The 72,089-nt window shown below is 38.0% G+C and overlaps 1 protein-coding gene across 1 annotated transcript; it reads left to right on the top strand.

The window, feature by feature from the left end:
• Positions 1-16,059: 16,059 nt before the first annotated feature.
• Positions 16,060-29,195, top strand: STK33 (serine/threonine kinase 33; the record flags this gene model as incomplete). The annotated part of the gene is given in 8 exon segments (XM_084208713.1): positions 16,060-16,158; positions 17,680-17,715; positions 17,717-17,816; positions 18,849-18,937; positions 21,528-21,648; positions 24,067-24,142; positions 28,154-28,158; positions 29,110-29,195. Coding segments are annotated over 8 exon segments (612 nt in total).
• Positions 29,196-72,089: the final 42,894 nt, after the last annotated feature.

The following is a 72,089-nucleotide window of genomic DNA, read 5'->3' as shown; positions in this document are numbered from 1 at the left end:
AATTGTCTGTCCATTAGGTTGCCATGTAGCAAATGCTTTTAACTTCTTAACTCATAAGAAGATTGTTGAAGCAGTGCCTGACATTGTCAGGTGTTAATTACTGGTAATTAATAATAAAGAAAAAAGAAAAATATATAAATTAAATATTTAATAAATGAATACTCTTATAAAACTGCAGTAACATAGTGTGACATTTGATATGCACACCTGCATATCTTGTTTCTTCTAGCCTCTAGAATTTTAACTGAGGGTTCAAAGAGTTTTTCTCAGCAATGGAAGAGCATTTTTGTATTTTGCAGATATGCTTTATTAGAACATCATATGGCATGAAATTTAAACTCTCTGCATGTAGAACAGTTTTTGAAAGAACATTTGCTGCTCCTCCAGAGTGAACACATCCTCTAAATAATTTTTTTTTGTATCTACTTAGCCAGCCCATCCTAATCAGGAAAAATGTCATATATCTTTATAAAAATAAGGTGGTTATTTATTAAAAGTGCTGCTGAGAATGTTTGTGATCTCTTTAGACATGAGCAGATACTGAATTGAAAACTAATGGTTTTTATGATTCTTGAATATAGTTCTTATCAAGGAATATGCTTCATGTGTTGTTTGGTAATATTGAGGGCACAGAAAAGAAGAAACCTGTTCTATCATTCTATAATTTCTATAGTACATGGTAATTGTAACCTTGAAAGTACATTTTACATATTTACATAAGCTGTAATACTGCTCAAGCAATTTTTTTCTGTGTGAGCTTTGGTCCACAAGGTGTGTGGAGTCTTCTGATCTCCATTCCTTGCATGAGAAATAATTGCCAAAAAGAAGTGGTTTTCTTTTGAATGCTTCAGCAAAACAGAAATGGGAATTTGTATGTGCTTTCAATTTGCTAGGAAGGGAAACAATTAATTTTTTTTCCTGTTTTTTTTTTGGTTTTTTTTGGTGTGGGAAAAGTATTCCTCATGGCCTAATATTTAATACAGCTGGGAGGAAAACTGTAGGTTTTGTACACCACTTAATTTCTCTAGACATTGAAGTGTCTTCACCTGGAGAAGCAGCCTATTTTGTGTCTAGCATTTTTCATTAGAGGTACTAATTAGCAACACATAACAAATGATGCTGTTATGCATTAATACTCAGAAGTGCATCCAGGATGGATGGATCCTCATTGGATCCATCACTGAAATTGGGGACACTTACTCTCAGAGCTCTGGGCAGGATACCAACTGCAGAAATGATATTGAAACAGCATGTGTTTTATATCGTTTTAAACAGATGTTTTCTGGATTTTTTCGAAGTAAGCATCCTTTGTGTGGTTGCCTGCACTGCTTGGAATTGGACTTGATTGTTTAGATTGTGCCAGGTAGAAGCTCCAGTGGAAGGGAGAGGGGAGTATTGTCTTTACCCATGTTTCGTATCAGTAAAACATAGAATATTTTGTTACGCTCCTGTTTAACCTAGATTAGTTTTCAAGCCAGATAATTGCCCTGATTAATTCCTTACTACACTTGTTTACTTCTGTGGCAAAAAGACCTTCCCTTCAGCTTTAAAGGGTCTTCATTACTTATCTTTCCTTGATTTGTGGTAGCTACATGCATCACATTGCAACCCTCACCTTCATTTATGTTAGCAGAAGGGTTTCAAGTCCACCTTAAAATACTTCAGGAGTTGAACTCATGTGTGTAACTAAGAAAAATAAATTCAATAATTCTTTCAAATAACCCCCTCTCTGTTGACCATTGTAGGACATACTGGTCACATGCACACATAACAAAACTCTCTTTCTTCTGTTCTCAGTTTAGTCCAGCTCATACATTTGCCCGATATTGCATTTCCCCCCCTACATTTTCCTAAAATAATCAATTATAAAATCAAGCTAAAGTTATTATTTATGAGATTATAGCACAGCTGCTAATTTTTTTGTGCTCCTGTACCAACCAGAAAACCAACCAAATGGACTTTTTGTTTGTGGGATGTTTTATTTTGGTGTTTCCTTGTTTGTTGGCTGCTTTGCGCTGAAACAATGTTTTCGTCTGCTTCCTTAGCCAAGGCAGAAAAGTCTTGATTTGAACTTGTCTAATTTCTCACTGTTTTAGCATGTAGGTATAGAAAGGTTACAGGGTTGGATTTTTAGATGATTTCTCTTTTCATGTATTATCTGCAAACCAGAAGTTTAGTGGGAAGGTAGGGAATTATATCAGAAGTCTTTAATAAGCCATCACAACAGGTACATATATTTTATTGGAGGTTATTCCATCGCCACAGACCAATGTCTACTAAGATAAATGTTTATGTAAGAGGGTGGTTTTTACCTGCATATCTTGTTTCAGTTATATTAGTTTTTTAGCTATGGAAAACACTCCATATTCTTTGTACAGCAGTCTGTGCAAAAATTTTGCCATAGATTGTGCTGTAACTGAAAACCTTTTAGGGGTCTTCCAGCCGAAGAAGTTTGGAAGGAGGGCATTAAATTCAATAGCAGGCAAACTTTAAGGAGGAATATAGACAGTTATATTGAATGGGAAAAGTAAAGTAACAGTAAGAATTAACTTTTAGTCTTCACATTTCTCTTCAGTAAATACCTATCTTACAGCAATGCATGTGATTCACATGCCCATGTTTGTATTTTAAAATTTTGATTGATTTCTACATGTTATGACTGTTCAAACTACATGTGGATGGCAGTGAAAATGAATGACGTTTAATTTAGTACCACTGAGTTTTCATTTTCAAGGAATATCTTAAATAAAATGCACTGATGTGATATACCCTGGAAGATCCTAGGAACAGTTTTCTGTACCCTTTCCCCCCTTCCCAATCCTTGAGAGCCAATCTTTGAGATTATAGATGTTATTTTGAGATTTTTGCATAAAGTAGATAGCTGAGCATGTGTTTGTGTGCACTCAACCTGGGAACTATTTCATTTAATGTAAAAGAGAAATTGGTATCTTCCCAGTTCATGATAACAAAGTATGGAATTAAGGAATACATATATTTGATTGTGGCAGAAAACCAAACACAAAAGAACAGCATTGAAAACAAGACAGCAGGGTAAGCATAACTTTTAGGGAGAAGGGCATGTTTGGTTGCTTACCTTTTCTTTCTGCTTAATAGAATTACCTCATTTGTGACTTTGCATTAAATTCTGCCTTACTGTCATGTAGAAAAATAATTTTTAATTAGTGTTACCTTTAGTGCATTTTCAGAGACCTGTTGAAATCTGTAATTACTTGCAATTTTATAATTCATTTTAAGTACATAATGACATAGCTGTTTGCCTATGTAATCTATGTACTGGTATGTGACATCATGAAGAATAGAATGCCTTTTTTTTTGGCAGACCTATGTTTAGCTGATGATTTAATTTTTTAGTGATAAACCTTAGCTAGCTTTTAAAATTGAGATTTTTGTGTGTAAGTACTGAGTGACTGAACTATTTTGATTGGTATCAGACAGGTTTAAGGCTGGCTTTACATTTAAAGCTAGCTTTATACATGTTATAGAGTTTTCAATATGAAAGCTTTAATACTGAGAATACCAAGTATCAGTATAATACACAGAATACCAAGAGATTTTTCTGCAATCATGTCTAAAGCACTTTCTCTTTTGTATTTACTATGGGAAAAGTGTTGAACTGGATGCCATGACTTGCAAATTGATCCCCATCTCAATGGTAAAATCAGTAAATGTTTTGTCTGAAAGGAAGAAATATTGATGATTTCTGAATATAAATTCTAACTAGTCTTGGTACAGTGGCCTCCACTTTTCATCTGAGGTCACAGCACCTTTTGTGAAGGATAGCTTGATCCTCTCTAGGCTATTAAGAAAGGAAATGTAGAATAAAGATGCCACCTTGTGGGTGAACTAAATGATGCAGTAGATGGTTCAAAATGTTTAACAAATAGATTCTATGCATTTGGGACTGGCTGCTGGAAATTGAGTTTATTTTTACTTAAACATTTAGATTTATTTTTGGAGTTCATGCTGGTGAATTTTTTGTGAAGTATCTAAGTAACAACGGTTGGACCATGCTGGAATAGGTGTTAAATGACTGCTAAAAATCATGCTGGTAGTCAACACATAATTTTGTCATCAAATTCAATGCACTGTTCCTAATGTATTAAAGCACAATTTTAATGCTGTCTTCCTGACCTGATTGACAAAAACAAACAAACAAAAAACAAAAATCTGAAAAAAGGGAAGACTTTGCAGATATTCCCTATATGAAAACAAAATGGTGATGCATTCAGGTTCCTGCGCTGGAATTCTCAATACATACCAAGATTAACACATTACATGTTTTAATTTGTCATTCTTAACTGTATGCCATGGGATTTCTTGCAGCATTTAACGAAATACCAGGTGTCTACAGACCTTGGTTTTGAATCCCCTTTGCCTTGGGCAGGTTTATATAGAATGATCTGGATTTTTAGGATTTTATTGCAGTGTTTTTTGACTCATTCAGTGGTAATGGCCTCTCACAGCTGTTCTATATGGGGAACACAATTGAGAGAAATGGTACTAATACCTCTATTCTTGTATAGATTTTTGGAGATTCATTAATTTTGGATTTTGCTTTGGAAGATGCATGTTTGCTGGGCACTCCATGCTTCTTGCAAAAGAATCTTATAAACTCTTCAGGGTCACTTAAGCTTGTTTGTGGCATTGTGAATCTTTGATGTGACACTGGTGTAAGGAACACTTCCTGCTTATTTAAGGTACTATGAGCACCATCGTGTTCCTTTGGCTTTGGATTTATTTCTTCCAGGTTTGTCTGTAGGTTTCAGGAGGATTGTTAATGTAGCTGATATAAATACCTTCGTAGGATTCTTCTTTTCAATGAAATTTGGTTCTGATTAGGCAAAATCGACTCCTGTCCTCTCCCTTTTTCATAAACAATTGGGTTAATGCAGGTGGGGGCTCTGCTGTGCAGCTGAGCAAGTCATCACTGGCAATTGATTTCTCCACATCTGGCATCTCAGATTAATTTATAAAGGTATGGTTTTACTACTAGCCAAGAGTTAGAGATAGAACTATTATTTGGTAGCTGGAATGGTGGAGGAATTCCTGACGCTTGGTCACAGCTCTGAAATCTGCTTCTTGCTGGCGTGCTGCCCCCATGAGCTGCTAAGAAGGCTGTGGGAGGCTGCAGTAGAACAGTGTGAGCTCTGCTGTCTCAGGGCTCTCCTGGGGGCTGAATAGTAGTGTGGTGGCTTTTCTTGGCTGATGTTGACCACAAGAGGTCAGGTGTCAAAAAAATCTATTACAGCATACTGTAAAATATTCCTAGCCTGAAGATGTTTTAGGCTGTTCTGTGTTATGCTGTGAGTTATCTACATTGGGCCCCCTTAGGAAATAATCAATGGCATCAGAATCACCCAAGAAGTCAAGCAATAAGTGCCAGATGCAGATTAATTTTTGTGTATGATTGTGCACAACTTTTGCCAAGCTTTAATAACCCCATGCCCCATTATTTCAGTGTTGTTTACATATATTTAAACGTTAGTGCAAGAAATTAGCATCATGTTTGCTGGTTCAAAATCTATTACTGCAGCTGTCTATTTCTAATGTCCTATAAGAGTGCTTTTGATTTGAATGATTTTTCTTATTTATGGCAGCTGAGTATTCTGAACTTAATGCTCTGTGCCCTGCTTAGAAATTATAGGGTATACAAAAATTATACCCTGAAAAAAAAGTTATACCCCGAAATTCATTCAAACATTTAAAACTTATTATGTCTAGCAGAGACAGATTTGAGATTACTGAGGTTTCTGGTTGAAATACTTCAAGCAGAAATCCATACTCCATTAGGTTCTGAAACATTATGTGACCTTAATTTTCCAGGTATTTTGCCTTTCAAGTTGAAGATAGTATTTTAATACTATTTAAGTCTCCTGAAGAGCCTTGTAATATGATAGGATTAAGTTGTGAAACATTTGAACAAAATGAAAGATATAAAGGTAATTTAGGATATTGTGTTTTTAAAAATGTGTAGCAACATAAAGATATGCATCAAATAACACATTGAAATAGGCGATAAAATTTGCATATTTTTGGTGCATTTTCCAGTGAAATTATGTGTACATGCAATCAACCATATTTTTGTATGAAGATCTTTCTTCGCATTTGACTGTTTTGGCAGAGGCATTTCCAGTGATATAAACCCAGGGATTTGTCTTTTATGTTGGGGTGTACTTCATATAAAATTTTACCTGCAGAGCAGATGTAGGATCACATCTCAGAAGATGAAAGAGAATTTTAGAGCTAAGCTTACTTTGTGGGGAAAAAAAGAAGAATTAGTTTTAAAAAAAATCCTACAGAAAAAGTTAGAGGATAAAATTGTTTTCCTATTAATAAATGCAATGTTTTCTTCCAGCAATATTAAATAAAAGGAAAAAGGAAAATCAGCAGCTGGTGGTATGCTCAACTCCATGAGATGTTAGATACGTACCTAATAAATGACATCAATGCCAAAAACCTGGAAAAAAGGAAGAGTATGTAATTGAACTATAAGGGCACTTATTCTGGGTGTGAAGTTATATATATTCATGTGTATATTTGTATATTTTTAAGTATCTCAATGGTTACCCTAAACTTTGGTGGTTTGGGGTTGTTTCCTGATCTAAAAGTCATGTTTTATTCATATACACCAAAAAGGCATTAATGGCAGGGTTTTCTGTAACTGTGTACAACACTGGTTGTTATTACATACTGTAACAACTTCGTGTAGGTTGTCTTATCCAAAGATTTTCATTAATTTGCCCAAAATGTTGTTGAGTGGACCATCCTTTTGACAGGCATGTGTGCTGCTTAACAGATGCTACAATGTCACGATGTGGGTGTCAGCACTGAGACATTTTTCAGTCACAGCTTCAGGTTGGGCATTCTAGTTACTGAGCACAGGAAGGAATGTAAAACATAACCCAGCAGGCAACCATTAATTGCATTTTGCTTCTCTGAGCTGCTGTTTGCCTGCTCCAGGCTGCCAAACACTGAGCTTTTCCCACGGATTTCATTAGCTGTTGCCCAGTCCTGGGAGTTTGCTGCATATTTGGGATCCTTCTCTGAGAGCTGCAAATGCAGGGGTCAGTGGTGGCTACTGAATTGGGTCTCAGTGGCTGGTCCAGTTTTGGTGAAGTCAGAATAAACTCCTTTTGCTGACAAGACTGCCAGTTCTGGTTTTTAAGCGTTGCAAGCTGCCTTGGCACTTGGTGAGTGTGAACATTCACCCTGTATTTCTGCCAAGCTAGGAGTAGGACAACTGTGAGTGCAGAAAGGCAGCCAGGAATCTTGAATCAGAGCTATGAAAAATGATGTCCCCTTTAGTCGCTGCTTGTGGGTTTTATTTTGCCAAAAACTACAAACTTGACCTCTGATTTGCTAAATTTTACTAACTAGCAACTGCAAGCAATCTAAAAAAGGCTGTTTCAAATGATTTAAGATTGTATATTTGTTGATTTTTTTTTCGTTTCATCTAGAAAGCTGTGAAGTTTTGTCTCCTTTACTAAAAGCAATTAGCCCAGCACTCTGAAATGCACAGAATGAAGGGAGGAAGTTAGGAAGATTGTTGAAAGGCAAATGCCATCAGAATATGAAAAGGTTAAAAACTTATAAAAATTTCCATTCTCGGTGGGGTTAAAGAAAATCTTTCTCAGATTTCTAGAAGTATACACCATAACGCATCCATTTACTACTTAGAGTTCTCTTGAGTCGTAATTTGTGTAATCCCATTAGTCCTTATTGAGAGAACAAGCTTTAATCTGATGCTGGAAGGATGAGTCTGTTTTTGTATCTTGCTCTTAAAAAGAACTAAATAAACTTGTGGCCCCTGTTTCTGTCATTTGCAGAATCTCTTCACAGTGTTGTGTCACTTGTAATTGTAATCTTGTAATCTCTGTACTTCTGCGTGGCAAACACTCTCTGGCGTTCTCAAACAAAATCTAGCTTTCCTGTTCTTCTCAGGAAATTCCAGTCACAGATAAAAATGTTTTATCTCATAAAATATTGGGCAAGAATGTTTCTATCTATCATTTTACAAGAGAAGAACAAAACTAAGCTTTATCTTTGAAGAAACAACATGATCTTGTCCTTTTAATAGAAAGAAGAGATCCTTTGCCTGTGAAAATTAAATCCTCCACAGTTTGTAGTTGCTTTTAAAACTCCTCAGCCTGACAGTGAAATTGTGTAATCTGATAATAGCATGCCTGAGGCTTGTGATTTTTTGGACAGTAGTATTAGCAGATGCTGTGCTCTGTTGATTTTAGTCACTTAGGGTTTGATCCTGATCCCACTGACCTGAGTGTAAATGTAGTGTGATTACACTGACTTCACTGGAATTACCATACAGATTTCTGGGTAGCTGCATTTATTTAATCACACTTGTAGTTCTGCTGTGGGCTTTTCAGAAGTCACTAAAGAAAGAAAGGCACAGGTGACTTTTCCTATCTCTTTTTGTCAGCTTTCTTAATGCAAAGAGTGTTTGCTGCTGACCAGTTGTTAGATTTGCCATGTATCTGTCTGTGTGTTTATAATGACGACTCAAGGTCTTGGTGCTAAATGCGCACACTGGGTGACTTTCCCTTGTCTTACAGCCAGTTTGAGTTGCTTTAAGATTCCTGTGCCTTGTCACTAGAATTTCTCTTTATTCATGAACCTTCTCACTGACTTTATAGGCAGTTTGATATGAATATATTTGAGTGTCTGTGGTTGGATGCAGTAATTTGACATGTTCTAGAAGTGGTAAGCTGTTGGCGTTGGTAGGTGGTCATAAATAAAAACTAGCGAAATGTAGGATCTAATCCCGCAGTCATTTTTCCCCCTCTGATGCTGTCAATGGGAGATCTGTCTTTGTAGCAGGGACTAAGGCATCAGGATTGCACAGAACAGAAATTGTAACTTGTTCACAGCAGATTTTGTCGCACAGATGTCTTCAGTGGCACAGACGTGAATGTTTCCTATTTAGTGAAGGCTTTTTCTTAACTCTGGAGGCTTTTCAGACTGGCAAACCAAACTCTCCACAGCAGACCCTTCAGGTTTTTTTCTTATAATATAATAAGGGTAGTTAATTTAAGGCTGAGCCTCATGTGCTTTTTTTCTCCTTTATTTTACTGTCCAAAGAAATTTAATGGGAATCTTGCGCCCCTTTGTTTCTTGTGGTTCTCAAAATCTCCCATTTCAGTATTTTAAAACTCCAAATAAAAGATGTTAATGGATGAAGGTGTTAGATATATCTGTGTTAATAACTACTGACTGCTACTCATAACTGGTGATTAAGTAGTAACCAGTTTATTATTATAATCCCTGATAATAAACTGGTTCACTATATCTTTTATGCATCCTCAGTGTAATTTAGGGATAACACAGAAATGCTAAACAAAATCAAGAGGCGAAAAAAAGGAGGAGAATGAAAGAGGTTTTTGAGCTGTTTTTTTCCTAGTATAAGGGGGGCTGTTTGGGAACACATGTTAAAGCAGGATTTTAGCTGTGTCCAGGCTTGGAGGACCTGCAACACACAGAGAGGAAGGTCACCCCTGTCTTCTGCCTCCTCTCCTTTGTGATTCTGACCTCAGCGGCCACAGAAGAAAGAAAATATGTTGGTCTAAGAGTGAAGGTCACCAGAAGTGTCTGACCAAAGCCTGGCTTTCTCGTGGCTTGGACTGCCAAGTTATTGTTATGGTCTTGTCACTGAGGGCAGGGCTGACCCTGTACTCCAGTGCCTCTGTTCCTTGCTTGGGTAAAATCTGATGCAGGTGTTAAAGGGCTGTAGTGCTGCATAGGACACACCTGGCTCTGGGAATCTCTAGGAATGTGTTAATGTGCTTTTTAGGAATTCCTAGCCTGCTTTCCAGGAATTCACCTCTCAGCTTTCCAGGCATTTGCACTGTGCTTTCTAGGAAATGCCAGCTTCTGCTTTCTACTTACATTTCCTCATGACTTTCCAGGATTATTTCCCCATGATCTTTTGTGTTTTTTTTTTTTTTCCCTTTTGCTGCATCACGATAATTTCCCCTCAATTTACAGAAATTGCCTATGTGCCTTCTGGAAATTTCCTCTTTCGTTTCCAGGAATTTATCTCTGGTTTCCAGGAATTCTCCGTGTCTGCTTGCTATGAATTTAACCTCCCGTGTTTTGTGAATTTTCTTTGTGCTCTCTGAGGCATCTCCCCTCTAGGCAGGTATCTTCCATAGATTTTTTCCTCTGTGCTTTGTAGGAATTCACATTGCATGTTTTAGAAAATTTTCCTTGTGCTTTCAAGGAATTCCTCTTTGCCTTCTAGAAATTTTCTCTGTGCTGCCTAGATATTTTCTCCTGCAAATTCAAGTAATTTCCCTTCTGCTTTCTAAGACATTCTATATGTATTTTGTAGAAATTTTACACAGGTTTTTGAGGAATAAACCCTTTTCTTTCTAAGAATTTCTCACAGGCTTCCTTGGATTTCACCTTTCAATTTCTGGGAATTGCATGCTTTTCATTTAATCAAGAGGGTAAAAGCATGCTACTCACAAATGATTTTGTATTAACTTTTTAACTAGTAAGATCAACTATTTGTTTTGGTTTATACCTCAGGCCTTTTGTGTTGACCTTTTATGCAAGCTGCAATGAGGTCCTGGCCCTGTTTTTTTCTTTTCTAGTTGCTGCTCTTTTGTAAGTAAAATTGTAGGATGAGGCCTCAGTGTGCATTCACAGCTCTTGGAGTAGTTGTCTTCCTGTACCAATCCTTTGCCGTGTAATAATATTTTAGAATATTAATTGTGATAACTGACGTTATCTTAATTTAACAGATAAGGAAAATTGTAGCAGGAGGGTGGTGTAACTTCTCAGCTCCCAAAGGAGCTTAGAGATGATTTAATTTCTAGCTCAATTTAGAAGCAGATATGCCAAAAGTAGAAGAGAACAGTGAGAGCTGAACCCTAGCTTTCTGGTTTGCTTTGGTTTTTTAAATCAAGTTCAGGTATTGCAGATGCTAAAAATCACGGAGAAGTTGAAACAAAATAAGATCTAGAATGTTAGATTCTAATATATTGGCCACATAGCTCCCACCTTCCAACACTAGAAAGTTCAAAGTGGGAGTTCCCAGTTCCCAGTTTTTATCCCTGATGGACCCCCTGTCTCTTGGCTTGTCCACATTTACCAGCAACAGCTACAAACACCAATGTGAGACCTCAGTTCCTTGGACCTCTCACAGCTTTAACTTTCGTCAAAACCACCTACAAATATCTATGGGGTGGGAAAGAAAAATAACTTCAAATTGCTCTTTGGTCACATTGTAAATTCACAAAGGAAAAGAAAGCAGTGTAAATGTAGTAGGGAAATGCCTCTAGGTGCTGAAAGCTCACACATAACAATTCCTTCTCTCTTTCCCTGTTTGTGTCACATGGTATTAAAGAAACAGGTATTAATCTGCTCCTCTTATACAACTTCAAGTTGTATAAAATGTGCTTTTATTATAGTTACCTTGAGTGTTAAGGCAGATGATTTACTTCTGGAGTGTTTGAGATTTTTATCTATCCATGGGGCAGTCTGCTGCACCATTTGCTCATTCTTTAATTGGTTAATTAAATATGCTATAGCTCCTAGTTTCAGAGATTATTAAAAATTTGCAAAATAATCTGTTATGTACACAGAGATGGGGTAGGCTTTCCTGGTGTCTGGCCCTATGGTTCTGACACTCACAAGGGTCTGAGAAAGACCACATGACTCTCATGAGGAGATTAAAACATCATGAATAGAAAATCTTAATCAAAAGCTAATGTAAAATCTGTATTTTTCTTTTTTCTTTTTAATTGTTTTTAATGTTGGCAGCAATTTGGATTAAAAACATGTAGGCCCCCCTCCCTTATTTATTGTTTTGTTGATTTATTTATTTTGAACTTGCAGTATTTTCTTGTGCCTAGACAAAGGATTTATGAAGGTGTTTGTGAAAAAGTTATTTCTCTTTTTTCTTGAATTGTCATATTGATAATATTAAAGAGAAAAACCCATCTCCTTTATTGATTTATCAACAGAAGACTTTACTCCAGTCAGAATTTTTTAAATCAAAAATTTTGTTCAGGAGCAAAATGCAAGATAATTTCAGGATTTTAGCCCTTTCTTAATGGTTTCAGAACATCTTCAAGAGGACAAAAAGATTTCTACATATCATTAAGCTTATCTCTTTTTTGGTGTTAGTTATCACATTTTTTCCCTGGTACATTTCAGAGAATCAAGAACTGTAATAACTTTATCATATTACAGTTAAAAATTTCTTAGATAGCAGGATAGTAAGAGTATTAATATTGTCAGGGACTTAAATATGGAAATAGGGTATTAATCACGTTTCATGTAAATTGCAAAACGTAGGCTATTGAGTGAGATTAGAAATTATCTCATGATAAAAGCACTCTATCAGAAAAGAACATTCTCTTAAGTAGTTATTGTCTTCATGTAAGTATTTTGTACTATTGTTTTCTAATAAGTCATCTGTCATTCAAATAGAAAAGTCCTAGATCTGGGAAGTGAGGGGCTAGGATGGAACCAAAGGGCTTACGGGTGTTCAAATGACATCTGAGATTATCTCTGAGGTGCATCAGAGGCAATGGAGCAGAGGAGATTTTGCAGGATGCCAGCTGAAAACCTGCTCCTTGTTTCTGTGGGAATGCAGGTTGTGTGCTCTCAGCTTAAGCCAATGCTCTCATTTTCTAGCAGCTTGGATCCTTCTTTGAGCTCACTGATGTCTCCCTGTCTGGAATGCCAACACCCTCGTGGTCTCCAGAGACTGAAGCCCCCTTTGTCAGAGGTGAGCAGTGTTGCTCTTCTCACTGCTCAGGGCAGCAGCTCCTCAGCGTAGGGAGTAGCTGCTTGCTGAGGGATGATCCCAAATTTCAGCACTCTGATCTCTGTCCTGCAGAAGTTGAACCAGTTGGAGGCAGTTTCCTGTGCCTCACTTGCAGTAGCTGTTTCCAATGGTAGAATGAGTCTCTTTTATAAAGGTGGGCAGCTTGATGGCACTCCAAGAGTTAAAGGCTTGTTAATCCCCCAACACTTGCACGGGTTGTTTCTTCTCTGTTGTCTGCTGTGGAGGAGCTGAGCTCTGGCCTTCTTGCCTGAAAATGTTTAGCTAAGCTTTCCTCCTTTGGTGGATTTTAATTCCCTCTGTGCCTATTTGTGCAGCTTCTTATTTGACAAAAGTAGACTTCGAGGAATCACCTGAAAATCAGCCCTCCAGGGGAATTGCAAGAGTACCCGAGGATCCTTGCCTTTGTTATCCCTGTTTTGGCAACACTGCTGAAGGATGACTCACATGATGCCAGTTAGAAGCAAAAGTTCATTTTTATTGGATGCTCCAGATCAACAGCTTCCCAGGTTTATTGAAGTATTTTGAAATCCTCTGAAAATGTGTTGTATACCATTTGCTTTGAAGGAAGAATCTATTATAGTTTTGTACTGTCTGGTGGAAAAAAATGTTTGCTTTTTCCATCTCTGAATTCATCCAGAGATTCTATAGCTAAATAAGCTGAAGTATCATTTTTGACTGCATGCTTTTTGTTTTTGCAGATCTGCTGTCCAAACCAGCATGCTGTGTTATGCCAATCCAGTGCCTTGTCAGCATAGCAGACAGCTGTAGTTAGAATACAAGGCTTTTGTGTTCCACCCAGCCCCTCATCTCTCAGGTTTTATTCCACTTCTTTGAGCAGTGGACACATTGCTGCCAGTCTCAGTGTTTTAATTTAATTTGGGCACAGACTATATAAAATGGAACAGATGTCTGAAAGCAGTGAAGAGAAGACCATAAAATGAACCATGTGCTCAGCTCCATTTGAACCAAGCAATGCTGTATTTTTTTTTGTCCCCATTGCCACAAAAGTCACCTGTGACTTGGAGGTACGTGGCAAGAGGATCCAACATAGGGAGAGGAGGTAAGGAGGCTGGAATTGGACCTAATTTTCTTTGCTATGTATTTTTGAGGTGTGTTTTCAAGACTGGGTGTTTCTTCATCTTCGACAGTTACCAGCACTCATTCCTCTAAAGTAAAGTAAAGATTGTATTTCCCAATCAATGAAAAAAAATTAAAGAAAGCAAAATCTCTTCCACAGAAAATATTCTTCAACTCTTTCCCCTAAAAGACATCTTGGCTTTATTTTCAATGGGCAATGAAAGTGTTGGTTTCCAAGAAATTCCTGGAAACACAGGGTGGTAGTTCCATCCAGTAGGCAAGCCAGGAATTAATTCCACAGCACAGAATTTCACCGCCTAAAATAATCCATTCACCAGAAAATAAGTTGAACAAATTAACCCGAAATACTGAACTTTTAAAAAGGCTTTATTTTTGAAGACATTTAAAAATATTTTTAATCTCAAGGTAATGTAATAAATAAAATTAATTGCATAATTTTTTGAACAGTTGTCATGATTGTGACATGATAGTGATATTCATGTGATATCATGCCTCAAGATTGAGTCAATTCTTGCAGAAGGTTTGTCTGCATGAATGTCTCTAGTAGATATATTTTCTTACCACTGTCTAAACTGATGAAGAAATTCATGCTCTTAAGGACTTATTAATCCTACAAATAGCCCAACACACATTAGATTAAGTTTACAGACTTTAAAGGTGTTGTGTTTTGAAAATAAAGCTTTTGTTTTAGGAGTCAGACTTTGCATATGGTGGACAATTCTCTGGTTTTCCTCCCACCCACTTGCACATTGATGTCTTTCAATTGTGGTACTCTTTAGATGTAGAAAAATGTGTAAATGGAATACCATTATAAAGGTGGTAGGTGAAAAAGTTGAAACTGAAGCTGGATTTGAAGTTGATTGTCTTTAATTTCTCAGTAGTTCACTGTCATTGATGTACAGTCTATTTTCTTATCATTCCTGCAGTAGTTAATATTGATGGAGACATATTTATCCTCTATCATAATGTTCTCTTTCATACTGAAGACTTTAAAATTGTTCAGTTGAAGACTTTAAAAGCTTTTGTTGGAGGAGTTCGTTACATGTACATTTAAAAAGAAAATTGAAAAAAGCATTGGAACTGAAATTTCAGAATTAAATGCATTGTCTTGGAAAGCAACATAAATGGGTCCACTATCCAGAAGCACTTCTACACATGCATTTCTTTATATTCATATACCTGGCTATAAAGTAACTACCACCCTAACTTAGAATATCTGAATATGCAACCAATTATTTGCCTTTGTGACTTATGTGGAAAATGTGAGTAGGAGGAACATGCAAAGTCTCAGCAAGGAAAATGAAGATGTGTACCCATAAATGTGGGTCACAACTGCAAAAGCAGTGTCAAATTGTATTGGATAGTCAGCCCTAGCAATTGAAAATGTCATATCTCTCTAGATATGTTACTGGCATCTAAACACTCTCCACTTTTAGATCTCCCAGAAATTTATGAAAATGCATGAGAGATTCCTTAAATGACACTCTTTTCAAAGAAAATATGCTTGGGAGTCTGTGGGGTTTTTTCAGTATTATATTCAGGAACAGCCACTTCATTAAGGACAGTTTTTAATGTGTACATTCTCAGTTATGGGCAATTTTTGCAATTCCCAAGTCATAGGCATCATGGAAGGTGGCTTTGTTTCTTGCTTTTTGTTTTATTTGCCAGTAGCGTTTACAAAGTGACTACCCACTCACTTGGTCTAGTTTCCAAGAGGGCACCTGTGGAATTTCTGGAAATTAGTGGGGAAATGCATGAACAGCAGCTGGGAAACTGGGAAGACGCTGGGAAATTTTCTAGGAAGCACTTAGTAAATTCCTGAAAGTTGGGACAGAGTTACAGAGGCAGATTTTCCAAAAAAAAAACCAAAAACAACCAACAAAAAAAACCCCAACAAAAAACCACATGGGGGAAGATACCTGCATAGAAAGGGGAGATTTTCTGAAAAACCAAGTGGTACAGCCTAGAAAGTGGAAGGTAGAAAAAGGAGGAGAGCAGCCAAAGTGAATACTTTCAACAACACACTTATGATTTCTAGGAAGTTGGATGGGGTTACCCAAAAGCACACGAGAAAGTCTTATAAAGCAAAGGGGGAATTCCCAAAAGTCTTGCGCAAAGTTATGGGCATGGGGAAAATGGTGGAAAGTGTGGAATATGTGGAAAATTTCCCAGAAAGCTGGGGATATCCCTTGAAAGCAGTGGAATGCACTCCTGCAAAGAACAAGGTAAATTCCTATGATTTGGGGTGTGCATGGGCACTCCTAGAAACCAGAAGGGGAATTTTCCAGAAATCATGTGGGAATTTTATGGAAAACAGAGAAGAATTCCAGGCAATGACAGGTGGCAGTTCATGATACTTTTCAAAGTGAAGCAGAAAACTTGTACCAAACTCTGCAAGATGCTGATCCTAACTAAGACTTACAGCAAATATGCATGAAGACTGAAACATATTGAGTAGAAAATACTGCAAATATTTTTGTTGGAAAAATCAGATGGCTTCTCTGATAATGAAAACATTTTTTGAACATATGACAGCAAGGTTTAGATTAGTTTATATTAATAATCAATACAGTAAGATTTTTTAATAGTTACAGTACTTTCTATGATTTTCTGTTTTTTGATGGAATTCATCCATTTGGAAGGAAACTAGAAGGTGGCAGCCTTGGGGTAATAACTGAAGTGAAACACAAGACTGTCAAAAAATAAGCCATTAAAAAAAACTTCAGGAAAAGGGTAAGTATCTTGTAGATGTGTGGTATTCTTTAAATTATTCCTAGCTTTCTTACTATCTGATGATTCTCCTCTTCCAATATCTGTTTGAGCACCAGGTCATATAAGATACAGAATTTCACTTTTCAGTTATGGAGATGTTTATTTTAATTTTTCAGGTAGTCCTTTGTGTCTCATTCATTGCCCCTGTGGCAGAAACCTAAAGCTGCATAAGTTTTGAAAACATTCAAAATCTTCTGTCCATCTGTGTAATTTAGGGCTCTTATTCTTTCATGAAAGAATAATTGAGAATATATTTGCATATTAGATTGCAAAGTAACCAAATATCTTTGAAGGATATAAGCAATTGTTTCTTAGTTATTTCTTAGAGTAAGGTAAGGTAAACTAGGGTAAAAATAAGGAACAGAAAAGTGTTCCATTCACAAATCAGTATGAATACCACAGTGAAAATTTTTGTGGCTGAGCTGACAGATAACATTTCAGGACTTTATAATGGCAGCAGGTATTATAAATTCTGCAGTAGGATATGTAAAACAATATCTGCTGTTAGCTGCATGTAGGATTTTTTTTTTCTTGGAATATTGAATTGTTTGGGAGTCTCATTTGGTTGAAGTATTGCAGTTTTAATTCCTAGTTGCTGAAAAGTTACATTTTACTTTATTTCAAGGGTTGGTAATCAGGCTTTCTAAAAGCCATTTTTAAAGCATTAAATGGAAGAGGCATTAAGCTAAATCCATACTTAGCCCTTGATTTAAAATCACTGTAATTTTGTACGTTTTAAAAATGCATATGTTTTGAAAGCTTGAGGGTTTGTTGTAGTAAACACAATACTGACAATATTTGTGGCTGGTCAATTGTCCTTTTTCCTCTCTCCATAAAATACTAAGTGTGTTGGGGTTCTAGGTCATCACTACAGATGGAGCATTGCAATTAATTATACTTCGTTATGACATTAGAAGAAACTAAACTCAGAGAGAACTAGATTATTACATTCTCCCTTTTATTAATATTAGCAGACATATCTTGTAATGGAGCTGTGTGAGGATGGAGAACTTAAAAAAAATGCTTTGTGGTAAAGGGCATTTTAGAGAAAATGAGACAGGACACATCATTCAAAGCCTTGCATCAGCAATACCGTTTCTGCACAAAAACTATAATTACATTCCTCTGTTTCTCCCATATGTTCATTGATTTTGAGTGTTCATACATTTAAAAACAGTTACTGATTGATATTTTATCTATTATTTATTTCATAGGATAAAAATAATCCCGTAAAGAAGAAGTAAAATATACTACATGAATGCATTTTTGGAACTGTACTTTTCTTACACATGCAATATGTGCTGCCATTTTCTTCTACTTTGCTTTCTGTACCAGCTATGGCAATAACTGTGTTATTATTTCTTAGCTTGCAACTGCTTTGCATTATAACTTTAACTTAGTTCGGTTGTTATATGCACAGTGTATTACAGGAGGTAAAAAAGCAGAAATGGATTGATCCTGATACTTCCTCACAGCATATGTTACATTTAGGGTTCAGTAAACATCAGAATTTCCATCTAGCACAAGAACCATTGCAATTCTGCACAGTCCACGACAGAATTAACCCATCCAGCCAAAACTTTAGATTTTGTAGGTGGTGAAGGACTTGGAATTCTTGAGTTTTTTGCAAAGAAATGATTAAACTCTTTGTTGCAACATATCACTTTCAGGAACCCTTCCTTTACCTCTTTTTCCAGAGAGTTATATGGCATTATGGAATGATGCCTTTTTTAAGGCCTTGTTTCTTCTGGGCCATCATCAAAAGAGCGAAAACCCTTGACTAGTTTGGTATGTAAAAATGAATTTCAGGTATGAAAATATGGGCAAATTTGGTAAATACACAAGATAAACTGTACTTTTTTTTGTTAGATGATGTCAGATAATCTGATTTTAAAAGACCAAACCATTATGTATTTTTTGCCTTTCTTACAGGATTGTGATGAGGAATGAGATTTCAAAATTTTAAATTCTTATATGACTCCCTGGGAGAAGTGAGGAAGATGGTTTTTGTTAGGCTGCCGCTAGTTTAGAGTAAAATGCATGGGAACTGCTCATAGGAATTAATCAAAAGATTTTAAAATGTTTCTGTCAGAATACGTTCACTGTAACTGATAATATTTTATTTCTTACGCTCTCTTGGCAGGTATTTTTCACAGAGATCTAAAAGTGGAAAACATTTTTGTTAAAAGCAGTGACATCAATGAAGTAAATGAAGTGAAATTAAACATAAAGGTAAGATTAAAATTGTAGGAGTTCGGCTTCAAGAACCATTTTTAATATCCAGGTATTACTGGGAGACCCATCTTTGATACCTATTAGTAGGTTTTGAAATGAGTTACTAAATGGTGTTATTATGAAAAAAAATCATTTGGAAGCTAAGAGCCACTGTTGAAAAGAGTATTTTTTTTTTTAATGGTAAGTACATTTCTTGGTCAATTAAGAAAAAAAAATCCTTAAAGTAACCATACCTTGGTCATGCAGATCTACATTTGCATAGTCCCAAGCCATTAGTTACCAGAAAACAGCAGGTGCTCTGAAATGTAATTAATATTTATATTAGGAATGTTTTCAATTTAAAGTAAATCTGTTAGTAATTCAGAAACAAAAGCCTATTTAGACTGTATCTTGATTGAAATACAAGTATATTATAGGATTCTTTTGATATTAATAAATATTTGCCACCTAAACACAATGTTCTATATGCCTCCATCTCCTTTTGTATTGAAGAAAACAGTCTTTGATGTTTTATACATCATGTGTTCATTGTGCATCACTAATTTGCTGTTTTAGTAGTAGTTACTGTTGAAATGCAGGCATCATCTTGTACAACTAAATTGTTGGATCAGGAATTTACTATCTGGGATAGAAGACTCCAGGCTGAGAAGCATTTTAGATACTGAAGTGGACAACTCAGTAATTTATAATGGATAAATTCAGACTGCAAAACTGTTTTTTGTTTCTTAGATCTGTGTATTTTTTATATAATCTCATGGTCATTTTAAGAAACATCCTTGTGTATTTCTCTGTACACTTCAGTTTGGGGCAGTGTGTGCCTTTCTTCCTGAGAGAAGGTAGGTAAGGCCTTGATAAATTTCTGTCTTTTCCACAGGTTTTCCATCCTTTCAGTCAACTCACCGCTTCCATCAATAGAAACCACCATGGCCAGCTGTTCTTTTTTCATGGCCTTGCTTTATGTACCCATTTGGAGCTGCAACTAGCAGGCTCTGTCATTTCTCCTGCCAGCTGCAAGTATTTTTACTATGTTCCATCCTGTGAATGAGGTCAGATCTTCCCTCACTTTGCTTGTTCCTCTCATTTTAGAGGAGAATAACTTCTGAGTGACTTTACTGGGAGAAGTGGAAAACACAGAACCAAGTCCCAAAGCTGGTGTGGCCAGCAGCACTAATGTGATTACAGGAAAGGAGAGGTCCATCACACAATGTGAGATAAAACCCAAAACAAAACAGCTAAAACCAACATTTAAGTGCTTTAGACTTTCAGGCTTGAGGCAGCTAATGTTACATGTCAGGCTTAAGTTCACAGGCTCCTATTTTTGGCTGTGAGAAAGTCTTCCTGGATCTTTATGATTTTCTGGTTTGGGGCAGGATGATGCAGACAGAAAGATGAGACAAATGCAGACGTGGCTTGCTCCTGGTGAGAGAGGTTCTTCCATATGGCACACGAGTACATGGCACAGGTGCATACTGGCATGGGGCTGAGATAAAATTTCTTAATATGTATAGAAAGACCTACTTTTTCCAGCTACCTCTCAGTATCAGAACTTTTCTTCCTGAGCTCACAGATACTGATATCTTCAGATGTATGTATTGTCTCACAGACTCTGATATGAAAAGTAAAACATATAGAAGTATGCTGAAGAATTTGACTTCTCCATGAATAAGGCTTTATAAACAGGATAAAACACTACCTTGTTAAAAAAAACCAACCAAACAGCATTGTTTTCTACCCTTTGAAATGTCCTCTTAATGGACAGTTGATGAGTAGTATATTTTTGGTTAAGGCTTTTTTTAACTCTGTATGACTCTGGTGGTAACCTCTTTCTGGTGACATAGAGCTAATTTGTGACCTCTGATGTGCTGCAGAAAAATATAAGAATCTCTAGATAAACAGTGGGAATAAATAATAACCAATGTTTTTAGACAATTTCCATCCCAAAACTGTGACTACCCCAGAGTAGGGGACTGATTAATATTTGATGGTGACATAGAAGTTGAAAAACCCTCAACGCCACAAAAGCAGATGATTATGACATAGCCTGCCCAAAGGACATGCTTTTCAGGGCTTTTCCCTTGTTTGTTTAGGCAATGAAAACTTTGCATTCCAAAACATAATGATTTGTAACTTTTTCTGATTTATACTGCATGCTATAACATACTTCACTCCGTTATTCAACATAGCATTCATTTTTTAAATTCTGTGGAGTCATTTCCTCAACAGTTTATACCAGCAAATTTCACAGCTTGCTCATTACAAACCGAAGCAAAAAAGAAATCCTTTTGGGGGAAAGATAATTAGTCCTTCCAACATTCTGATTTATTAAATACTAGTAGCATTAAATATTCTTTAAGTGAGGGGGCTGCGCAGAATAGTTTCCAATTTACCAATCATGACAGAAACATAGAGTCTCATCACTGCGAGGGGCCTTGAGTTATTTGATTTATTTCTCTGTCCAAAGGAAGAAGCAGCTGTACCGAGGTCATTTCTGATGAATATTTGTGCAAAGTGTACTTAAAGACCTCCAGTAATGGAGACTCCATAATCTTCCCAGGCACTCTATTCTGATGCTTCATTATCCTCCTAGAAATTTTTCCTGCTGTCTGCCCTGAACCTTCAGCTTGACAATCAGCTTAAACTTATACCTGCAGGCCATGATCTAATCACTTTTTTCATTATAAAGTTTCGGTTAACTCACCTGCAGCCACGTAATTGCTCTTGCTGACCTAAGGGAGGTGGTGGAATCCTGCGCATGGGAAAAGGAAAAGGATGCAACTGCAATTCACATTTTCAGACTATTATTTCCTCCCCTATGCAGCACAGATATCAAGAACAGGTAGGCAGCCTCCTATTGTCAGCAATCTGTTATTTCACTCTGTCTCATTTTCTTGTTCCTTAAAGAGGTCTGACAACTGCAAAACATGCCTTGACACAGCCTTCCACTTTGACAATAAACAAGTTACACTTGTTTTCTGAGAAGCATTTTTTTGTGGACCTGTGCATTGCTCCGGTGATATTTAATGTATTAAATTATTACATTAAAAACAATAATTTGGATTACAAAGTAATTTAAGGGAAACAGCATCAAAATTTTTACTAAAATAGAAATGTGTGACATTTTATGTTCCTCTTGTAACCCCAAAGCCTGTCTGTCTGTGCTGCATGGAGATTTGCTGCTTACAGGTTCATAATATCTGTTACTCACCTCTTTGTTTTCTTCTAGGTGCCTATTAATTCCTGTATTTTCCTGGGAGTTAATAGAATATTTCTATAATCCTTTGATGCCAACCTTTTTACTCTCTTAGAGATAGATACCATGATTGCCTTTTTCAGTTTTCAAGTATTTTATCTGCCTTCCACTAATGGTTCTTGAAGAGCTAATAGCTCTGAAAAGTCTTGTCACTTTTAAAGTACTCCAGAATGAATTTTATCGGTTATGGCTGATTTTAAAATTTCCAACTCAAGTACTTGCTAACCTTTCTCTGCTCTGTAAAAGACTGAGGTCTTGCCCCTTTGTCATTGATATTGATTGGACTATCCACTGCTTGCACTTGACATTTTGGTTAAAATTGATGCAAGAAGACATTAAATACATTTGCCTTCTAAGTATCATCAATCAGTTGCTTTCTTGGTTGAATACAGCACCCATGTCTTTATTCACTGTCTTCCCACCACTCAAATTCTTATAGATTATTTCATTTTGAGTTACATCCCTTTCCTAGTTGCTCCTCATTTTTTCTTTCAGATTTTGCCCCTCTACACTTATATTTTCCGTTTGGTCTTATTTCCATTTTTTGTATCCTCCCTTCTTCTGTGTGAGACTCATGGGAATTTAAAATTTAATTAGACTTGTTTAGTAACAAAGAAAAAGTTATTTTTTCTGTTCTGTGATTATTTTGCTTTTGTTGCATACATCTGAGTTGTTTTATAACCTAAGACTTTGTACATGGAAATGTGGATACAGACAAAGTTTCACAACCTCCTCTTTTCTGGATTTTCTTAGTTGGATTTTTCTATTCACTTTATTTTCAGGAAATTACTAACTTTCTGAGTTGGTAATTTTATTTTGTGTAGGATGTGTATTTAAGGATATAAATGTATATGATTTTGGAAATTTTCCCAGTACGTTAACACCATTAACTACTGATAGTTTAAAAAGTTGTCAAAATGATTGATTAAAAATTAGTCCCTACAGCAGGTTTGGCCAGTTTTATTATTGCTTAGAATTTCCTTTAGAATCATATTTAGCAGTTGTGGTATTATCAAACTATTAAATTAACCATTTCAAAATCCTTGTCATAATAATTAGATATCTGAAGTTTGGTGCCTACCTAAGACATAAAAAAAATTTCTGAGTTCACAGTTCAACAGGCTTTTTTTTTATTTGGTGGGACAACATCAAGAAAAATATTCACTGTTGATCTCTCCTTCCATTGTGTGAAGGTTCTTATATTTTGTCCTTTACTGGGACTAAGTATGTCACCTCCTTTGATTCTGGAATTAAAACCCATACATCTTGCTGTCAACTCAACCACATCTCCCATGATGCAGCAGATAAAATGAGATGGCCCCAAACAAGGGTCTTACTGACATGAACTGAAATCATATAAAGTGAGTAGTGAATAGGTTCTAATTTGTGAATTTTAATCTAGGACTGAAATAGAAGGTTTGATTTTTTTTTTTTGAGAGTATTTTGGCACTTATTAATCATCTGATATGATCAAGTAAACAGAGTCTGTGTGTTTTGCAAGAACCCTGTGTTCTTATATGCTACCCTTATGTCTGGTAGAAAACCAAGTTCATGGGGTGTCTTGCAGTACTTTATAAGTCAGTGTGTTATGAATGCTGCTTTAATATCTTACTGTGGAGAAGAAGAGTACTAAGTTTAATCACACAGCTAATGTCACAATGTCACCACCCCCTTAACAGCTAAATGATAAAAGTGAGGACACATCAGCATGAATTGTTAAGGCCTGTACATTATTCATTTAAACATCTGCTGTTGGTTCCTCTTTACATATGGGAATAAATTATACCACATCAGCACATTCTTCATGCTTTGTGTTTAAGCATTTAAAAGTTTTTTTTTTCTATTATTAATATTATTTTTTCTGCTTGGTTGGCAGCCCATGAAGTTATCAGTGCCTGTGACTACAGCCAACAGTGTGACATTTGGAGCACAGGTGTCATTATGTACATGCTGTAAGTAGCTTGTAAAAGTAATATAAAATGTGCAGGCCCATTTATAATACAAGTACTTACAATTTTGCACTGAAATAAAAAATAAGCCTGTGTGCTAAATCTTCAAAAAGAGTGAACTTTTATAATTGCTTGTATGTAAGCAATAAAAATTTCTATGCAAAATGAAGTAAAAGATGGAGTTCAGTATTAAAAACTGAGTATTTGATTTATGGACCACTAAATAGTCTGCAAATAACAGAATATTGCAGTGAAATACCATATAATCAAACTGACAGTTTAGGCCTCTCTTTTTCATTGTGGTGTGGATCTATAAATGAGGACTGAGTAGTTGATTTACAGATTATTGGTAAAGTTCTGACATGGATTGCACAAACTGTGCGATCAGGTTAAAGGCTTTTCTTGTCCACCTCTGGCTGTGGTAACTCTGGAACTGAGATGTTCCAGGGCTGCCAGGTCTCCCTGTACAGGTAAACTGTGTATCTTGGAAGTTTATTAGTTTGCCGGTATAAGAGGAAGAAATGAAACTTTACATTTGTAAGACTACATGGATATTTGTATTGAAGTCTTTCATAATTTAAAACATTTTTCTTGGCTACAAAGTAATTATTCCTCTCTGAAAAATCTTAAGCCACCTACACTAGCTAAAAAATATGGAAAGGTACTCCAGTAATTGAAAATGAATTCTTGTAAAATATGTAAATTCCTGGGCATATGATGCAACCAAAATGTCGCATTTTTTTCAGGGATGTTTTTCTGTCATAATCCATTTGAATGCTTTTTCTCCCCACTTTGTGTTTTTCTTCTCTCAGTTGCCACCAGATAGTGCTTTGGTGCCAGTGTTTTAGAGCACCACATGATTTCATTGGTTATTATTTCTGTTCTGTGATTGTTTTGCTTCTGTTGCATACATCTGGGTTCTTTTACAACCTAAGACTTTGTACATGGACATGTGGATACAGACACAGTTTCACGACCTTCTCTTCTGGATTTTCTTTGTTTGATTTTTCTTTTCACTTTATTTTGTTACCTGAGCTTATTTTCTGTACAATTAGCTCACTTTTCTTCTTGTGACAGTGAAAAGAACTGCTCATAGCTTTATTGCCTTTATTTTTATTCATTTTTTTGTTTCTAAAATCCACGCGTACAATTTATGCTGATACAGATTGAGTTTTATTGTACTTAATGATATTAATGTCTGCATCATAGCACTGGGATTTGTAAAACATAGTAGAGTTAGAGTATATTACAAAATGTTTGGTAGAACTGGGGTGCTTCAACTGGCTAATAAGAATCCAGAGCTGTGCCTACAATCAGCACAATTCACAGCTCAGAACTTGTAAAATTCAGAGCACTGAACTGTGTTGATTGCAGCTGGAGTTTAGAACTTCTGACCTTCTTCCTTAATTAGCAATATAAATATTTCTTAAAATTAGCATTTTGTAATCACAACAGTGTCAGAACAAAGTAGCATTAATTCACCCCTTGTTGTGTTGACTACCCAAGAATGAAAACACCGTGTATAAATTAATAGAATGCAATTCACACTCCTTTTTATTGCTTAATTTGAAAACAGTAATACAAAAGCCATAAGATCATCTTCTGATTTTAATTCTGCTTTTGTAAATTGCTTTCCTTCCCACCCTGAATAATGGCTCGTGCTCCTCTAATGGGCTTAAGGACACTGTTAGAGGCATTATTGCCACCAGCGCCGCTTTGACCCTTTCTGGCTCCAGCCAATGCTTCCCTGCTGAATCCCTGGCTGCCTTGGCTCCCTCGTCCATGCAGATGGCATATTCCATCTTGGTGCCAGGGCTGTTAGTGCCACCACAGGCTGTGTCTGCACCTAGATGAGGACACAAGCCCCGAGGTGACTCTAGAACTCTTGTTAATGAACAGAGTTTCCTCTGCACGGTGGGGTAAGGCCAGCCTGTGGATTTTTATGTGCAATCTAAGGTGTACTCTACACTTCCCATTTAATTTCTATCTTAACACATACTAATAGAAGCATCCACAATAGTAACCAGCAAAAAGAAAATCCATTAAAATACAAAAGTGTGCCAGCACATTGAAGGATTAGAGCAGCCGGAGTCCTGCTGCCTGTAACGCTCCCAGACTGTGGCCTGTGTGCTGCTGTTTAATAGGAAAGGGTCAGGGGATTCTTTTTCCTGGGAAATCTGCACTATTGGATTTCTTCCTCATTCTTCCAGGTGTGCTCTAGCCCCCACAGTAGTTCTCAAAAACCTTTGTGCAGCTGAAGAAACCTGGGATGCCTAATAAATTACTTCCTGCATTACAGCAATAAGAAACCTATTAAGAAAGTGTGGTAATTCTTGCTCCTTTCTAAAGGCACAGAAAATTTCTTCAGAGATTTTCGAGGTGCCATGTGATATGTTTCACCTACTTAACTTGATTTCTTCAGCTGAAGTTATCTGTTGTCTGTCACTGCCTTAGTCTGGAGAGAATTTAGTCCTGTCTGTGCATAGCAGAATAATGGGCATTGTCACCAGCCAATACTTAGGGTATCATGTCCTGAAATGAATGCATTCTGCCCCTTTTCTGTTCCTTAAATTGAGTTCCATGTGGATTTAAGTCCTGAGGGAGATTGGGAAGAAGAACTGGAGGATAAAAGAAAACCTCAATTTTTGTCAAAGATATTTTGAGATTAAAAGTTTTGGGGAAAATGCACGAAAATATTAATTTTATCTTTAACCTGAAAAATTAAAACCGTGTGAATAAAACAACACAGTGTTTTGCTTTGATATAAAGTGACAGGCATCCTTCACCAGGATGTGACAACTACATTTTTCAGCACTGCTTTCTGCGTTTTGGGAATAGAACTAAAAAAAATATTTGCTCCAAATAATTTATTTGATGAAGTTAGCTTCTTTTTTTGTTGTTTGTTTGTTTTAAATGGTCACAAAAAGGAGTACTAGCTTCTCAAAAGTATTTGCTATATAATTCTTGCAAGTCAGTTGTGCGTGGATAGTATGGAGTTTAATCTTTGTTAGTTTTGATTGCAAACACAGGCCACATGATATGGTTTTCCATTCCATGTGATTACTAAAACACAGATCAATACTTACTTTCAAAGTATATTCTCTAATAATCATTTAAAGTTGATGTTTCTGGTTAATTTTCCTGCTGGCACATAGTCACAGAAACCCAATACCAAGTGTCTGATATTGAAACTTCTTTTTTTATAGGAATACATTTGTTTTTAGTTTAATACATGTTTCCTTTTTTCTTATTTAATTGTTTCCACATCGTTAAGAATACAGTCAGTGTAAAGGAAGCAGATGACACAGAAAGATTAAATTGAATACTGCATGTATTCAAATATTTTACTCAAAATAACAGAAAATAGATACAGGACAAGAATACAGCTTAGGTATATTTTTATGAACATGTGTACTCTTAAAATAGACACTTATGGTAGGTTTTCACATTTTTCTGACATTTCTTTTTTATTAACATATTTCTACTGATAAATAACATTTGATGGGGCCAAACAAGGCAACAGTCACACTACATAGGTAAAGGCATATCTAAATTGCAGAACAAAGAGTGAAGAATTGAAAATTATGCCTTGTTTCTCCTAGTATTTCTGCTTTATTTTTTTGTGCTGAAAAATATGTCTTTTGGAGAAGTAAAATTATATTCTAGACTTCTGTAATTTTTCTGTGAAACAGAGCTGCTTTAATTTACTCTTACTCTATGAAGAATAGCATCCTAGACTGAGCATTTAATACATTTCATGGATTTTAAGAATTTAGAGCTGAGTTCTGAACATCAGTACAGTTGACTTTAGGGATACAAGTGCCTACTATATATGGCAAATTTGACTTATATAAAAAAATCTACAGAATAAAAGCCTACAGATCAAAAGTATCTAGTAATTTTTGTAATGCATCCATGATTTGTTTGAACTAAACCCTGTAATTAGAAAGACAGCTCACTGGGCCTCCAATGCCCCAATTGAGAGTGGTCTGTTTTGTCTTGTGGCTGTTTCAGTTCTTGTGACTGTTATTAACCCACTAGTCTAAAAACATTGGCAATGAATTACTGATGGTTCTTATCACTGCAATGTAGTGGTTGTTAGTACAGAATTGTTGAGTTGTTTGATGGAAGACATTACTCGGACATGGAATAGAAAGAAATTAGAAGTACCCAGTGTGTGCAGTAAACATTATTTCTGAGATAGAAACACTGCACACAATGGCAGCAAGTTACCAAGGATTTGGGTGGGTGAATTAGGGAGTAAAATACTCTGTGTGCTCAGTTTAATATTTCCTAGCTGGTACTTCAGTTGTTTCTTAGTAAACCTTTGGCTACTACTTAAAAAATCCTTACAACAGCAATTACCTTTTACCTCTGTGGATACCTAATCACAAAGATTAAATCACCTCTAAACCTCATAGCCTTTCTCCTTTAAATCTCACTGAGAGACACATTTTTAGAACTTGAGTCACTTTTGTAGAGTTCTCTGAAGTTTTCCCAGTCCTGCCAACTTTTTGATTTCGGAGTGATCCCATAATACACATTTTTTGTGAAAAATACTAGGTATTCATTCACTGACCCTAATTTTCTTGTACCTTTTATTGAAAGCTTGGAAGAAAAGCTTTTGAAATAATAAGAAGGGAAGACCTCTGCTTTGAAAAATTTGGTCTGGGAAATAGTTACCAAGGCTGGTAAGTGCATAATGCTCTCACAGAATAAATGTTGACTACATTGCAATGAATTCCACAATTACAGTAGTTGTGATATTTTTCTTAGCTTTTAAGTAGTACATGTTTTCTGAAAAGCAAAATTGTTGGTAAAAATAAATTGACATAAATTATATTGTGAACAAATTTCATAGCACTGTAAGAAGAAAGGTCTCTGCTGTATTAAAGCACTCAGTTGAAAATGTGTCTCCTTAGTAGAAATGAGAGGTTTAAAGTTGTGGTTTTCGTTCCTAGAAGAATAAGTTTTGCAACTACTTCTGAAAGTTGATGCTGTTCACCAAATCACAGCTAATGAATTGCTTGATTACCAGTGGATAACCGAATTTTGAAGAGATGCAATTTCTTTCTCTGGTATTATACCTCTTATTTTATGGTACGTAAAGTTGCTCTATTGCCTCAGTGGAACCCAGAAGGTTGGAAAATTTTAAAAAAATGCCATCTAAACATCATAACACTTGTTAGGGGTCTGATCCAAAGCTCCCAAATCCGTTAGCATGTTTTACTTGTATCCCATGGGCTTCTGGTAAACCTGTTAACTAGGAGAATCTTTACACTGTATTACTTGCCCAAACCAACTTTATCTGGTTTCCCACAGGTTTTGACATAATATGGAAGTATGGGTTTGGGTCAGGTTTGATTAATTCAACAATAAAACTTTTTTTTTCTTTTTTTTTTTTAATTAAAAAAAACCTAACAAGAACTTTGAGCTACAAGGCCGTTCTGAAGGCAAGTGAAATGTAGTGCTGGAAGGGAAGCTGGGGGCTCCCAGCTTGCTGGCTGGGCTGCAGATCCCGTCACTGTGAGAACACTGAACTTTCATCTGTCTCATGGAACACTTGTGCTATTTTGTAGTTGAAATTAAAGGAGAGGGAATGGACTTAGCTGCTACTTAAAGATAACCCATAATAGCAAGCCCTAATTTGTTCCCTAGCTGATTTCTGTACCATTTAGAAATAGAAATGCCTGTGAATCACTGCAAAGTATTCTGCTATGTGGGAGGATAAATAGCTCTCTCTATTCAAGATGGACCACTGGTTTTCCTTCACACCTTCCTCTACAAAAGAGCCATTCTGGACTAGCCTGCAGCTTTCTTCCTTCCTGCTAATTGAGTACAGCTGAACAGGAAGCTTTTTTCCCAAGGTTTCACTGCATTCTTATGTGTGAGAGAATAGTCACAACCAAATGTGTAACTCTACAGTGGCCTGGAAAATGAGGCAATTTTCATCCAGCTCCGTCCTGCCATACTATGAGTACTACACTGTCTTTGCTTCATGAAAATGAAGATATGGAAAACTGCTACCCATGTGATTTCATGACTTCTCACCATGTATATTCATCCAGCTTGAGACGAATTTCCATATGAACATCTTTGAATGTAACAAGACCTTCCTGTAGTTCATAGTAAACCAGACCAGATCAGGCAGCAGACTGGCTACCGTATCTACAAAATACCTCTAAATGGAACCCTGTGTTGGTTGTTTTCCATTTGCACTGAAATTGGTTGGTTGGTTTCCATTTGTGCTTCCACAGTAAATGTGCAGCAAATTTAAGTGTACGTTTCAATGCAGAACTTTATTTTAGGTTTTTTCATCAAGTTTGAATGGTTTCTAAATGTTGAGGTGTGGTCATCATAGGCTGATGACAGAATTCCCTAATGCCAGCGAATGCACTCTGAGGCCTACAGACATCCTTGGGTGAGAAACCATCAGAAATGAGCTCTGGAAATACACTGAAGCCATTTGTACCTCCAGCTGATCTACTTCTAGTTTTATCTGCTTCCTTAAGGGAAATTTTTCTGGGTGAGAAAGTGCTTCAGATAGTGATTTCGGCTTCATGCTTCAGCCTTTCCTCTAGGTGATCAGCCAGTGTTGTCTGTTACTCAACCCTCTGTGCCTCACTCCAGGTACCAAAAAACACTTTCATGGTTTGACCCTAACTGGCACCTAAGCACCATGCACCCAGCTCACTCCTATAAAAATTTACTCCTCAGCCTCAGTAGGCAGGTGGTGAAAGAGAGTCTTCTCTTGCTCCATACCTTCTACATTCCATCTGCACATTCCATCCAAAGCCCCCAAGTTTTATTGGCATTTTGATTTTCACATACATTACATATTGCAGCTCTAAATGTTTTTCTGTTTCTAGTGAAAACTCGGCTTTTAGAGGAGCATAAAAATAAGAAATGGGGACTTCAAGTGGAACTTAAAGTGAAAAGTCTCACTATGCCAAATTGTTAAAGAAATGCTCCTGATATTATGCTGATAAGGACATGGGTTTCAGAGCTATGGAACACCTGTGGCTCCCTCCTTACTTCAGCAGGAGTTGCAGATACTCAGGACCATTGAAAACCAGGACACCAGTTTCTACTTCATGTTTGTGCCTTCACAGCCTCTGTGATTTTACAATAGCCAGATGGGGAACATGAAAGTGCATTATCATGTAGAGAATTCTGTGTGTAAAAAAATTAACCCCTTGGAGCCATGTGACACATGAGCTTCTGTACAGGAGAAAAATGCATTTGGCACCGCAGTCTCCCACCAGGAAATCCCTACCATCTGTACCAAAAATTTATGAAGTCACAAGTCATTCTCTATGATTAAAACTGGCATTTCAAACATAGGTGCAGCAATTTTATATTCCAGAGCAATACTTTAACAATAAAAATTTTAATTTAAAAGTTGCCATGTTCTTGCAGCTAAACAAATCACCTCAAGCTCAATTCAAGTTAGTGGATACCTCTGGAGGTTTATGTGTTGTCAGTTTGAGACCATATAGAGTTTTGGCCAGGGGCAATGCAAAGGGTTGATGATTAATTATTTACCAGAAATAGGAATTAATGCAGTCCTGTTACTAGTTTTGATTATGCTGATCTCTGTACCAGTTAAAACTTTTCCAGACACATTTAACTTCTTACATCTGCTGAAAAGTAAGAACCAAACAGATGACAGGATAGCAGAATATTTTTAAGTTTCTAAGAAACATGAAGACTGTGTTACCACTAAATGGTATTTCTGCACTATCTGCACAGAACATTACATATACAATGAGTATAATATTCGTGAAACATAGAGTAAATCTAATTTTGCAATGAATATCTTTATGGATACATATGCTTTAGTTATATTTTATATATATACATATATATGTGTATATATATACATATATTTTAGTTATATTATAATTTCCAATTATTTTAAGCTATATTAAAAAAAAATCTCAATTCCATTTCCTACCTATATATTGTATGGCTTGTGATATATTTTAACTATAAGAATATTCTACCTCATTTTGTTCACTTCTCATCCTGAGAACTTGATATTTTCTTAGTTGTGGTTTGATGGAAGATGGTGTTTCCTTTCAGATAGTGGGGTGGTTTAGTTTTTTTTCTTCTCCTGTGTTGATTTTTATTTCTATCAGAGGAACTTTTGAGCATATTGATTGTGAGTTCTGATTTAGAATTCTGTATTATTGCTGTGATTTTTGGTGGCATTTACAGGTATGTGAGTATGTCTGACTGAAGGGGAAAACCAAGACTCTAAAATATAAAATTTATGTGTACACCATCTGAGATTTCTTGTTTCTTTTCAGATTGATTTTTACAAGGAAGCCAAATGCCTAAAGCTCAAATTCTCTGAATTGTCTGAATTGCAGCTCCAGTTCAGTAAAATTCTTGTGTATCTATTGTGCAAATTATTTAAGCACATTTCCAAAAGTATGTGAGGACTTGAAAATTTTGACTCAATGAAGTACTGAGATCCCTAAGGATGCCTAACAATTCTGAGAAGAAATATGCTTAGAGCTCTCACTTCCCCATCTTAAAATTTTCTCAGCTCTCTGGATTTGGATCTTTTTGTGCACTTGCACCTCTATACCCTGGCAGTTCTGGGCAGCCTGGAGCAGAAACAATTTTTTGTTTTTAATTCCATAGTTACATTTGGCTTGTTTTTGGCCTCTAAGACTTCTCTATGCATCATGATTTTTCTCTGTCCCTCTTGACTTTCCAATAGTATCAGAGGGATTTTTATTATTTTCAGGCATCTTTTCTTCCATTTACTGTGTATCATAACTAATTTGCAGGTTTTTCTGTTTACCTCTACAGAATTTTAGTCAGTGGAATGATTAATGTATTCTCAATGTACAATTATCATAAATCAAGAATTTCCCAGTTCTGTTTCCTGCTCTTTGTGTTAGCTAATTTTTTTTCCCCCTGAACTGATAACTGAATTATTGTCCCCTAAGATATCTATTTAAAATATTCCAGACTAATGCATCGAACAGTTCTTGCAAATGATCACTTCAAGCAGTCCTTCTCCTTGGTGTTTTAAAATTGGTGTATATATCAGTGAGATAAACAGAATATGGATGCTCATCAGGCTTCAACCTTTGTATCTTACATGTGTTCATGGAGAAAATACTTTATTGCATTTTTCACGAGTAGCTGGTTATCTCTGCATTTTTAACTTGAATCCTGCTAAAGTTTGCTTACTGAAAATTGAGAGAAAAAAAAGTTGAAATTAAAAAAAAAAAAAGAAAGAAACGTTACATAGTCTGTCAATGAGTGACCCCCAGGCCTGTTACCCATAGTTGGCACCAGGTGCTGGTGAATTAAACCCAACAGGTGTTCAAATGAGCCGACACAGATAATAACTTAAATGGTTCCATTTTCTTTAAAACTGTCATGAAATAAACCCCCTCTTCTCTTTCATGGGGTATACAATTATCTGGCACTTTGTAAGGCCTAGCTCTTTTAAAAAGGCCTAATCTCAGCCTCTGATTTTGTGGGTGCAATTCACTGCATGCTGAACATTTAACTACATAATTGTTTATGCAAAGGAGATAGTTAAAATGTGTGTCATCAGCTGTGCCCACAGTTGTCATAATTGCAGATGTAAATCAGCTTGTGCAGAAAATGAGGTTGTTTTGGACAATCCAAACCCACCTTTCTAATGGCTGGGAGTGTTTATGCCTGGGTCATTTTCTACATAAGTGACATTGCTCTCTATTTCAAACAAAAGAAATGCTTTCTAAATACCAGTCCCCATGTAACAGAATACAAGTAGTTTGAGAAGAGAATTGTCAGTTTAATGAGATGGATGAAAGAGCCTTAGAAACTGTCTCATATGTCACCTCTTTCCTCTGCTTGATCCATTGTGTGACCTCAGAAAAATAACTGTTTTTCCTGTCTTGCAGTTTACTCATCTGTACAGTCTAGATAAACTACCTAGTAACTATATCTTGTTAATTAATATTAGAAAAATATATCCCTGCTGTTAGCGAAGTGCTCCAAGAGTGCCAGAAGATTAGTAATGTTGATGCCAAATATTATCTCTTAAAAATAAGTAACAAGACAGCTCTAGTTTTCAGAGTTGTGTATAATCTTTGCATAGAGCATGTGCTTGCCTTTCTTTCCAAACTTTCAGATATGTAATTGCCAGCTTTACTGAATAGCCAAGGTAATAAAACCAAAATTATTTTACATCATTCAGTGTGACCTGAGATGACAGATGTCTGATCAGTTTAAAAAGAATTGTTCCTTCAGAATCCATAGATTGCTGCAGTACCCATTATAGATTAGGCTCAATAAAATGTGACTGTTTTCTAGGCACTTTTATTTGCTCAGTAACCTAAAGAAACACGGGAAGGTACAGAAATAGGGAGAAACAGGGAGAAGCAGGGATAGTGGAAAATCTTTGCCATCCTCTGAGTCTTTGGGTTTTCTTTTTATTTTTACAGAAAGAGCTAAAATTCCTTTCCCAAAAACACTGAAAAGTACTCTTTCCCAGAAATGGTCCTGAGGAAGTAGAGATCGTGTGATGGCTTTTTTAAGTACGAAGTCATATCAAAATAGAAAAAAACCTCTCAAAGGTAAGAAATCACGTATGGGGTGAGATCATCTATGTCAGTGCTCTCTCTGAAAATGATGACAGAAAATCCTATTCAGGGAGAATATTCAAGCCTGGCTATTTCTCCCTATGTAACACCAAGCCTGGATACTCCTTTCGTTTAGTACCCCAGTATTCAGAATTATCCTTAAGGTTGTGAGAAGACACATTCCAACATAATCCTGTTAATTCATCATGGCCCTGTTGTCAATGAATATCTCTGATTCCTTGCTGAATATGCTGATGCCATCTGCCTCTACAGCTGCCCATGGCTGTAAGATCCAGAAATGCACTGTTTAATGAGTAAATAAATATTTTTGTCTTTTCTGTTTTAAAAGTATCTCCCACTCTATTCATGAGATGGGCCTTATTTCCAGGAGTACAGGATGTGGCAGAAAAGTTCACATTCATTACTGAGTAAAATCTCAGTCATATTCCTCCTCAGTCACCTTCTCACCAAAGTGGTAACTCCAAGATTGCTTTCCTGACTGATGACTCTAACTGCCAGCTGGATCATCCTGAGCATCAGGAACACCTGCTTTGGATTACTTTTCCCTAAGTGCACAATTTTATTTGTTTTCTCTCTCTTGTTTGAACCAGTATTTTCATTGGAGGTATCCAGGGCATTATGAAACTTGAGTTTCTAACTGTGTATTTAGTAGTGGGATTTTCACCTTTAAAAATATCAGACTGCTTTCCTTGGCAGTACTGAATATTATCTGAGTTAGCAGAAGTGTTCAGAGAAAGACACTTTTGAAAGTCAAGTAATTGTCATTATACTGAGGAAGAAGTCTTATCTTCTCTGCAGGTATAAATCATTATCATGACTATTACTTAAATCTCTGATTCTTATCAATTAAAGGTCTCTATCAAGGAATATTCAGCTGTTTTGCTAGCTTTGTCTTGTTCTCTGAAGAGATAAATCTAATGGCAAAAAGTTGAACTTCATCCCATGGCGACCACTGATCCTGTCTTGGTTGAATTTTAACCACAAAAGAGACCAGAGATCCCAAAGAATATATATTTTGTGAGAGATGAAGATACAAGTCTTCATCTTTTGTTTTTATAATATGAAGATACCATTTCCTAGTGTGTTTGAATATTGAGATGAAGTAATATCTGTCATTTTGATTAAGAAGCCTAGTTAGTGAAGATTAAAATCAAGAAAAAGATCGTTTACATTTGTTAAAGCAAAAAAAAGTCTTGTCTCAAAGATTGGATTTAAAATTTAAAGAGAAGAGGCTTGTCTCTGTGTACTGTAGGAGAGATTTAAAGTTATCTGTTATAATTCTTTTATTTCTTCATGATCTTAGTTTTGCATATTTTATGATATATATATTAGAGTAGAATTACATTAGAATATTATTTTGTAATTGTTCTCTGTTATGATACTTCATTCATATCTGTATTCTTCCCACCTGTTTGGTGTACTTATAAGGTTGTAGTCTTTATTTTTTTTAAATTGCACCCCCCTAAAGGTAGATCAGTATCTATTGCATAAAGTTCAGAGCAGAATCAGTATTTCCAAGGAAAGAAGGGAGAATTTGACATGTTCTTGGTGTCTTCCACCCAGAAACTGGGAAATAAAAGCCTACTGAAGTCTGCTGTCTCACTCACAGTCAGACAGAAATCATAGGACATCCATTGACTTTGAACAACATAAGAGTAAACAACTATTACTTGTGCCAAAATGAGCAAACTATATAAAGATGGACAAATATATCCTAAAGTGTTTTGTCTCTTTACTTCCCTGAACCCTTTAATCAGAAATCTTTAGCTTTCCTTCAACACTGAAGAAAATCTTACAGCAGTGTGAACTCCTAACCTGTAAGAGGACAGCCACTGATTGTATTTTTGTCAGAGTACAAATTATGGAATTGTCTAAAATGTATGTAATTTATTTGTTCTGTACTGATAAACACCATGCCAGGTAGGCAATTTTCTTTCACAAATCCATTTTTTTGTGTTTTACTTGCTTTTACTTTCTTTACTTTTGTTACAAACATTGGGGGTGGGGGGACCTTTGTGTGAGGAGGCCAGAATCTGCAATAAGGACTCCTGATAACTGCATGCTTCACACTCAGAGAATATTCTAGGAAATTGCTTATAAATTTGCTTGAGGCATTTTAACACAAGTGCTTCAGTCTATGGAATTTGTTTCTGCTATTTTAGGTTGCTTTCAATAGCTTATTTTTGAGCAGAACTTATATTAAACTGCACAAATAAGAGATGTTCTTTAAAGCACAATAGAATTCTAGGGTTCTTGCTACTGAAATTCTCATGTGTTGATTAAACTCCAAATAAAACAGGTGTTAGAGTAATGGCCTTTACAAGTTAATTAATCTTCATTTTCAAAGGATGAGCTACCATTTGGCTTAGGTTTGTTATACGTAAGAGTAAATTACAATGTGATTTACTGTTCTAAAGAAAAAGCCACTCTCTAAGGACAGGTCTTGCCAGTAAACTGGCATTGTGGCACATGGTGTGAGCAAATTATGCACACTTTTGGTTGAAAACATTTCCTTAAATATATGTACAATCTGTTTTATTGCTTATTCAAGAAATTTTGCTGAGAATATCAGTTTGAGGAAATACCACCTATTTAAATACATTCTAATCTCCAAAATAATATTGAAATTCCTCTTTCAGTCATTACAGCCTTGATTTTATTTAGCTGTGAAGTATTTCTATTACAGGGCCAAAATCTTTCCTGTACATATGTGAACACTTGGAGAGGTTTTATTTACAGTAAACTAAGAAAGAGCTTTTTGCCATAATATAATAATGAAAGGGTAATATATCCCTCTCGTTTTCACAGTAGAACATAGCTATATGTATAATCAGGCACCTTTTGGGAGGATTGATCTAGTTTCTGTTTTTCAGATCTGAACAAAGTGAAGCCTGTTGAGGAGAAAAAAGTTATGTTCTACAAAATGCAGTGAGTCTAAGCCACAGATTTCTATATTTTCCCGACAGAATACAGTAAGATTTTCACTTTAAGCTGAAAGTTGTCCTTTTTTTCCCCTCTTTTTGTTGCGCACCCAATCAGCAGCAAAGTCAACTTCACTTATGAGTTCTAATAGTCACACTGTTTTTATTTGATGTGCTTCAAACCTTTTACAAAGTCCCAACTGCTTTCTGGTTCTCATGACACCAAGATGGTAGGTCAGAGTGTGGCCTGGATAACTACCTTGTCAGCTGGCAGGTGACACTGCTCATTCCTTTCATTTACTGAGAGTCACTTAGAGGGCACCTCTGGACTCACAGTCCTACCCAATCACTGCACTTGCGCAGCAGCAAACTTGGGGCACAGTGCTGCCCAGTGCTGGTATTCTGTTGTCAAGTGCACTTTTTTGGAAGAGTGATGAAATTTTCAGAATCCTAGCAGACATGTTGACGTTTTGTACCACCCCTGCTCTTTCAAACCAAGGGAGCTTGGAAATGCACTGCTTCACGTCAAAGGGTTATGTCTTTTTTACAGCACTAGCCGAACACAGTAAGTGTAATTTGCCTTTAGAGAGTGAGGTATTTACTTTTCATGGGTACATTCTCCTATCCTGAAGTGCTAAATCATTTCCCATCTCTGTCAGTTTTAAGATATCTTGGTTTAGAGCATAGCTTTTGTGACTGGCTCCCGAACAGAATTAACTTTGATCTCACTTGATCTTGTTGTGACTTCTCATTTCCTCCACACTCCAGGATTTATTTTGTATGCTGTCCTGTTTTGGTTCAGTACAATTCTGTTCCCACAAGTCCTCATGTTTCTTTCCCCAGACTGGATTGTATGCCCAGCATCATCCTGTGTAAGGCTCACGTATTCCTGGTGTTTTCCTGACAGCATGATATCAGCGTGCTTCAGTGAGGTGCCCTGGATCTCTCTGGGGCTCACAGGAGGGCAGGCAGCAACCTGTCAGATCCATGGCTGTGCCCTGTCTCCTGCCCAGAGGTGACTTGTGTCAGGCCAAGAAAGGAATGAGGAATTAGCGTACAGATTGGAACTATCTCAAAGGCAACCTTGCCAGGATGGGAGGAGTTGGGAGGTGCTTAATGCTTGAGCTTGTGCAGGAACTGCAGAAGAGAACACCATCTTCCCAGATGCTTGAGAAGAAACTTTCATTCTGTCAGTGACTCCTAGCAGTAAACCTCTTTAAACAACATAGAGCTTTTACAGTAAGCTCCATGTATTTTTCCTTTTTCGTCCTTATCCCCCTTTTCCCCTTTATCCTCTTTTTTTCACTCCTTTTCAATACCTTCATTTCCTCAGTTGACTTTTTTTTCATTTGTCAAAAGATTTCTTTTTTTCTTCCACAAATCCCTTTCTTGTTTCTCCTTTTGATGTGGCTTTTCTCTGTGTTTCCCTTTCAACCCTCAGAGCTTATTTTAGTCTCTTCTCTGTATTTGTTACATAGAGGAGTGCTATTGAAAAATTAAAAGTAGATTGCATGGGATTTTCTTATTTCTCTTTTTACTCTAGAGGCCTGTTTCTCTTCCCTGCTATTTCTATGAAGTTTACCATTCCCAAATGCTTCCTTCCTTTTCTTCCAAATTATTTTACTCATCTTTTGCTCTCTTGCTCTGTCCTTCTACTTCACCTTCCCCTTCACTTATTATTGCTTGATATTTAATTTCTCAGGCAGGGTGAGTCTTTGTGGAAGCATTCTGGATAAACACCCCAATCTGTGCCTCAGCTCTGCTGACAAACTCTGACTTCCCAACTGGGTCTATACTGGCTTTTTGTTCCTTTTTTTCCCCCATTTCAGCCCCAGTAGCAGCAGTGAGGTTGGCAGTATTAAGTGCTACAGCCACATTATAACCGCAGCCTTGTATAACCCATTAAAGATCAGGTCTGTATGACATTGTAATTTTAATAGCAGGTGCTGGCAGCCTATCTCTGCTTGTTCTCCTATTATTACAACCACCAGTAGAGCTGCTCTACTGGGAAATTTCAAGTGTAGACAAAGCTTTAATCAACAGTAATCTGATCCTTTAAAAATGCAACACCAATTCATTTATTTCTCATTTCACATATGAAATTTTAATAGGTACAATCACCCTTAAGGATGTTTCAAATATTAACATTATGCACAATTAGAAAACAGAATCTTTTTACTGTATGAAACTATCAACATCTTTGAACCAAGTAAGTAGTTTTCTGTGCAGACATCAAGTTTACTATCAATCAGAAGCTTATTAACAGCTGTGTTAGTCCTAATTAAGTGCAAAGCAATGGCAGACTTTTTAATTAAGTCTTATTTTCCTAAGAGGAGCCTGATGGGTTTTTTTTTTCTCTTTCTCTTCCCCACCTCCATCCTTATTTACTGTGTAAAGTCAGCTTTAAAAATAACTGGGACACAAGATGGGGCCATTGACATGAGGCCGAGGCACCAGGAAATAATTCCTTTGTGGAATGGCTGTGTTGTGATTATACTGACCATATTTTATTCTTTTGGTTTAGTAAAATAATTCTGATTTTTAAAAACTTTTCTGCAGTGTTTTTCATTTTGTTTTCTTTTTTAGTTCTCCAGTTGTCTGAAGTGTATTCCCTGCATCCTCAGTTTCAACAGAAGTAGAAATTAATTTTAGTGTATAAATTCACATGACAGAAAGTGGAAATGTGTGACATCATATGCACCAAAAAGGTCCTTGTTGCCTGACTAGAGCTCTGTGTGTACCACAGTGTAGTAAGTACTCAGTTGTTATAAGAAAGAATTGGCCTCACAGGTAAGCTGAAATTTAGAAGTCTCTACAAGCATTTGATTTTCTTAGTCCTGAGCAATCCCCAGGGGTTATGTGTACAAGTGAATGAGGGAGAGAAGAGCCCTGAAAACCCTTTTAATCTGAACTTTCTACACAGCACTATTTAAGCTGGAGAACTTCTGTAACCACAAACAATGTCTGGATTGTTACTTTGCTAAGAGGATAAGCAGTGTGTACATGTAAGAGGGCAGAGTAACTTCTCACTGCTCTTGACAAAGTACTGTCAAGCATAAATATTTTTCTGTGCCATTACAGGTATAAAATGCCTGGCCTGAATGAGGACACAGTTACACCAAGGACACTTGTGAAATGCTGGCAGTTTACAAGGGGTGAGGATCTGAGAATCTGTCCTGTACAGTTTAAAGATAGGGTGGATCACCACATGAGATGAATTTCAGGGTTTACTTCTCTAACCAACCCCTGAGCTCCTGGGTTTGCTTTTGCACATTTTAGGCAACAGACTGTTTTCCTTTGGACAAGGTGTTCAGCAGGAAAAACACAATGTTTTCCTGTAAAAACTGCTCCAATACGCAAGGACAGAAAGATCAAGGCATTAGCCAGACAGCTTAAAAGGAACAGGAGCCTAAAAGCCATTAAAGCTCATGGTGTTGCCTAACTAGGCTTAGCACTATGGGCTCTGAGGAACAGGAATTGTCATTTTCAAAGGGTTTGCAGAGCACTTGCTGCAACCTGAGCTGGCTTGAGCCTAAGGCACTGATGTAATGTAAGCACTGAGGTCAGTAAAATCATAATAACAGTCGTGGTGGCTTTAAAATGCTCTGGCTCAATTATGGCAATAAATCCAAGTCTAGATATAGCAGCTCTTCATTTATGGGCACACAGGTATGTCATAATTGTCTCTAATAAAGTATGATGGAAATTAAAATGGCAACACTTTACCTCCTGCTTTGTGGAGCAAACCAGTGAATTTTTTTTTTCATTTATACCTATTGTGTGGTTTCTGTGCTGTTTCCAACACAGGTTCTGGGTTTGTATATTTAGAACTTTCAGTAATCAATACCTGGTGCGTTCTGGTTCATTACAGCCGCAGGGGTTAATGAATGACTATTGTTTATACATTGTCTGATGTTAAAGCTTAATCTATATTTGAGTCTGATGCCAGCTTTGTTTCCAGGAAGAAAGTACTGAGATAATGGCTAGGCATATTTTTAAAGAGAATAGGGTTTTTATAATGGTTATGGATCATTTTTATTCTTTGGTTATCTTGAGTATGTTGGATCTGTATGCTTCAGGATTGGCCAAGCCTGATTACTTTTTTTCCTCTTACTTTAATAAAAAGCAGAATAAGCTCATGAACTTTTCCCACCTCTTTCCCCTGTCTCTCATCCACTTATATAAGGTTTATATTCATATAAGAAGCACAAATGTCCTCTGAAGAATAAATTTTAAAAATGCCATTTTACTTGATTGCAATCACAATGTTAAGGTGGGAGCCTTGACATCCGAACAGGGTTCTCCAAGGTCCTCTGGATAAGGCAGCTGCTTGTAACCAAACCTGCCCTGGTAGCTGTTAGGAGCGCTTGGAAAGAGTTGTCTGACATGGGCATGAGCTGCCCAAGGAGGTGGTGGGGTCACCATTCCTGGACGTGTTCAAGGAATGACTGGAGGTGAGCCTCAGTGCCATGGTCTGGTTGACCCAGTGGTGTAGGGTCAGAGGTTGAATTCGGTGATCTTGGAGGTCTTTTCCAGCACAAAAGAGTCCGTGTTTCTGTAATGGAGACCTTGGAAATGACTTTTTAAGAACAGATAATACTGTAAGGTTCCTGAAGCTTCTGCCCATTTTCCATGTAAAAGGTCTGCTTTCCAAAGGTGGACGTTTGTTTTGCTAACTCCTAGACTGCCAAGAGCTCTACAGCATTTACCTTGTACCACTCTCCTATGTTTAATGAGGATTTCTTAACTGTTGGAACTTCTTGGTTTTTCTGCCCAAGTTAAACATACTAAGCAGCACTATAAATGAGTGTTTATTTGATTAACTACTGCTTTCTGGCAAAATTTGAATTAATCTTTAAAAAAAATGTGTGATAAAGGTGAATTTATTTTTCATGTTGATACTGTGAAGTAGTGCAGCATAGGTTTTCATGATTATGCTTACAATTTCCAACAAATATAGAAAACTATTGTGCAAATATTACCATATCCACATCAGAGCCTGCACATAAAAGATGGTGCTTAAAAAAAAAATTACTCTGTTTCCATAAGTAGGTGGTTTGCTAATTATCTATAAAGATACAGATATAGGGCAGCCATAGGTGGGACTGTTGAAGACTATATTAGGGTGTTGTTGGAGGTTTCTTAGCATTAACTGGGAAATATTTTATAATAGATGCACAATAATACCTACAGTCAAAGAAAAGGAGACTGTGGGGTGAAAGGGAAGGAAGTAGAACCAGCAGCACAAGGTTGACTGCCATTCCAGGTCTCTGATAAAGAAAGGAGACTGCACCTGTCTGGAATGAGGAAAGGCAGCAAGAACATCTTTGAAAGAGATAAAAGGACTCTCATCCCCCTTTTCTCCCTTTATTTATTCAGTGAACTTCAGCCCTTGCAGAAAGCACCTGGCTGACAGCTCTGTACCTTGCAGTCCTTGGTGTATTCCCAGCAGGGTGTACACTGCAGACATCTACAGCACCAGTTTCCCCTTGGCTCTCCTGACAGGAAACATGGGCTGTGCTTTTACTTCCAAGGTGTGTCCCCCTATGGGCCTGTCTGCCCTCCTCTGCAGCAGGGTGGGCACAGGCTGGGGGGTGTGCAGGGCTTGGAGACTGGGCTAAAACGAGGCAGCTCATGCTGTTAGTGCTCCAGCCATCACCCCCACCCTTTGGTGGATGTTGCCACCCCTGAGGCAGTGATGTCTAATCCACTCATGAATCAATTATTGAACTGTCGCATTTTTCAGACAGGCCTATTAAATTAAACTGACATCAGTCTCATCTCACAAAGACATTAGATAGTGATGAATTTCAGGTACTGTTAACCTGGTTTTGAATTGGCCAGCTAGAGACAGACAGATTCATTTTACATTCCAGATGCCAGAACCACTGTCGTGTCCTATCTTGCTGTTGTGGCTTTTTGATCAATGGCCTTCCTTGCTAGTTCACGAGAAGGAGCAATTTCACAAAAGGAAAGAGAGCACAAGAAATTCCAAAAGGTCAAAACCTGGATTTATTTTTTCTGTCTTTAGTAGCACTGTGAGGAAGGGGGTGCATATGTAAACAATGAGATTGGCTGGCTAGTTAAAAAAGCTTAAAAGCTTTACTGAAAGAATCATAGAATGGGTTAGGCTGGAATGGACCTTAAAGATCATCCAGTGCTTCCTACTGTGGGTAGGGACACCTTTTACTAAACCAGGATGCTCTAAGGCCCATCCAACCTGGCTTGAGCTCCTCCAGGGATGGGGCATCCACAACTTCTCTGGGCAACCTGTAGCAGTGCCTCAGCACCCTCACAGTGAGTAAAAAGCACGATACTGCCTGTACGTATTTAAAAGGCACTGTGTGGAATTAATGCAGCCCAGATTACTTTCATGGGAGTTTACTTTCATGGAAAAATGGAAAAGAAATATTCCATACTGCCAACAGCATTGCTTTATACCTGCAGTGCCCCCACTGTGGATAGGCCCTGCTTGCTCTGCATTCTACTTCATTCACTGTGTGCACCTGGTAAATAAAACGTGGAAACTTTTTTTACTGTGGCCTGGTAAAATGTGGAAGATCCTCAGACTGCTCTGACCTGAACCTGCATGTATTGTCTGTATTCGTTCCCTTCTTGGATTCTGATTTTATTGGTGACTGAAATAGAACAAAAAAGGTGTTGGTTCACTGCTCTGATAGTTTGTTCTCTTTTCTCCCCCCAGGATTTATGGAGAATTTGTGAGTGTCTTTGTGCTTCCTTTTGACTCCTCAATGCAAGATGGAAGTGCTGGAGACCTGTAACAAGGGATGGCCAGAAGGGCAGTCTGTGGATTTGCAGAGTGGGATGCTGACCTGTGCTGGTGCCCTGTAAAGCCTATGTTTGTGAGTGCCCATCTCTTCAAAAGCACTTGTCTTTTTCACTGTGTAAAAAAAATGGCAAGGAAATGCTGGCAGATATTTCCCGCCTGCTGGAGCTGCAGATTCATTACTATTAATAGAACTCTTAATTGACTATTTGAGAGCAGCTATAAAAATTGATTAGATGCATATGAGGAAATAAACATGGGTCAGTCTGTAGCAGCACAATGATATGAATTTGATGACCTATTAGGACACTTCTGTGTCTAGCAAAAGATTTTTTTAATAAACATTAAACACTTCACCCAAATTCTGCCCTCTAGCACTTCTCCCAGTCTAATGAATGTATAATGAAAGCAAATATTTGGTATAGCAAAAGAATACCATTTTTAAAAATCTCATTCCTCTACATTTTTAAGAGGTTAGGTTACTTGACATGTAAAGCATCTATGAATTTTAAGTGAGGCCAGATTAGTAAGGCTCTGTAGTTGGTCTTTCATCTTAATGTGACCAAGAATGTCCTCTAGCTCACTCTATTTACTAAGAAATTAAAAAATAGCAAATTGCACATCATTGGAGGCCATATGTCCATTCCTCTCCTGGGCTCTGCTCTACAGCAATGTTAATTGACTTCCCCAAACCCTCTTCTCCTGAGTTGTGGCCACTGCTGATGAAACAATCAACAATGCTCCTGAGCAGAGCAGGGAATGAAAAAACAACGTAAAGCACAGAACCACATTAAGAATAAATTCATTTCTGCAAAGGGATGATAAAAATTTTAATACTGACATATAACCTAGGCTTTCAAAGGTAAAATCTTGTGTAAAGCTCAACAAGATTTTTTTAAAAAGCAGAGGTTTCAGCGTGGGCTGCAAGTTGGAGACTTTTAAAAGGCACTTTACACTGAGGAAAAAAACCCCAGTAATATACAAATTATTGACTTTTACACATTTATTTCTGGTTTACTAGACTTTGAATAAGGCACACAAAATTTTAAAGAAACTTGCAAGAGCTGTTAAATAAAGACTATATATTCTTCTATTGGGGAAATAATGTGATAAATCTGGATGTAGAAGATAAATTGGATTAGACTACACCGAACAAAAGTAAAAAGACCATAAGCTTGTAGCATATTAATGACCATGCTTTTTACATTTTCACTTGGGTCTTCAGAGAGCCTCCATTAAACCACAAGCTTTGTCTTTTAAGCCAATACATAATATTTAGCTGAGGATGCATTACTCCATCTCCACAGCCCAGTGCTGTGGGGTGTTATGGGACACAGCTGAGTGCAGGACCCAGCTGAGGCACATTTTCCCCATAGCCTGCACCAGGTGCAGGTGGTTACCTTGGGCTTCTTGCCCATTCTATAAAGAGGTGTTAGCGAGTTTCCACCCTCTTTGGGCAGTTGAATCTTTGGCTTCAGACCTTCTCAGCTAAGAGCTAAGCAGGGTGGTGGAAGGAGAGATGAAGAGCCCAGGAGATAGGCCAGAGCCTGGCAGGAGCCCAGGCTGCAGCCCTGGAGCTGCCTGCACTTTCTTGCTTGGCTTCAACTCTACCCTTGCCTGCCTGCTGTCCCCAGCATCTGCAGAGTGATCAGTCCCCTACCAGCCAGGGAAGATCAACCACAGGTAATTTTTGTGACTGTTTCTTATGATGCCAACCTTGAGTGCGTCTGTGGGGCTGTTTCTCAGTGTACTTCATCCAAAATGAATGCAGAATGTGGAATTTTCCAGTTTCTCTGCAGGTTTATGCAACCAACTTTTCACTCATTGCCCATACCAAACTTTCCTTATTTTTGTTGGGTTTTTTTTTTTATTTTTAAAATTGTGTTAGATAACATGATTCGGTGAGAATTTCCTGCACTTTCCTTCTTGCACTTTGTCTTTTTTTGGAGAACACCTAAAATAATAGGTCTTGTGGATGTAGAGAAAATACTTCAAATACAAAAACTGAAGAGACTCGGAAGTGAAAGGGCAAATATAATGAAAACTTCATTATCATTAATACCCTGGTCACTTTCTCTAGCAGTTTTGTAATTTTTTTTACTCCTCGAAGCAGGCAGTACACAAAAATAGAACATGACTGTGGCAGGCCTATTTCTGATTTCCTTTATAAGGTTATTTGTTTAGTAGCTATGTAGTTAGAATTTTAATTTTAATTGCCCTTTTTTTTTCCTAAGCATGGTCCATCTATCTTTTTACTATGACAAGTTATTTTAAACTACTTAGTATTCAGGATATTTGCAGTTGCAATGAACAAGTTCATTTAAACACCAAATCAATCAGTATTTTCACTAGAGAGAAATTTTTAAGTACCAATTAAGAATGAAAAAGTGATCTACATTCTCTAATACAATATTAATGTGCTGAGAGGGGTGATCCCAACTGCATGAGAAAAAACGCAGCTGTGCATATGCTTGTCTTAAGAAGGGGTTTTTTCCTGTCACTTAGAATAATTTAATGAATAAAAAGTGGTTCTTTTACTGCTACTAATGAACGGAAATCCCATCAAATTGCAAGGCATCAACACAAGGACATTACTCTTAAACTAAAAGTGCTGTAGATTATCCCAGTGATAATGGAGGCCGTGGGCACTCTGTGGGATGGATGGACTGTTCTCATGGTGCTGAGCTGGATTCACCTTTCAGCAGTGCATAGATCACAGTTTAGAGTTATGCTAGGTGCTTAATTCTGTTATCCTCTGTTGAAATATCAACCTATCTGCTCGTAAAGAGACCGTTTAAAAAAAAATCATAATTACAGAGGGCATGGGGAAATCACATCCTTTAGGGTTGATTGGGGTGTGCAGTGATCTGCTGAGGGGAATGGTGGAGTCTTGCTGATGAAATAAGCCATACCCTTGTTGATGGACCAACTGGACATGTAATGGTGGGAAGGATACTGGCCTGGCTCTGTGTTCCAGTGGCCGTGTTCTCCTCTGGTACCCACAGTTTGGGTTTGTGTGCTTTGAAGTAAAGGGAGCAGAACGTGAAAAGACCTTGGGGGAAGGGGACACGAGTTTTTTACAGGAATCTGCCTTGGGTGGAGGTACCCCGGTTAGGTGGGGGTTAGATTGCATGGAAAAAGGATTTTACAGGCCTCTAACAACTGGAGGGCAGTTGAGGAGACCTAAAAAAGCAGGAACCGGTGCTTTAACCCAAAGAGGTTTTATCACCTTCACTTAGATAGCTTTGTTTCAGCTCAACACCCACTTGGCTCTTTAGAGTTGATCTGCCAGGAACATTGCTGAACAATAAGGTGACAACCTCACCCTATCAAAATGACATAAAATACGTTTTTTTAAAGTTCTGTTTGAACTGTCTTACCATAAAAGTATTTTTAGAGCAAGGCACCTTGGGGGAACATCTGAAAATGTGAGCAGAAAAAAATAAAAAGAACCTGAAGTTGAATTGTTGAACCAAAGATTGCCTGGCCTCTCCAAGGATTTCATTAGCAGCTTTCCTGTGAAATAGTTTCAGGAGCCTATTTACAGCAATTTTGGTTTTTCTTATTCAAGTGACTCTCTTACATTAATTTGTATAAATGCTTTTTTTTCCCTGTGATTTTTTTGTAAGTGTTATCTAAATATATCATTTAAAAGGACTGTTGGCTTAACTATTTTAGGATAGTATCTTTATGAAATAGACTTTTTTTTAGGACAGCAAATGATATAGAATCTCTTTCTGATTATATGGGGGGGAAAAGTATTTATTATTCATAAACAAAAGAATTTGTGCATATAAAACCAGAGCCATTGAAGTTGGCTCGATATACACAAATTGAAATCAATCCATGTTGCCTTTAAAGTACTTGTTTTGCAGTTTTGGCATGAAGAGTTTGCAAGTAAAACAGTAAAGCTTCTGCTCCCTTGCTGGTTTATAAATAGTTTATATATTAGGCATTTAGTATGCGTTTTTTAATAAATCATTACTTGTCCTGAAATTCAGGATGCTTTGATCTGTGCATGTTTTCACAAATATGTAGCACCTCTAGGATGACCCCAGTGCCAGCAGCAAACTGTGTGGGAGGGTTTTTCACAGGAATATTCCAAGTTTTTGCAGTTTGGTGGGCAGCAGCCTTGGCTGTGTGCCACATCAGCCTTTCCCTGTGCACCCTGAGTGGGTGTTGTTGGAAATGCCACAAAACCAGTCTCGAAGTTACTGTGCACAGGATGAAAACACCTTTGTGGGATATTGCTGTGATAATCTCAGCCTAGCAAGGTAAAGCTACATCTGAAAGATCCCTTCAAAAGAGAATAGGAAATGCAGTAATTGGGGGAGTGAGTGGAATCATGTGGGAAAATATTTGTAGCAGACGACTCTTTTCCAGCACTGCGGCTGTTACATTAAAGAGCTAATGTGTAAGTTAGTGCTGCCTGAGGCAGGATTAACTTCTAATGTGTAGGGATTGAAGATTGCTAATGGCCTAGCTAGCGTGAAAGCCAGCTTGCCTGGGAAGGTGACTTGCTGTACTTGCTTCTCTTATCTGGCTGTAGCTTGGTTTGTTTTACTGAGCACCTGGAACTGAGTTTTCACTGTCTGCCCAACTCTTGAGAGGGCACAAGAGCTGTTTCCAAATCTAAGGCAGGGCAGAGCCATTGGTGAGGCCATTTGGGCATGAGAACAAATCAAGGTGTATGACTGACTGCTTTCCTCATCTCTTCTCCGGCTGCTCTGATGGTGCAAAAGAGCTTATGCTACTTCCTTGGACTAGACTTGTTGCCTCTGCCAGTGAGTGAATCCCAAAGAAAATGGCAAATTTGTATGCTCCGGGAACGTGATGCTTGTGTTTAGGTGATCCTCTTTGCTCTGCTGAGGCTTTTCAGCATGAGAGGAGGTGTTTCCTCCATTGATGGAAGGTGTTAAAATGCTAAATGCTGAGATGGATAGAGATAATAGCAAGTCCTCTTCCAGGTCTAACCCTAGCTCTTGCATTGCTCCTCTGTTGTGGAGGGATGGCTGGGGTCCCTCTGGCCTGCCCCTAGTATTGGATGGAGGTAAATTCCCATGGGAACCTCTTCCCTTGTGCCCCTCTCCGATTTGGGTGTGAGGAAATGGGCTCACAGCATTTCTCACACACAGAGCAAGGTAGACTTTGTGTGGGTGGGAATTCTCTGGGAACACTTGCCATGGAGCTTTGTGCTTCTCATTGGATGCTGTCTTTGTAGGCATTTAGTCTTTTTTATGCATTCCTTCCTCAAATGTGCTACAGAGCTGAGACTTTGCTCCTTCTCTGGAAAACTACTTCAGTGAGCTCTGCTGTGCTGAGGGCACTATTTCTGCAGCTTCTGGCTGATTTCTCACCTCCAGTGTTTCACTTCTTCTGGTTGAGAGGCAGAGCATCAGAGTTTCCTAGCTGCAGTAGCTTCTGTTGATTTGTATCTCTGTATTGGCAGTTGTGCAGTCGATCCACTTTCTCCTTAAAGTGCATGATGTTGTAATGCTGCTATGTAACTGCCCTCTTAGGATAAAAGGGAATTAAAAAAAATTAAAAGCAAGAGATGGGATAAAATAAATAGCTTTTGCTCTTTTTATAAAACACATTAAATGTGGGTGGAAGTGCTCAGCAGTCTTATATTGAGTTTTTTCTTGAAATTTTTTTCTAAATAAGATGTCAACATTTGTACCTAGGAAAAGTATTTCAGCTATATCTTTTTTTATGGGTCATCTTTTCATGAATATGCTACCACTCAGCTGTTGCAGAGGTAACAAGGTCCATCAGCATCCATCAGTCTGAAGGTGCCCCTGTGATTGCCATTTTAGAGATTCCTGCCTGTTGCACAGGTTTCAGGCTGAGTGCTGAATGGAATATTTCTTCAGCATATGTGTGCCCAGTGGTTGTGGGAGGAGGCAGAGGGGATGAGTGGTGTTGGTGAGAAAGCCAGGAATTCCTTCAGCAGCATGAGGACATGTTTTCTGCCCAGTGAACATGGATAACTCAATGCTAGTGGGTATTATGCACAAGGGAGAGGATACACCCCATTGCATGCTCTGGGAAGTACAATTCAAAGCTTTCCCAAGGCATCTTTAAATTAAATTTCTTGGAATATCTGCTTTGAGTTGTCTCACATGCAGAACTCCCACTGACTCAACAGGCCTTGCTGCACACAGATCAGTGGTGGGAGATTTCTCTTTTGTTGTATCTTTCCAAGAGATGTAAAAGAGACAGAGATAAATCACTCTTATTGGTATGATAGCCAGATGCTTGCCTGTGTGTGTGGTAGGGATTCAGTATGAGGTGTGCACTTTTGGGTTATGTGAATGCCAAAACACTGGGAAAATAAGCCAATAAAAAAAATTAGTCAGGAATTTCCTTTCATTCAATCCAGAAGAGCTCCTTTTTAGGAGTACCCTTGCCTGCTGACCGGAGTTGAAGGAGGGTAGATCGGTCAGAGGAACTATCAAGACTGGATGTTTAAAATGGCTAGCAAGAACATATAGATTTGCAATGAGAAGAATTGTACAAACTAAACCCAAATCCCCATGGCCAAAGGACTTGGGTGACAAAGATGTGTGCCCATAAAAAGGTGGAGTCTATAGCAGCTGTGTCAGGGCTTTTAACATCTTCCTCAGATGCGTCTGGTATTGGGTGCGGTCAGTGATTACAAGGTGGGGTTCAGCTGGAGTGCAGCTGATCAGTTCTCATGTTCTGGTTTTATCCAGTAGAATTCAAAGAGCCTGATTCCTTTCAACTCTGCAGAAGATGAACTTGTATTATCATAGTTGCCCGGTGTTTGGCCAAAATCCCTGCATTTTGCTTGTGGAATGAAGGAGGCAGCATGTGGATTGTTCTGCTGAAACCAGAAGCATCAGACTAACACGTGATGCTGGTGCCTGCAATGCCAAACTGCTGCTTTGTGGTCTTACCTTATTTCTTTTTCCTTTTTTAGACACAAGGGAAATTTTGAAATGATATCTTTTTCTTAAACAGATTTGTGAAATCAGTGGGGGTTAATTAAAAACTAAATTTGGAATCTACAAACATCCAGAAATTATTTACACTGTTGTTAATTTCTTCTTTAATATTCATAAGTGTTTTCTGTTAATTAAGAAGAGAGGGAGAACATGAAGAAAGGCTCAGAACAAAAGCAGACTGCATACAGATTAGGGACTGAGTTCTCAAAGAACTAGGCTAAATACATATTGCCAGCACTGAGTGAGGAATTTATATGCAGGGAATGTATCCTGCAGCTGAAAAACTGGGCAGACTCATGTCTTAAACTTACTGTATCAGAATTTGACATGATCCTCTTACCACTATGGCTGCCACTTCCCTGCTTTCTGGCACTGGACATTCTGCAGTCCTAAAGAAGTTTTATAGAGCCATTGAATGGCCAGGGCTGGAAGGGGCCTTAAAGATCATCTTGCTCCCACCAGCCTTTCACCAGAGCAGGTTCCTTAGAGCTCCATCCAGCCTGGCCTTGAACACGTCCAGGTATGGGGCATCCACAGCTTTGGGAAACCAGGTATAGGGGGTGCACCTCCCTCAGTGAATATCCTTTTCTCACATGTGGAAATATCTGCAGCCTCTTCCACCAGCTGGGACCACCACCAGCTTTGTTCTTTCTGTTTTTTAGGTATACCTGTTTAGCTTCATCCCTGCAGTGTATTTACCTACAATATTGAAAAAACTTCCTACTGTAAATCTTTTATTTGAGCTGTTTTGAATACTGACCTTTTGGGCTGAAGTTTTTCCACTCTGTAGGATGTGGGTGAACTTTAAATAATGTACTTTAGAATATACTTATGAATAAAAGTAGTATACTTATGAATAAAATCCCAGCAAGATTTGGGAATCTTGTGTTAGTTGTGAATAGTTGGACTTGATGCCTGTGTGGATTCTCAGTATAGACAAGAGATTGAATAATTACTTTAGTTAAAGATGTACTTAATTTAGAATATTGAATATATCTGTGTCTAATCTGGTTGACAAGTAGAAAACACAAACACCTAGGTCCCTAAAAATCACTCCACCTTCCCTGCTCAACATCATGGCAATCTTCTAAGAATGACCTGTGAGGATAATAGAAAGCTGGAAGTAAGGAAAACAGCATTTTGAAGAAAAAAGAAATTAATTGTATTTCTTACCTCAAATCAAAGGTAGCAATTTTTTCTTTGTTTGTGTTTTTTGGTTTGTTTTTGCTTGTTTGCATGTTTTGGTTTTGGTTGTTTTGTGGGGTTTTTTGTGGTTTTTTTTTTTTTTTGTTTGTTTATTTCCTAAGGGTGGAGAATCTGGAATGTTGCTGGGGGAAGCAACTGAATTAAAAGAAGAGTTCCCCTGTGCTCCAGGGAGGCTGTTGTATGCTCTGAACTCACTGTACACAATATTCTAAGTGGTGACAGTAAGTCAAAACTTGCAGAAAAATTTATTTTGGCAAAGGTTTATGGAAAAAATGAAGGATATAGAGAAGTCTGGAGAGTAGAAGCAGACTTCAGACTCTGGCAGTTTGAGCACAAGTTAAGAGACCTGGGTTAGAGATGAGTGAGCTGTATGTATAAATACATTTGTGATCTTTTTTGATAGGAAAAGGATCACAAATTATATCAGAAAATACAGGGTCAACTGTAGCAAGAACACCTCGGGGGAGATTGGAGTTGCAGTAATATCAGAAGACATCTGGTAATGGGGCTACAGCAGATATTTTTTCCCCTCAGGGATGACAATGGAACAGTAATTACCAGGAAAGCCAGCAACCTACAGAGTGCAGGAGTGTCTTGTTTGTAGTTAGAGATGCTGAAGTCTGGAATATATAGGAATCAAAATTTGGTCTCTGAACAACTGAATCTACAGAGGGTGACAGGTGAGAAGGCAAATGGAATGGGTTAGGAAGAGAAGGAAATGAGCACTGGGATAAAGTGACTTCCTCAAAGAGCTAATACACATTAATTACTTTCTTTAAAGTTTCATCAGTTAATGCAACTGTATCTCCTTAACCCAAATTTTATATAAAACTGAACCCATGAAAAGAAATGGTCCGGGTATAAATGGGTACAGTTGTATCAGTCCACTATATTACTAAAATAAAACAGTGTGGCTGTGCTTATCATCTTTGTTGTTCTCCCAGCTGCTGTACAAAAATATTATGCTGGTTTAGCTGGTGATTTTTAACCCTTCATGTTAGAATTGCAAAGAGCATTTGCATGGGTTGTTGGTGTGAAGATGAAATGAAACTCTGCTATAAGTAATAAGCTGCAATGTAAAAGGAATAAAAAAGACATACACTGTTTGAAGTGACAGTGATTTAAGATGCTTGAAGCTCAGCTTCAGTGAGAAATCTGAAAAGAAACTGAGCTCTTGGGACTGCTCAGACACCTCTAAAGATCAGCCCTCACTATGCTATCTCAAGGAGGTCACTTAAAAGCTAGGTTAGGCAAAAAGCTTTCTCCCAGCAAGACAGTTAAAAGGGAATGCCTGGAAAAGAAAGTTTGGTATAGGTGTGGCACGTCTTCTTCAATACTGATTCCAGAGGCTAGAACCTACTGATGTGTTTCTGCCCTTGCCCATACTTCTATCTCCCCATTAGAAGTAAATGTAGTTTCTGCAGAGCTCTTTTGTTGTTATCTGTGCCAATGAGCTCTAGAGCCATCTGTAGAGGCAGAGGAAAAACAAATCCAAAGGCTGAGATTTCAGTGGGAAATTGCCTATTCCCTCTTCTCCTGTAGGTGCCCTTGGAGTTGCTCATCCCAGTATCAGTTACTCAATTTCTTTTAAAAAACCTTTCAAATTGCTTGGTTTCTGCTTTGTGCTACTGGAGCCCTGTGTGACTTTGTTAAGTTGTTATACTGTATTTACATGTAAGCATCAAACATTCTTCTCTTTGAATAAGAGGTGATCAAGTGGCAATGAAAATATAATTGAAAACAAAATCCTACACAGCAGAATAAATTCTGTTCATTGCATATTAATGAAGATCTGGTGGGATCAGCAGAAGGTGCAGTGGTGGTGAAGTCTTTGAGTGGGTCTGTCCAGCCCCCGTGTGAGAATGAAAGGAGATGGGAGTTAAGTCACTGCAGAACAGAGTTTAAAACCCACAGATTTAAAAAATCATAGATGTTTTTAAAAGAAATAAAGCAACAGATACTACTTTTCATTTTTTAGCTGTGGTCAGAAATAATTTAGCACATACATTTGTCTGTCAAGAGACCACTGGCTGCTCATTGGTGCAATGGAAATCGACCAATATAACAAAGCTTTTCTGTTTCTGTGTGTTAAAACATGAAACACTGAGTAGCTTTGAAATGCATGTTTTTTAACTGAGGTCTTTCTAGAAGTAAAATTAAGTGCACATCACTATTTAATGCATGAAACCACGATTTACTGTCCTGAGAACTAATTTCAGCTTGCTGCAGTTGTAAACTTGCCCTCAATTAATGCGCTACTGGGCCCAATTCAGAGATGGGTAAAGTCAGCAGGTCTTTCCAATTACTTTTATGGATATCAGATGAAGTCTTTAATTAATGCACCACTGAGTGCTCAGGCTCATTTAAAAATTTCTCATTTCTAGATAGAATGCAGATCTTTCAAAATGTCATTGTACTTTAAAGCTGTTCTGCTCTCTTGGATGAGAAGTTATTTACACTTGTGTGACTACATCTGATATATTCCTTCTTTCCTCACACCATAATATGCCTACAGTATGTGTTTTGATATATTATGTGTATCTTTGAATACATAATATATTACCAGATGGTATGTGATTAGCAGGGTACACTAAAGTAGAAAGATGTCTTCTGCCCTGGGTACATGTACACAGTCTGGTGGTGTACATATTTAAAGTGAATATTTCAAGATGTATTTTTAGGAGATAAAATAATCTGTTGGTACATGCAAAAGTTCTGTGTGTGCAGTAAAAGTGCTACCCAGGAAAGTTTCATACCTAACATGTTACTGGAAGTATTGGAGAACTACCTCTGGCTTGTGAGGTTAGCCTGGTGAAATTTTGACTAAGAGGACTTAATGTTCAGGTGCCACTGGCATTTTTTCAGTCCCAGGAGCTTAATAGTTCAGATTTGGAATATGGAATATCTGTTCCTGATTTGTAGAGGAGCAAAGAAATGTTTCTGATGGGTTACCTCCTACTTGGGTGGAAGCCTGTGAAAGACATTGCTTTCTCAAAACAACTAAGATAAATGCCAGCTTTGGGGTTGAGCTCCAGCCCCAAGGAAAGGTTATGAATATGTTTCAGATTCCTGAAAAATCAGCATTTAAATCAGAAACACTGATACAGCCTTGCCTGAAATAATGTAATTTGTTGTTACAGTTCAGACTGGTGTTGTGAAGACTCCTGAAGTTATGGCCACCTGTACCTTGCATGGATTTTAGTCATCAGAAAATGAATGTCATTGGCCAAACTTTCAGTTCTTAGCAATAAAAATTACACAGTGAAGAGGAATTATAGACATTGCAGAAGTGCACTGTTTATGGGTCGATTCAGGTTTGGAGGTAGGCTTAGGTTGGTAACTGATAGAAAATTCATGCAAGAGCCTTACCTCACATAAATCAATAAGGCTTCCCTGATTGTAATGAGCTAATGCCAATTTATACCACCTGAAGAGCTATTGCCCAGATTTACAGTGTAAGTATAATTACTATGACATAGATTTGCTGTGGTTCACTGAGCTGGCAACCAGCAAGGTTTATAGTATCGTGCCTTTTTGTTCTCACTTAAATTGCCTTTCTAGAGGGCGGCTGGAGTTAGAACCCAGACCAGAGTTTCCCTCCCAGACTGCTGTTTTGATGGTGTTATGAAAAAAGTAGAAATCCTTGTGGAGCGTGGGGCTCATCCTTACAGGCCCTGTGTGCTGTTGGCACAGCAGGGAAGGGCCATTCCAATGTGGTGCTTGGCACAGCAGGAACCTACTGACTCCCAAGGACCTGCAGGAGACCCCATGCCTTTCAGTGGTGGCTGCTGCAATTTAGGTATTATTTTGTTGAAAGACACTGCTTGTCTTTGGCCACAAGCTTTCCTGGTCTCCAAAGTATCTCAGCACGGGTCTCTCTCTGCCTGGCTAAAGGCTACCATTCAATTTCTATTACTCTTCCTGTTTTCTTTTCATGATGTGTCTTCCCCAGATGTTAATACCAGTTAAAAAATCAATCAGGAATTATTAGTAGTAATTAAAGTGTGGGTGGCCCATTATACTGTGGAGGCTTGGTCCCTCCAAGTACAAATTCTGCCCTCAGCTGTGCAAGTACCCCTGGAGTTACTTGATGCAACCACCGTGATCTCTGGATATAACTGAGAGCAGGATGTGGCCCCTGGCTCCAGGAGAGATTCTTTTATGATATTGTCAGATTCAGTAAAACTTCTGATTTTAAGTGGTTGAAATACCACATAACTCAGAGAAAATTGTGCAGGAAGGAAAAGAGCTGGAGTGAGTCAGCGAGCAAGCATTTTGTGCTTGGAAAAGAGAGAAACTTGTTTCCAGGTTCTCTTTATATCACAAATAAGAGGACAATAGTTTCAATTCTAGCATCTAGCAGTCATTTCCCACAGTATAAATGCATGGTTACAGAAACTTAGCATGGTTTCTGTGCTCCTGGGAGGCCATACACTGAAATAATAAGGGTGCTCCAGGTCACAGCTGAGATGCAATTAACCCTCAGATTGAAGAAATACCTTCCCACTTGCAGGAAGGATTCTCATTTTGAATAGCTTTACATTAGTTTTCCTGTGGGAATTTCACAATATTGGCAGTATTTCTGGAACTAGTGTGACAGTGCTAGCCAGGGAGCAGCTTAGTTATAGGTCCTTAATACTTTTGTGGTGACAGAAATTCTGTGGGCTTTCAGTCAGGCTCTGTCTTTGGGCTATTGGGAAAATTTTTTTGCCCTTCTTCAACTGTGGTGATGCCATGTGGCAAAAGAAATGCCATGCCTGTATTTAACAAGGGGCTGTGTTTGTGTACATTTGACATGGGAGTTTGGTTGTTTGTTAATTCCTTTTACTCCCTTGGTTGACCTGTAGAACCTGAATATGGTGGTATTTTAAGCTGACTAAAAATATTCAGATGTTTGAAAATCCAAAAATGAAATTTATTTTTATCTGAGCAGTAGCCTGATAGAGAAATTGAGTAGGCACACTTATAAGAATCAGAGCCTCTGATTATTCAAAGTCATATAGCTTGGGTTACTAGGAAAAGTTTAGGAATTTGAAAATAGTCATTTATGGTGAAAAACAATTTAATTTTTTTTAACTTACTGTGCAATTTTCACCCATGATTAACTTGATGTGTGTCTGAATTCCTCTGCCTCTTTCTCATGGAATTGATTGCATGATCTCTGCTGCTCTCCCACAAGGTTTTTAGATAAATGGATATATCTAGACTGATGCTGTTTGCTATTCAATTACTTAAGTGTTCTTTCTTTTTCTTGTAGTTTTTCATAACTCTTACTGTGCTGTAAACCCACTTCTGCAGAGGGACACACAATAAAAGGAAGGGACATAGAATAAAAATGAAACAAAATAGGAAATATTATTGTGGAAGAAACTTGGTTAAGGACAGGATATCCTTTGAGTCTTATGAAGCGTGGATGTTTGAGATGTCCAGCATGAGGTAATCCCAGGGAGAAGAGCTTTATTCACCTGGAGAGTGGGTTTGGGATGATTGATATGGTTTGGTTTATTGGTACTCCCGAAAATTTTTGCATCTGGGCAGTGGAACATCAAAAGCCACTGTCTAAAGGAAGAGACTGACTTAAGCTGGTTCTTGTGAAATCTTTAGAAGACATGGTCTGTGGACTGAGTCACTGATACGTGGGAACAGGACTGCAGTGACTTTGAAGTGCAGGTGATGCAGAGGTAAAAGAGCCTTTGTGCAATCCAGTGTTCTGCATCTCCTGCTTTCCTGCCTCCCCTGCCCGTGGAGTCTGACCTGTCTGGCTCTCTGGGACTGTGCCTTGAGAAGTGCTGCTGTCACCCACAAGGACATGATAGGCAGTGCTGCCAGTGGCTCATGTAATCTGTGAGAAGCAAAACCTGCAAGATCCTGTAGAACAAAAGGCAACAATATTGAGAGCAGTGAGATGTAGCTGCAGTGATGAGGAGAAAAGTGACAGCTGTAAAAGCATCACAGAGATGGTCTGGCTCATCAGGGCTGTCGTGTGTGTGCTTAGGAAGGGGTTTTTCCTAGTGGCCAGTTCCCACTCTGTCAGATAATTCAAAAAGTAGAAGTACTTAGAGGCATAAAAAAAGTGTAGGGGATACATATTTTAATCACATGAAAGTGAAAAATATATCTTAATTTTCTTAAGGGGTCATGAGGCAGGTAGAGAAAATTAGAAATACTTATTTACTTTTGTACTGATTATTAAATGAGCATCAAATTTGGGAAGTGGGGGGATTTGGAACAGATAATTTCCTAAGGTCCCTTTTGGCCTAAATCATTCTCTGATGACCATTTTTTGAGGAAAGCAAGAGGAAATGGACTCTTTAGGGATATTTTGGCCTGTAGACCCCCCTGCCATATTGTACTACTGAGTCCATGATGTTAATAAGAAAAAGAGGATTAGACATCAGTATAGATGGAAAAAACCCACCAAAATCAAACTCCATGCTTGGGTTGGATGAGAGACCTTTTGCTGAGGGCTGGATGTTGTCAGGCTAGCACAGCTGGTAAGACATTGTAAGATGATTTCTTGAGTTTCCTCTCCTTTTTCTAGTGTAGTTGATGTGAGCCATGGACAGAGACAGCTCATCTGGCTTGTCAGGATATGCTCTTTGGAGGGTGAGTTCTGACTCCAGCTATGAGAAGATAGGTCTCATAGTCTTTGTAAGCCTGTTTGGCTTTCATATAAAAATTATTGGGGGAAAAGAAAAAAATTAATGTGTAAATTTTTCCTGGATTTAAAACTTGCATTTTGCACTGGCAGCAGATCATCTCTCTGTTGTGCAGATGGAGAGAGGGTCCAATTTATCATGTATTCATTGAAGGTGATAGGCTGAGAAATGTATGAAGGAATTAAGCTGGGAAATGTTGAATTCCTTCTTTGAGGAAGCTACAGCCAACCTTGTTACGTTGCTCTGTGACCCCTGGAGTAATGTTATCCCAAATGAAGCCAGCGGTTTCCTACTTTTTGCAACTAGGCCAACAGATTCTTGAAGTGTTAAAATACTTTTCATCTCTTCTTGAGTAAAAGATTAAGAGAAGAGGGTTGACTCTTTTCTACAATAAACCCACCAACCTGTCCTTGTCCAGAATTTATTTCAATAAAATGCTGTCTTCAAGAGTGGGTAATAAGAAGATTATTTTTGAAAAGTGAGAGGAAAAGAATATAAGCCTGAAACCTACTTCTGTTAGTGCTGCAGTGTGAATTTGTTGCAAGGTTAATAATAGAGTTGTCACTGTCAACAAAGGAAAGAGTCTGACAACAGATGAGAATTCTAAATGGGTTTGAGTTCTTGCATAATTGTTATTTTAATTACCATGTTCAGGAAAGGCTTCAGAGGTTCCTCAAACACTGCTCATATCCAGATGAGATTTACCAGAGCACCACTCACAAGCTTTCTTTTGAAAAGTCACTTTCTTGTTTTATCATGTTTACAAAAAACTGAAGTGAGAGTTAGCTATGAATCTTCTGTTATTTGAGTCGATGGCAGATGCTAGGATGGCTTTGCTTTGTGATAGAGTTAAACTCTCTGGGACTGATTACAAAGAAATTCCATTAGCAATATTTAAATGCCATCCTTGAAAGGCACTCAATAGTATGTGTGTTGGCGCTGATCAAGAATAGTACCTTTTAAAAATGAAAAAGTAATGTGACTGTTAGTTTAACATAAAAATGTCAAACTGTGGGCAGTCTCTTGTCAATTAAAGAATCTGGGCTATTCCTAATGGGAATAAGGATGAAAGGGCGGGGGGAGAAGAGGGTACTAAAAATTGCAGATGTGCAGAACTACTTAGAGATAATTTGTGCTGGCAAATAACACTGTCAGCCAGTTTGGAAGTAATACAGGCAGCTTGATACCTGTTCTTCCTGAACCACCTTAGTGATTTCTTTTTCTTAGTATCTTCCTTAATAGCTAGCAAGGCTTTAACAGCAAGCAGGGCTATTGTAATGGTGTGCTGAGTGGAGGTGGATTTGCCCAGATTTAGGAATGCGCTTGCCAAAGTTCATAAAATGTATTAAAATGGCAAACCTGCTTGTTGCTGAACTTGAGGGATAGACCTGTGAGAGGGGAAGGAGGATTCTTTAAACTTGGCAGGCTGGTGGAGCTGATGCTCAGATCGGAGTCAAGGGATGAGATTGTGCATCTTTGTAACCTGTCAGTTCTTGTTAAGGATATGTCTCCATAAATAAAACACCACAGTCAAGTTTCAAACTTTGCCTCAGCTAAAAGTAGCTTCCAAGGAAACCAAAGTCTGGTAGAATTTCACTTGGAGGGAATGCCATACAACAACTCTATTAGTAAACATAGGTTTGTTGCTTGCTTTTGGAAAGTCAGTGCCTGATTTTTTAAAATCTTAAATCAGTGTTATTTGCATTGTAATTCACACACGCATTTCCTCAGCCATCTTTCAACTAATCTATTTATTTAATGTTCCTTCTTCCTTCATGTGTTTCAAATGCCTCTCACTTTTTAGAGCATTTCTAGGTATTTGGTCAAAACTGTCCCACCTAAAATGAGGCTTGTACAACAGCTGCTGCCGTGGTAGTATCCAGAACGGACTTGCAATCTAAATGTCAATTGGAATGGAAGCATTAGCATTCGAGAGTGTGATGACCATGGTCATGCAGGTCTGTGGCAGGCCTTGAAGCTGAACATCCAGTGTGTTGTCTGAGTGCTAAGACACTCTTTTAAAAAAATAATCTCTATACCTTAATGACAATTTCTGATTTTCTGTCTAAACAACTATCCAAACTGTAACAGATTTTCTTATTCTTTACCCTGGAATCTTTTGTTCTTTCATTTTTTTCAAGTTTCTTTAACAGTACTTGCAAACTGTTTACCATACTTTTTAACCCAATCATTTGGATCTTTCTCCTTTCATTAATATGCTACTCTCTGTGCCTTAATTTTTTGTTTTAATGACTCTTCTCCCAACTTCTTAACAGTATTTCATCCATAGATTTGATGGCTTTTCATGTTAGCTTAATATTTTGTCGTCCCTCAGGGCCACCAGTCATTGGCTCACCATTTTTACATTGCTAATTGTTATACTTTGTTTTATTGCTCTGTCCTTCTATTATCCTTTCCCGATACTTTGCTCAAAGTGCTATATAAATGACTAAAATATAGTGTTATGGGCCAACTGTAAAGTAAATTAATGGACAATCTTGCTGTGAGGCCAAAACCTGGGATCCTCAAGAACTGTGCTGCAGAAGGCCAGCTAAAATTTGAGCTCTGGTTTCTCTTAGCACCAGTACTATCACAATTTCTTAGTGTTAATCTCCAATATTTTATATTTATATTTTTGCATATGAGCATGTTTATTTCCTTAAAAATGCAGGAAGCATCATGAATCTTGTGTCTTTAAAGGAGCTGTGGATATTCTAATTTCTATTTTTAATTCACGTTTTCCCAGTCTTTGGAGGTTGTTAGAGCAGAGGTTGCAAAGTGAGGGGAGCATGAGCAGACACAGGGCAAGCAGTGCACACCTCTCTGCCAGATTGGGCTTCTACCCAAGTCTAAGACAATTTTCTTATTTTTGCAAAACCCATTCAATCAGTAAAGTAAGAGTTTTCCACACAGCTGAAACTTTGGACAGCTTTTAGGAGAAGCAAAATGTACTATGTTAATTTGATGTAGGAATGTGCAAGCCTTTAATTAGGGACTCTAATAAGAGCAGCAGCAGACTTCCTCCAATGCAAATGCTGTGGAGGAAACTTGTTTTCCTGAGTTTGAAGAGTGTGCTTTTTTTTCTTATTACATTTTGTCTTTAAAGAGGGAATGAGTGTGTTTATTAAGGTGGTTGTATTTACCCTTAATGCAATGCATTAAGCATCTATTTATTTCTAAGAAGTCTGCTGTAGTGGAGAGTGTGCTTGTAGGAGAGCAGAGCTATTGATTAGACAGTGTCTGAGGCACTTTACTGTCATTACAGTGGGAGCAGGTTTGATGTGGTGGACTCTGTTCCTACAAGCACTGTGCTATGTGTGCATATCTTGTCCACTGCATGTTTAATGGTTGCTGTTGGAAGTGGTTTTTGCTCTTACATGGCATTGGTATTGGTGGAATGGTGGTGCTTCCTCTTCCTTTCCATTTGTTCTGCCAATGGTAATAATTAACCAGCCCTGATTTGACTTTTATTTAATATTGATCTCTCATGTATCGTTAATGGAGTCTCAGTATCTGCATGAAATGATGCTCCTGGAAGCTCTGAAATTTATTACAAACAGCTTTTAAACAAGAAAAAATAATCTTTCAGCACAGATCTTCCAAAAACATTTAGGAAGGGCTGAGAAATCTGGATGCCAATCCAGGACTTGAAGGATTTTTGTAATTCTTTTGTCTATGATGTTGCACACATATAAAGACCTATCTACAATTTGTATATGTTACAGATTGTAGTGAGAGTACTGTTCAACAATCTCCTTTTTAAAATTTTATTTATGTTTTTGAGAAATGTGAAATAAACTTTTTTTCCTGTGAACAATTAAGTATTTCCTGTATGGCAAACACTGATTTGCTGCTCCTTAACAAACTCAGTGTTTCTGCTGTGTGGTGTGAGGGCTTCCTTTGCTTTTTTCTGTTTGCTTTTATTTGTTCCTTTGCATGTTTTTTGCATTTGTTTTTGTTTGTTTGGGTTTCTTTGTTTTTCATTTTGCTTTTGTTTGGGTTTTCATTGTTTGTTTTGAGAGGTTTTTTCCTACCAATTCTTCTCTTTGGAAACCAGGGGCTCTTCAGTTTGCTTTTGGGAGACTTTTGCTTCCTTTTCCTTCTTACCCTGAGCACAGAATGAACAGCAATGGTAAAACCTCTGTTATTCATGAGCATGAGAAGAAATGAGTTGGAGAGGCAGGGAAATAAGAAATAAAATGCTAATTTCCATATGTAGGAAGTTTATTTCTCCTTGTACTGATCTGCAGCATCAGCATCAGAAAATGAGCCTATTGTCTTTAACATGTCTCTTGTCTTTAAGAACCCTCATCTCCTTTTTGAGACAAGTCTGGGTCATTTTGAGCAGTATGGTGTCCTTAAATTCTTTTCAACAGTCTTAGGAATGCTAGACCTGGGGAAAGTTTAGAGACACCAGCAGCAAAAAGGCTCTACAAAGCCTGCAAACACGAGCTTTGGACAGCTTTCACTAAATTGGAAAATAAAGGGGAGGCTTGAAATTTAAACTGTTTCCTTTTCAATCCTTTATTTGCAAGATGAGTGTGGATTTCTGTTCTGGGAAGGAACCTGCGTGACTTTCTTCCCTTGGAATGCTTGGAAAGTTGAGTGCAAAGGTTCTGTGCAATCTTTCCAGCAAGGCAAGTGCCAGTGCTTGAGCAGCTGCAACTTGACAACTGCTATAGCAGAACTGAGGCTTCCTGCAAAATCAAGGCTGATCATAGAATCAGGGTTGTTCTTCTGGAAAAGCCTTTAAGTTTCTGTTGTAGAAAGATAAATACATTTGTTTTGTTCTTCAGGGAGTGGAAAAGAAGTGTTTTTGAAGTCAGGAACATTTTAATTAACAGAAAAAGTAGATTTACATTAGACATAATAATATGGGTGGATGTTTTTTCTCAGTTCTAAGTATTTCCTGCAATTTTTTAGCCAAGGAACCTAAAAATTATTTGGTAGGAATTTCAGAATACGATGGTGGATGCAGCTTCCTCACAGTGGCTACTGCCTAGGTTTCAAACACTTCAATGAAAGAAGTGTGAAAGTGGTATTGGAAAATAAAGCAATGAAAAAAACGGAGTCTGGGGAAAAATGTAACCCCTGCCTTGTCATTTTAATAATGAGTGTGATATGTTGAAGCAGTGGAAGAGGATTCAACTGTCCAGTAAGCCCAAGGACAGACTCAATACTTGCTTTTTCCCTTCTGAAATTCATTATTTAACCATGTAAAATTGCCTGCCTTGGATTGAATGTTACTTTAAACCAAACCCTGACTATTTTGGTATGCCTGGGGAATGTAGTAACTGGAAGCAGATTGTAATGATTGAGAATATCTATTCCCAGCATTTGCATCCCTGTTGTATTCTGGATCTTCATAGTACTAAAAAAGCTAATCAAGAAATTCCATGCAAGAGACTGGACAACAAAAAAGTGGTCTTAGCCCTGATATATCTTTTTGATGATTACCCATTGCTTATTCTTTTCTTCTTTCTCGTGCTGTGGAAGTTGTATTTATTCAAAGTGTTAATGATCCTTCTCCTTTACTGATCTTGAGCACCAGGGTAAGGCCAGGCAATTGTGCCACTGCGATGGTGAACAGGACAGGGACAGCTGCTTCCTTCAAGCAGATGTGGCCATTTCCTTGGAAAAGGCAGGGAATTGCGGAATTCTGTCCGCCAGCTTTCTCACCAGAACCCTTCACCATTCCCCAAATGATTTTATAGCCACATTCCTCGATTTAGCCAACCTGCCATCAGCAGAGGGACCAGAACAAGTAGAAAAGGCTGTTCCATTTTATATAATCTTTCCTAAACTGAAATATCCTTAAGGACTTTGTCCTTGCTTCACAGGCAGGTCTGTACCTGGTTGGGGTTTTTTTGGTAGCAAAATTCCAAGTTGTGGATGTGTCTGACCAGAGGGGATGTGGTGCGGGCAAACCCAGTCCTGGGAGGGTACCTCAGCTCAGGCTGTTACTGTGCTTAAATACATAATTAAACTACTAAAATTGAGAGTGCTTACACATGGATTTACTCCAGTAACACCTCTTGAACTACCATTTGCTTGTTTGCTCTTTCTGTGCCTGGCTGGACTGGGTGCCCTCCTGTAGCTTCTGTTTCTCTCCCCACTCTTCCCCCCACAGGCTGGTGGTCATTTGCCCAGGATGGAGTTGCTGCTGAAACCTTTGAGTGGTCTTCTTTTTCCCAGTTACTCCCACATTCCCTCACCGAATATACCCCCAGGGCCAATATTTTTCCTTTTGGGGTGGAAAACCCTGGTTTTGGGGCCTGGCAGCTGCTTCCTGAGCTGCCTGAGGGGTCTGTCCTACTCTGGAAGGTTCTATGGAGATGTACAAGCTGTCGGTGCCTTGGGGAGGGCACCTTGGGCACAGCATGTGGCTGACAGCCCTTCTGCAGCCACTCAAAAGGTTAAAAGTGCTGGAAACAGCCTGGTTTGGGAGGGAAAGGTGTGCTCTGAGGGAGCAAGGATTTGGTTTTGATGCCCTTGTGCTGCTGTAGGAGTAGGGTGTGATGGCAGTGGGGCTGCCTGTTAGCAGGGCAGGGATGGGGTGAGGGGACAGGCTGGGCACTGAGTTGTGCCAGGAGGGGAAGAGATCTGTTTGGGAACACACATCTCTGCTTCCCTGGCTATGGTATGCCTGTGATGAGGGGCACTTGCTTATCACAGCAAAGGGGAGAAATCTCCTGAGGACAGTCCCATGCCAGTGCTGCAACTGAAATGCCCTCCAGCTCCCTAAGTCAGGCTAATACTTTGTCACTAGATGGCCTATCCTTGCCATTTCTTAGATTACATTTCTCCTTACTGATTTTTCTAAAATGTTAAGCTTCTTGCCTTTTCTTTTTCTCTTTTGCTATCATGTTTTTGGAACTGCTTCTCTGCCTTGGGCCTCAGGTAAATGGCAGGAAGTGCCATACTGTAGGTCAGGGAGCAGGCAAAAGAAAGGCTTTCTCCTGGCAGAATTGTATTTTATTCCATAGGGAGACAACATTTCTTTGCAAAACACTCCTCTGACTTTAAAATAATACATAATAACTATAAAATTACCAAATGTCAGGTAAACAAAAAGTTATTAAGAATGACCTTATTAGTTCTATCTGCAATTCGCAGAGCGAGGTAATTGTCAAGCCTCACTGTTATTAGGTTGAAATAATAGTTTGGGGACCATCAACATTAAAATTTCATTATGATGGGACAAAAAGGCTCATGTATAATCAATAGTAAGAATCCATTATTATTGACTTGGAATGAATGAAGCATGAACACATTTGTGCAGATATGAACAGTTAGCAATCTTTTGAATAATAAAGAATTAACACTACACGGATAATGCCATCCTGGGAATTGGACTCAAACTCAAATTGGTACATGTCTCTTATAAAGTCAGATCCACCTCCCTGGGTAACTTCTATTACGCATTTTCTCAAAATACTCACTGTCTACAGTTTTGTATTCCTCAGCTCTGGTTCATGAGGGAGGTGGGCATGCAGGCCAGGGTTGTGTTGGAGCACGCTCTGCTTGCTGTGTTTGGGGGTCCTGCTGGGAACAGCACTGCTTTGGGACACAGCACAGTGGGCACAGGTGGCTGGGTTGGAAAGGTGCAGTTGCTTTCTGCCATCGTGAGCCTGGCAGAGCCATTTCAAAGAGATGGTGCTGCTGCTTGCATCTCAAGCACCAGACTGAAACAGGTGAGGGATGGTGAATGCAGAATAGAGAAGTACAGAGCCTGTGCAGTGTGCTGGGGATATGGCCAAAGCTGTGGTTGGGATGTATGGCATTACCTTGTCTGTGTGCTGAGACAAGATGTTCCCAGCATGTTCTGTTCTGTCTCTGAGGGATATGTCACACTGGCAGTGTTGCTGGGCTCTTTTTTTGCACTGATGAGGTGAACTCAAAATGCACTTCATTATGTGCTAAATCTGATGCATTTCAATTTTTTTCAACCTGACTTTGAATTTCTGCATACTAAGTGCCTTTGAAAAGTGTCACTTAAGGGTATTGTAACCCTCTTCCATACTAAAAGCTGTCTCTCAGCCCTGTCTTCTGGCTCTGGTTTACCTGCTCCCTCATGCTGGCTCCCAGCTGCTCTGACATCCAAGATACTCTGAATCTCCATTGACTTAGACTGCATTTTTACAGGGAAGAAGGTTTGGGTTGCTCCAAACCTGTCTCTGCTGATGAAGGTCACCAGCCTTCTGGTGAAGGTCACTGCCTCTGCATTGGAGAAGGTCAAACATGTAGGTTTGGTCCCCAAACTATTATTTCAACCTAATAACTTGTGGGTTATGGGTGTCCCCCAGTGCTCCTACTTCACATCTTTTAAATTCCTAAGCATGGAGGAGATTCTGACCTACAAGGGAGATTCTGACCTTCTGCTCCGAGTATCAGATGTGCAACCTTAGAAGCCCTCCCTACAATTGCTGGTCCCATCAAAGAGCACCTAGGAACAGAATCTTCTGGAAATCTGCCTGTTTTTTTTAAATTTTTTCCTGTGGCTTGGTTCTGCAGCATGCCCTATTTCTAATGGAATTGGAGAAGTCACCTGATGCCTTAGAAGAAGTAAAGGGATCTTGTGTCTGTGGCCCTTGACAGGCTCAAGGAGACTTTCTGGGGAATCTGGGAAATGGGGTTTTTTAGCTATGAAATGGGAACAATTATTATTTTAGTCAGTGGAGAGGGAATTATTATTTATTACTTGTATTGCAATAGCACTAAGGGCTGGTTAGGCTAAATGCCCAGAAATATAGAAAGTTATTTAATGAATTAAGTGTATTTTTTTTTTTCAAAAGCACTCAGTACTTTGGATGGAAGTGGGAATGAGTGGTGTATGGCAGTGGCACCTGCTGTAAGCCATTAGACTGAGTACAATCATGAAAGAACATGAGTGTTATTTCCTTTCTAATTTACTAGCAGTGCGTTTCTTCTTCCCAATACTCAACTTCCAGATGCCTTTCAGGGCTAAGAAAGGAAAACAACTGAGAGACAAAGGGCAGTACAGTGAGGCAGAGGGAAAAATCTGACCTAATCCTGGGAGAGAGGGAGGATTATACTGGATCATTTCCAGTGCCCCCTTCTCCAAGAAGGGGGCTAGAAGATGGGGAAAGCCCTTGGCCTTTTCAGAAAGGAAGGCCAGAGATCCAAAAGTTGTAGAACATATGGATATGTATTCAATTTGGCTTAATACCCTTATCCTTTTTGAAATTATGGGTGTACCTCATTTTTTGTAGTTTCTCCCTGTAAGAGCAGAGATTATGGACAACCTCAGATGTTTTCAGTGAGAAAGATTGAGAGGAAACCTGAAGAATGGGGACACATTGACAATTTTGGTCCTGCTGATGGCATGACCCTCTTCTTGTTCTTTTAAAATTTTTTTTTACTTGTTTTTCTCTTGACACATCATGTTAGCAGTTGATGTTTCCTTTGCTTCCCTGAGGATGAAGAATAAAAAATAAACAGATGTGTATAAATTTATGAAACAAGAGGCAATTTATATTACATTTTTTTGGTGAGTTTAAGTTTTGAAAATGTTCTCGAATTTTTACTTTTTTTTTTTTTAAGTGAGAGATACATGCAGGGCACATAGAAACATTAAAAAGATTTTACAGAGCACATACCATAAATCAATGAGTAAGTTGTTCAGAACAGCACAACAATGAATATAACTGAGCATATATAAATCTAGGGAGAAGGAAACCGTTTTTTCTAATCTTGCCAAGTCTCCTGCTGATTTATAAAATAGGTGAGTAGCCAGCAAAATCATCAAAGTGTGCCCAGAAATTATACAGCGGTCTAAAAATACAATACTATTGTATTCACAACACAGAGTATTCATCACTGATATGGTTCCATAATTATAATTGTTAAACATGAGTCCTCTATACCAGATCTGATACTTTATTAGAGTGATTGATCACTGCAAAATTTGTCTACAGAGAAAAATCCTATTTTTCTCCAGTGAATTGCATCAACCTATTTTCCTTTTAGTGCTAAAACTAGTTTCAAGTACTCCATTTCAAAGCTGACTTCTTAGCATAACCAAGTTTTCATTTAAGTTGAAAATTTAAAGCCCAAGTTTTTCAAAACTTTTTCATACCTAGAACTAGGAAGTACAGTAGGCTATAAACTTATGAGTCTTGTCTTCTGCTTCTTTTGGATCTGCTTCCCTGCTATGGTGCTTGGATCCCTTTTGGCTTCTGTGTGTTTGTTTCCATCTGTATGTAAGCTTTTCTGATGCCATAGATTTAATATCTGGGAAGGGACTTGACATACTTGAATTCTCTACATGGGAAAAACATTTCAGTTCTGCCTTTCTTGCAATCTATTCCTGAAACTTTGAGGCAAATGATAAAGGTATAGTGCTTTCCATAATGAGTAATATTTCAACTAAAAGCATTTACTTATAGGTCATAATTGTTTTTAAGTAGAATTTATAAGGGGAAAATGCAGTGCAATTTACAGTAGCTTAAACCAACCATGGGAATGCTTCATGCTCATAAACTGCATTTCACTTTAAACTGTTATGAATACCCAAGAGACCATGAATTTGCATACATTCATTTTAAACTCTGCTTTTTCTTTCCTTTTTTTTTTCCTTTTTTTTTTCTTTTTTTTTGTGTGTGTGTGCGCATGGTGACTTTTTTCTTGCTGAGTTGCTGCCTCATGTCTCTGGCCTCATTTTTATTGCTGTAGCATACCTGCCACAAAATAATTGCAAGTATGGGCAGGATCTAATTTTATTCCTCCTCCTTCTTACCCAGTGGAGAGCATGTAATACTGCTGAAGAGACATAAACAGAAATTTTGGTTCTGTTAAGGCATGAGCATGTGTGAACTCAATAGAAGCCCTTTTTGTGTGACCTCCCCACTAATGCAGCCCTTTGGATTAGAGAGGATTTCTTCTCCATGGCAATAAAGTAACCTACTCACAGAACTGTTGGTACTGCTATTTCTATTTCTGGAGAAAAGCCAGAATAATGACAGAAAGTGTAAGTTGTTGCTTTTAGGTGGTTTTCTTGGTATGGGGTGACAAAATAACTTTACCAGTTTCATGCAGCCTAGCAGCCTTCATATTCAAAACAAATAATGACCTTATGTTTCTCCCAGCCAGTGTGTTTAAACCCAGAGAAAACCAATTGGCTTATCCAGCTGACACTTTTAAGGATAATTCACATCAACTAATCATTAAAAGGAGATGGGGCAATGAAATTGATTCAGTCTTAGTCTGTTCTAAAGGTTTTGTAGTCACTCCAGTCAAGTTGGCGCATTGGATGTCTATCAAAAGAAGAGGTGTGAGCCATTGAGAAATGAGTCTCATCTTTGAAACAAATCTGTTCCATTTTTTTTGCCGTGAGTGCAAAAAGCATCTTAAAAGATTTAACTTCTGTTTCTTTGTCACTTTTATAGCTCCAAAATGCTAGACAAGTGTTCTTGAACTTTAGTAAAACTCTGAGTGTTACTGAATTTTGAGTGGTGGAAAGAAGATTCTGATGAGAAATACTTCTGCTCCCAGCAGCTTCCAAAAATTTTGGTCCTCATTTAAACCTGCTCCAGTCTTTGATCTGGCAAATGGACTGGAAGCCTCTTGGCATCTGACATTAACCTTTTTTTATTTTCTGCCACTGTGAAAATTTTCTGTGAAAACTATCTTACTTGGCTGCTTTCCCTTCTGCTGTTGGAGAGAGCAGGTAATTTTGAGAGCTTGGCTTTACTTAGGACCTAGATCCGGACTTCAAAAACATGTGGGATAGAGGGAGGGGAAATTTCAAAGCTGAGCATTTTGATTGCTGAGAATATTGCTAGCCAAATCTTTTTTGTTGTTGTTGTTTATACAGGCTTGTCTTACCTAAAATGTATATAATTCTGTAGTAAATTCTTAGAATAGTGCAGTCTCACAAATATTTCAATTTTTACATCTTTTAGTTACAATTCAGTGAAAAATTATTCTGCCTGTCACAGGTAACTATTTTCCCTGTGATGTTTGAACTTCCATTATAACACTCATTACATCATGTAATATAGAGAGTTCTTGGTAATTACATTTTGATAAATACACATTTCATGTTCATGACATTATACAAAATAACTTGCCTTTAACTCTTCAGTTTCTGCCTGCTTTTTACTTCACTGCTGTAGGATTTTACTATTCCTGAGCAGCTTTCTTTCTATGGAATGTATGTAAAAAAAGAATGCAGTTTTGTAACATATATGTTCATATTTGTCATATACACAGATCAGTCTTTGTAGTTTCATTAAATAGACAGGAAAAGCATGAATAGGTGCAATTGTACCAAATAATAGTTTTAGTCTATATCCAATTATAAATTTTCATAGACTTGTAATGGGGGGATTGATTAGACTTGCTAATCTCACAGGTATCTTCCAACCTAAATGATTCTATGATCAGAACCTCCTCTTTGCATGTCAATTCTATTCAAGCAAACCAGTGTGAGTGCAGTTTGTGTGTTCTAAGCAGGAGAGATTCCCACTGATTGAGACAGGTGTGATGTGGAATCAGCTGAAGCTTAACCTGGTGTTTGCTCATCTCTGGAGAGGGCTGGCCAGCAAAGTTTGTGTTCTGTATTTAATCCTTGGAGCATTAAAAGGAGTTCATTGCCCAGCTGAGCACAAGGATAGATAAACCCCTGTATGAGCAGAATCCCTTAAATCCTTACAAAAGGAGAGGTGAAATAATGCAAATTGCCTCTAGTATTCACTGCTGTTTCCCAACATTTTCTGCTCATCCAGATCTGTTGAGCTGTTCTATAACTGGCAAGGATTCATATAGTGTT

The sequence above is a fragment of the Fringilla coelebs genome (genome assembly GCF_963513975.1).
Source record: "Fringilla coelebs genome assembly, chromosome: 6".
NCBI classification, from domain to species: Eukaryota; Metazoa; Chordata; class Aves; order Passeriformes; family Fringillidae; genus Fringilla; species Fringilla coelebs.
The sequence above is the reverse complement of the archived record's forward strand: the minus strand, read 5'-3'. Positions and strand labels throughout refer to the sequence as shown.